This window comes from Macaca fascicularis, chromosome 11 (genome assembly GCF_037993035.2).
Source record: "Macaca fascicularis isolate 582-1 chromosome 11, T2T-MFA8v1.1".
Taxonomy (NCBI): domain Eukaryota; kingdom Metazoa; phylum Chordata; class Mammalia; order Primates; family Cercopithecidae; genus Macaca; species Macaca fascicularis.
This window is the reverse complement of record NC_088385.1, coordinates 60526578-60597689: the sequence shown is the minus strand read 5'-3', so window position 1 is coordinate 60597689 and position 71112 is coordinate 60526578. Positions and strand designations below refer to the sequence as shown.

Below are 71112 nucleotides of genomic sequence, written 5' to 3'. Positions count from 1 at the left end.
CATATAGACACTGATGGACCAGAGCTGGAAGAGAGAAATAATTAAATCTGGAAGTTCCATCTAAACCATTTCCTGCTAAAATTCTAATCCAATCAGGTGCCAAAATGTCTCCAGACAATCTTTTTAGATGCCAAGAAAGGAGATTCCAAAGCATCCCCGTAACTATTCCAATAGTTCATAGACACAATTTTACATCTAATTATAATTCCTACTCCCACAACTTTAATCCATTGCCTTTTGCTTGGTTTTTAGTGAAAAATACAGGATAAAAGATCTCTAGATGCCAAATATAAGTAACCCCTCTGAGACTTCTTCCATCACACTGTTCTTTCATCATATTTCAAATCTTGCCTACTCACTACCTCATTCTTGAGAAGAAAAAAGCCATCTTCAGTGCAGGTTAGGAAGTGCTAGAGAAGGAAATGAAAGCTTGATTTTCACTGGCCAAAGGAAAATGGGGTGTTGGGAAGGGAAGCGGGTATTTTTTTTTAATGGTAGCCCAATGGCAGGAAAATGGTTGCAATTTCCCTGACAATCTACATACCTCCAGATTTGGCCTTCCCAAACCTCAGCAGTCACCTAAGGCTTCCAGATGCTACCGGCACACACCGTTAGGAAACATCTGTCACAAAGAACAGCCCCAACTGGGACAAAGGAGAGTAGGAAGGCAGACGGTGCCAGTTTAATGAGGATGGTTTAACAAAACAGCTTTTAAGCTTTCTAATTCACTTGGCCATTTGCTCCCCAGACTTGGCTGCCAATCAGGAGTAGACTGTGGGGGGATGTTTGCCAGAGAATGGCAATCCCTGATCCTTAACTCAGGAGAACCCAGTACCAGAAAAATGTCAACTTGTCAGTCATTCTAAAACATGATTAATCCCATTCCAGAGCTAACAATTCATGGTGATACTGGGGAGAAGGACTTGAGCTACGTGAGGTTGCTCGGTCTGGTTTGGTTGTTCTTGACAGCCAGAGGCCTTACTTAGCAAAATGTCAAAAACAGGTATTAGGACATGCCCCATGTCCATGTCTAGCTCTGAGCTCATGACAACTAGAGCATTTCTAATATTTATTAATCATTCATGGAAAAAGCATAAAGACCAATGGATATGCAGCATCAACACTGATCTCTTAGCCTTTCTGTTTTTAGATTGCCTCGTTCTTTTTTAAGGTTATTAAAGGATATGAACTTGAGATAAGAAATAATGGGTTTTCTCAACATGCTATCAGTATAGGAAAACCCACGAAGAAGATAAATTACTTTTCCATTTCAGTTTCCAGGGGGAGAATGCCCCAGATATGGCCAAAGACAAGGGGATTGACAAAGCAGCCTCAAAGGATCCTGACTTTATTCAGAGGCGTTGCATGAAAATTTGGATTAAACCTAAGGAATCCCAGCTGAAATCACTGGTTTCAGATATATGTGGATCATTATCCTAGGCCTGAATTCAACCTAGCCAACATGCCATTTTTCCCACCAGAACTCTATCCAGTAGATTCCTACAGTTTGCAAAGACTGCATCCCAACCTCCTGCTATACTCCCTGATCCACCCTCCTGGCCTTTAACATTGGTAACTCTAAACAATGAGATCCTCACAGATTTCACTCAGATTCACCCCAGCAACCATCAGAGAGTGCTGCTCTTCTCTGAAGCAGGCTACAGCCCTAAATCACATTCACCGCGATTGCTGCATTGCAGCAGATAACTGAAGTGTGAGTGCCCTCTACCCTCCTTCTGGAAAATGACACTTTCTTCAAGGATTGAAAGCAACACACACACACACACACACACACACACCCTGTACCTTCTTCCTACCAGACCTGCAGTTTTCTGCTCTCTGTTAAATCCAAACTTTTAAGATAGTATTTCCAGATCTTTCTTTTCATTGTTCCTCTAAACCTTACTCTTATTATTAACCTTTCCTGTGGCTCTTTGCTGGAACAGAACAAATCTTTCCCCATATATGAACATCTTGCTATCATCACCTCAACCATCACATGGACAGTCCCTCTCTGCCTCGAACACCCTTTTTCCAAACTGTTAAACATGCCCCTTCTTCAGGAAGCATCTCTAACCACACCTACGGATATCTGACCTTTCCGCTATGCCCTCTTTGCCTGCTCTCATCCCCTCATTACTGTCCAGAATTCTGTCCATTTGCTCCTAAATTCTTTCCTTGCTGCACTGCCAGTGTCTGTGCCTTGATTATGTGTCCAGCCTCCTCCATCAGACTGACATCCTCTCCTCCCCCTTCCTTTGGATTAGTCGGCAGTGAATATGAGTCTCTTGCACAGGTTTTAGGACAGAATGGCATAACTCACTGGCCTAGAACTTTGCACTGGGAAAACGCCTTGGTTTGGCATTTCCTTGGTTAGGGAAAAGGGTAGCAATGGTAGATGGTTAGGTGCAGCGAAGTAGCACAGCTCCTGCCTGATGATGCTTTCAGCTTGCCTGTCCTTCCCCAGCTGAAGCCTGAGGTACAAAGTTAACTGGCCACAGTCAAGGAAGCACCCCATGATCTACAGCCCAATGTGGGGACATCAGAGATAATGAAACAAGAATGCAGGTCCAAGTCTCTTCCATACCACAAAGTGAAAATGTAAAGGTAGTAACCCAAACTGGCTGGGACAAAAGATATTATCTGCGACACTTACTATTGGCTCCCGTGTCATTCCCCTTGATGTCCAATGACCAAACTGACAAACAATACAGTTTTATTACTTTCATTGCTTTACTTAATTGTGAAAATAAGTCACCTAATACTTTGGCATTAGGCAACCTGGTGTGATACTCAAACTGCAATAAAGAAATCTCAGCTTAGACTGCAGAAAGGAGGGGTGCTCCAATAATCAAATGGTCGAATATTGTTTAGAATAGGGTTTTCATTTGTTTTGGGAGGATGTGGAAGTGTCCATGAAGTACTCTTATATTGTAAGCTCTCAGAAAAGAGAATTTTCTCTGTTTACTACCATTTTTCCTGTACTGTCTATAAATAAATTCACAGATAGATTCTGTTTAGTTTGGGTTGGGTCTATAGTGAGAAATTGGATGACCTCTATGTGGTTTGGTGTTTCCCTCAGGTGGATACCACTAAAAGTTTCTAAGTAACAAAGGCTGGATTCAAACTACTGAAAATCAGATTTAAACTAAGTGTAAGTGAATACAAAGACAAATTCCAAATTAGAAAATTCCAGCACCAAAATGATTCCTTTTGCAAAGGAATTCAAGCAAAAGCAATGTCTTTTTTCCCCTAAATTATTACCACCACCACAACCACCACATCACCACACACTCACACACAATGCAAGACAAATGGTAGCAAATAAAGAATTCCCCTCTTTGGGAGCTTACATTTAAGAGATTTTCTGCTACTTCCCCACTCCTCAAAATAAGTAAAATATATATAAGCCATGGACTGGAAAGCATAATCCTCAATCAGAAATATACAGTAAAGTGTTTATATCAGAGGCAAGGGCATTCCAAGATCCCAGATGACATCATAGTTGACAGAAGATGTGAGCAGGAAGGGCTTCATTTTTCGGTGTTGGCAAGATTAGGGAGTATCTTCCCTGCACCTCAGGCCAGTCTGAGAAACCCCCACGGAGGAGGGGGCAATTGCTCCATATGGGGATTTGGTTTCCCTGGGAAACATCAGTTCAACCTACATCTTCATGATGGTAAGAAGCTTGGGCTATGAGCCAATAAAGCAAATCTCACTTAGGCCTTCCTTCCATGCCTCCCATCAAAAACAAAAGAATAAAGACAAATAAACTCTACATATGCTTTGAACCAGTAAATCCAGTTTGCTCAACTATATAGATCCAGTTAAATGTTTACTACAGATTCTAATACAGATCTAAATAGCAAAATATAATAATAATAATTCTCAGTCTTGGTCTGTGCTGAAAAGGAAAATAGAAACAATATCAGTAGTAATAAGTGTGTTACCTCTCCGTAAGGAAAGAGAAGTAAAGTTGAGATGGCTTCCCTAAAAGGTTGGAAAGAAAGCTGAAGCAACCAAATCTAGCTCATACTAAAGAAAATAAATGTCCAAGCTTATCTCCCAGGAGTCTTCTGAGAATGACCTGAGCAAACTGACTCCTTACCAGGCATCTTCCCACACCCGTGAACTTTCTGCATCCTGCATTCTGTCTGAATGATACTTGAGAGAATATTTTGTCTCCCTATCTAAAATTAAAACTCCTTAGGGTAGAAACTGTTTTATGTTCACACACTAAGCTAGAAATTAAAATTCTGCAATAAATATTACTAGCTCAACCAAGTCTTGAACTTGAAAATTATGACAGCCCCCAAACTGCTCAGGAGACCAAGGGGAAACACAGCTGCCTCCTCCAATTCACCTGCCTACCCTACCACCCCAGCACTGCAACTCTTAAATCTCATTCTAGCTGGGCAGAGGCCGAATTCCAAGAAACCCATTCCAATGTAGACCAAACCGCTGCAGGCCAAATGTACACCAAAATCATGTAGACAAAATCTATCCAGATGTAGACAAAATTCATCTAGATACAGACCAAAATAGTTTTGCTTTCTTCCCTCCATATTATGCAGTCCCAGTTACATGCAGAGACTACACTAGTACCATTGTGCTATGATTTGGGTAAATAATCAGACAGCCAAAGCTTCTCTAGAGGCTATGTAATCTTCCTATTATCCAGTGTCATTTCGGAATGGTTGTGAATAAGGTGGCTTTTCTGAGTCCCTCTGGAACAACTTCAGAGATGGCAGAGTCAAATCCGAGTCTCTTCATTCAAGATTTGACACATTCACAGGTTTAGTTTTAGTTAGAATCCAATTTCGGAAATTCTTAACAATTCTATCACACCAGAAAAAGATATCAACTTGACAAATCAGAAAAGCCTGGGCTTCTGCTTCTAGAGCTCTTCAGAAACTAGATGGACTACCAGGATGAATCAGATTTAGATTCTCCAAACAGAATCACAGTGAGAACTGGGAAAAGCCAAGGAGGGTGTAAAAGATTAGAGATTTAGGCTGGGCACAGTGGCTCACGCCTATGTAATCCCAGAACTTTGGGAGGTCAAGGTGGTCGGATCACGCGGTCAGGAGATCGAGACCATCCTGGCTAACCCAGTGAAACCCCGTCTTTACTGAAAATACAAAAAATTAGCCGGGCGTGGTGGCACTCACCTGTAGTCCCAGCTACTTGGGAGGCTGAGGCAGGAGAATCACTTGAACCCAGGAGGCGGAGGTTGCAGTGAACTGAGATCAAGCCATGGCACTCCAGCCTGGGTGACAGAGCAAGACTCTGTCTCAAAAAAAAAAAAAAAAGATTTAGAGATTTAAAAAGTGAGGCCTAGGTTGCAGCGAGCCAAGATCGCTCCATTCCACTCCCTCTCAAAAAAAAAAAAAAAATTATGTGATACATTGAAAAGCAAAAATCAATTTCTTCTCTCCCTTCTTCCTCTTTGATTCTCTACTCCCCTTTTCTCAACCCAGCATCGTATCAACGCAGCACTCCTCAGAAGAGTCCTCACAAGAAAACAGTAGAAGGAAATCCATCTGCCTGTCCACCTTACTTTCCAATCTGCGACTGAAACATAGGATGGCCTTTGTCTACAATGATGAACCCTGAACCACACTCATTTTTTCCAGGAAGCCTTGCTACCAAACTTGGTTCTGTGTCTTTCCCAAAATCCTTCATTTTCTTGTAAGCATGGACTGTAGAAGTCCACCCAGTGGTCCTATCTATCACTATATCCTGTCTCTACTCTTAGACTAGCCATTGTAAATGGTCATTGTGAATGGCTCCTTCTTCCATGTATCTCCTCCCAACACCCACCATAATGCGCTACACACCAGGTAGCATAGGAAATGCCAGCTGTCTCTCTGGTTATCTTCCTTCATGCCTTCAAATGTATCATTCTGTCCTCCTCTGTGAATGGTTGGCTGTCTCTCTATCCTCTCTTACAAGGCTCTGCTGAATTCCTCTCATAGCCTTAGGCAGATGCTCCATAGCCCCACCATCGCCCTTAGACAGTTAATTTATTTTGTTGTAGGAAAGACATCAGATCATCTGAGTTAAATGAAGGCTGTATCATATCTCAAAGTCCTGAGTTCTTATCCATATAGATCAATATGACTGCTCCAACTGGGACCCACCTGCCTCACTCTTGCTCATTATGTCATAACCTACCACAAAGAGCCTCTGACAACATGCTTTTTAGGGTACATTCCTTATCCTCGTTCCCTGGTTCTTTCTATTCCCTCATCTGCCTTGTGATTTCTGTGATTATAAAAGAAGAAAGACCAGACACAGTGGCTCACACCTGTAATCCTAGCACTTTGAGAGGTCAAGGCAGGAGGACTGCTTAAGGCCAGGAGTTTAAGACCAGCCTGGGCAACATAGCAAGACCCCCTTGCTACAAAAATACCCCTCCAAAAAATTAGCCAGGCATGGTGGCATGCATCTGCGGTCCCAGCTATTCAGGAGGCTAAGGCAGAGAAATCGCTTAAGCCCAGGAGTTAGAGGCAGCAGGGAGCCATGATCACACCGCTGCACTCCAGCACAAACAACAGAGTGAGATCCTGTCTCAAAAAAAAAAGTGACAAAGATAAACCAAAAGAATATAATCAAAAATTATTTTTATTAACTTGGAATATACTTTTTAAAGGAAATTGGGTTTCCTACATGATTTTGCTTAAACTAAGATTGGAATGAGTCTGCCTTTTGGAGACTCACGTGTTAACTGATAATAGAGATGTTTTCCAAAAGCACTGGACGGCAAGAGAAAGTGAACCTAGAATTTAAAAATTGCCACATACAGTCAGTAACTCAGTTGTCATACACGGATAGGTGTTGTCCAGGTTTCTGGTATTGGGGTATTGCCGAAAGTGTATGTGTGTGGGAGGTGGGGAACAATTTTAAGACTCCAAGGACCTTCAAAATTAAAGAGCTTTAAACATGTTTTGTGATAGAAGGAAACTGCCTCTTGGAGACCAAGGAAGCCAATCCTATTTCAGGCTTCTCCACTAAGCCTTTATCAATCAATAAATATGCCTATCATGTATATAAAATTGATAGATTCCAAGAGACGGAACAGAGCCATCAGGTTTCAAGGTTTATTTAGTGCTGGCTCATTTGCAATATTCTTGAGACCTGAGACAAGCCTTCCTTCAGTGTCTTAAAGACCACTAGCAGCCACACCCCAAAGGAATTTGGTAATCTTTCCTCCTATAGCTAACCTGTAATTTCCACCACTGCTTGTTTTTTATCGTATTTTATTATTATTATTATTATTTAGCTACTTGAACACCTAGGAAGAAAACCCTCAAAGTCCTGTCTGTCATCATTGTGCACCACCTTATCAAACTGGAGCTGATATTCTGCAATGTCCACATCAGTGTCCTCCCTAAGTAGATGAGCCACAGATCGTTTCAGAATCTGAAGTGACACCAGGTGGTAAAACACGAAGGAGGCAGCAGACCCAGGTGGGAAAATTTTCATTCATTCAAACAACATGTCTGTGCACATACCATGTGCTGGGCCCTGTGGGAAAGACAAAGATAAATAAAGCAAGCCCTAAATAAATAAACCAGGCCAGAAGAGAAAGGCCAGGAGTAGGAGCATGCAAAAAGGAGGGAAGCATGCTGGAGGAGGAAGGCTAGGAAATAACCTCCCCTAGCTTATATGTTCCTAGGACCAGCTCTACTGAAGTCTTCTGGCTTGGAGTAGAATGGAATGTAGGCCCACAAATCACTCCACCCCCAGCAAACTAACCCACCCTCCTCAGGCCCATAAGGCCTCTAGTCTGCACTCCTCAATTCAGAGCTCTGCCCTGGCACCATGGAATGCTCTCTGCTCAAAGCCCTCAAGGGTTCTACACTGGCACCACTCCAGGCCCAGTCTGCTCAGCCTTCTTCCTCTCTGGCTGTCTCAGTTACCTTGCCAACTCCATAACCATGAGGAATCCCTTATCCATGGTCTTTTTCTGGTGTGGGGAGAGGGCAGGAAGTGGGACCCCAAGGAGGCTGGAAGTAGTAGAACTTTCGATGGGGGGTTTAGGAAAGGGGAGGAACAGTGTGAAGGAGGTAGCATAGCCCAGAATCCAGGAAGAAAGCTGGAGGCAGGCAATGGGAGAAGCAGTGGCACCCAGTTTGGAGACCGTGGAGTGGAGGCTTAAACGGAGCTTGGGTTGGAGACTGGGCAACAGAAAACTGATTTTTTTTTTTAAGACAAAGTCTCACTCTGTCACCCAGGCTGGAGTGCAGTGGCACAATCTTGGCTTACTGCGACCTCTGCCTCCTGGGTTCAGGTGAATCTCCTGCCTCTGCCTACCAAGTAGCTGGGACTACGGGTGTGAGCCATCACACCCAACTAATTTTTGTATCTTTAGTAGAGATGAGGTTTCTTCATGTTGGCCAGGCTGGTCTCAAACTCCTAACCTCAGGTGATCCACCCGCCTCAGCCTCCCAAAGTGCTGGGATTACAGTTACTGCTCCTGGCCAGGAAATGGATTTTGAAGTAAGTATGTGTGTCAAGGGGATATGGAAGAGGTCCTGATTGGTTGAAGGAGAGTCTGGGAAGGGGTTGATGCCTTGCCTGTGAAAATACGGGAGTCGGGGCCAGGTATGGTGGTTCACACCTGTAATCCCAGCACTTTGGGAGGCTGAGGTGGGCAGATCACTTGAAGCCAGGAGTTCGAGACCAGCCTGGCCAACATGGCAAAACCTTGTCTCTACTAAAAATACAAAAATTATCCAGGTGTGGATTATGCCTGTAATCCCAGCTACTGGGGAGGCTGAGGCATGAGAATCACTTGAACCTGGAAGGTGGAGGTTGCAGTGAGCCGAGATTGCACCACTGCACTCCAGCCTGGGTGACAGAGGGAGATTCTGTCTCAAAAAATAAATAAAAAAGATAAAAAATAAAATAAAATATGAAGGTCAGTCCCAAGTCCAGATAAAGAATCTCCAGTCAGGAGCCCTTTCAACAAGGATAGACGCACCAGGCCCCCAATGTCTCTCAAAACACCCCTACTGGGTTCCTCTACCACCATCCCCCAATTCTCACCCCCCCACCCACATTTTCCCTCACCCCAGAGATAAAATTAAAAGGGAGGTGGTTTAGGCTTCACTGTGGGAGATCTCCTAAGAGAGTCATTTCAGCATTCACAGCATATGTTAACTGAATACTCATTGATTATTGTGATGGAGGAAATAAAGATGAAAAAGATATAGTCCCTGCCTACTGAGTTTCCTGCTCTCTGGAATGGAGATATTCAAACAGTAGGGATTCCAAGACCCTGAAACAGGTGACCAAAGGAAGGTATCTCCTCCTTTCCTGACGTCAATCTTCAAACAGACGAGACTGGGCTCCCAGGGACAGAACAGGTGGGGTCGGCATAGAGATTGAGGGCCGAATGGACCAGTGATCAGCTCAAGAAGCCACTGGTCTCAAGGGAAAGGGGCATGGCTGCCTTTACTCAATAGGGCTGCTGATCCTCTACAACCTAAACGAGATGAAAGAAAGACTGGGGTGGAGGCGAGAGAGGGGAGGAGAAGGGTAGAGGCAAGACCCTAGGAAGTAGAGTCTATACTAATTATATACTAAGACATAATATTGAAATTAGAGCAGAGAGAATTGCTCCAGATCTCAGAAAGAATTGCCACCTGAGAAACACCTAAACACCACATTGACTTTGCCATAGTGCTTCTCTATTAGACATGGACCAAGGGCATTAACTGAGCACCTCCTTTGTGCCTGGCACTACGCTGGGTAGTGGATGAGTGGCCCCAGTCAAGACTACAGAGCCAAGATGCCTAGAGGCAAAGGAGACAGGCAGGAATTGGAAGGATGGCTGTAATGACAGAACAGTAGGGGAGGGGCATCTGGGTGTTTGATTTATGTCTGCTCCAACAGTCCTAAGCTGTCTTCCCCTGCCTCAAGCTGGGATTTTCCCAGATGTGCATCTGCTTGAGGGAAAGAAGGGCGGCACAGGGGGAGGGTCTCCGTGTCCTTGCATCTGGTCCCAAGAGCAATCCCTTCTCCTTTCTCCCTGTGCTGTTCACTGCCTGCTGGGTAGAGGGTGGGAGGCTGGGGGAAATGCCAGGGCCCCCAGATAATCATCAGGTAACGAAAAGAACTGGCCCAGGGCTTGGGGGGAATGCAGAAGATGCCGAGTTGGGGCTGTAAATCTTCCTGGGAGAAGGGGGTACGGAATGGGGGGCCCTGACAGTTGGAGCCCATCCAGGTGATTTCACATGAAGTATCTGAACCTTGAGGGGTGGGAGGGGGGAAGATGAGAGGCAGGCAGGGGTGTGAGCCAGAGAGAGGAGAAGACGCTGAAAGAGACAGGGAGAAGCAAAAAGGAGAGATGGAAGGGAGGGCACGAGATGGGAAGAGAGATGGGAAGAGCGATGGGGAGGCAGCCAAATGAGACAGATGGGAGGGGAGGTGGATGGAGAGACTAAAAGGCACACACAGTGAAACTCATAAAGACGTGATGGTATGAGAGACCCTTGGAGACTGAGGGAGGGAAGCGGGGAGGGAGCGAGAAGGGCTGATGGCGGACACAGTCCTAGAAAAACTCAGACCAAAAAATATCTGAGGTCAAGGAGATAGATAGAATGGCCGACAGACAGACAGACAGACCTGCCTGACAGAGATGAGGGTGACAGACGAAAAGAAGGAACAAAGAAAACAGGGTTGCAGTGAAGAGGGGGGAGGGAGCGAGACAAAGAGAGAGAAGGAGGCAAGTGCAGAGCAGGAGGAGGGAGTGAGGCCAGGGAGGGGATATATATTTTCTTTATGATCCTCTTCAATCTCACTCAGCTCGCTGCTGAGCCGCTTCCCCTCTCAGGTGCTGCGCGGTGGCGGATGTGCCCAGAAAGCTGATAGGGTGAGGCTGCTGCCAGAGCCCCCAGGCTCTCTCCCAGAGCCAACCTGGGGGGCTCGCAGAGACCCCTCCCTACATGGACATGACAACCCAACCTGCCTTCCTGTCCCCAAAGTGCTGCAGTCCAGAGAGGCCTGAAGCCCAGCTCTAAATTTTTCAGAGCTAATGCAGCCTGGCACAACCAGTAGAAGGGGAAGTGGGGCAGAGGAGGAGGAGAAATAGAGGTGGGCACGCAAGGGAGGCATGTTCTGGGGAGGGTGCTGGGGACAGTCTTTGGTCAGGGGTCAAGGGCAGAGGAGCAAAGAGACGTAAGGACTGAGGAGAGATCTGCATTTGAGAACGAAATCAGCAGCATGCAAAGGATAAGGGAGATAAGACACCAGTGACTGTCCATTACTTTGGGGTCAACAATTTAGACACCTACTGAGAAGCCATGACCGATGCCTTCAAGCAACTCTCTAGTAACAGACCCCACAAATATATACATAAAACCCATGAAAGGAGAAACTGAGGCATAGAGTAGAGATCCTGAGACCAGTGAATGTGCGTGAATCTAGGTTTTCAGGGACCAGAGATAGAGCAACCAGCCAAGTTTCTGAAGAAAGTCATGCATTAACTAAGACTTAGCATGACAACCTGGACCCTGCCTTTTTTCCCCCAGGCTTTCTTGAGGCTGAGGAAGTAGTTGAGCTCTACAAAGACCAGCTCCCCCAGCTCCTCTTAGGGCCGGGGAAGACCCTAAGAACATTACCTCAGGCAATCTAAAGTGAAATTATCCCCACTCCTTCCCTGCCAGCCTCATGCAAGGTCCAAGAGGCCAGATGTCCCAGGATAGCCAGAGCCTAAGGAGTCGGCTTAGCAGCAGGAAGAACTTTATCACAGCTTATTTGGGCCTCCCAGAGGTAAATTGAAAGGCTGCGAGGAAACAACTGAAGTCCCTACCTAATCCTACACCCATCCCAAGGGAGTATGGGTAGAAGGACAGAGGACAGAATCAGAAGGACTTCACAACCCAGGAGTAAAGGAGAAAAGCCGGTTCCCAGGCAACAGCTAGGTCAGTCAGTAGGTGAAAGACCCCCAAGGCGGCTGTAGATCTCTGTTCTTCGCCTGAGTCTCTCAAGCCGGCAAACGGGAAGCTCTGCAATACCAGAGGGGGCCGCTAGGGAGTGCTCGCCAACAGCCAGGCTCCAGAAAGGAAGGAGCCGGCCAAGCCAAGAAGACCGGAAGGCAATCGATCAGAGTCGCCCTGGCAACCGGGCTGAGCCCGAGACAGACAGCACGTCGATAATGAAATCATCGTTAAATGACTTCAAGCCCTAATTAATAATCCAGGCCAACCGAGGCCATGCCTGACTGGGGTCGGGGGAGGGGATGTCATTGTTGGGGGAGCACTGGAAGCTTCTGGACAATTAATCAATTAATCCACTCACTCAATAATTGGCTCCTTTGTCCTCTGTCATGCCCCCTCCCCCACCTCATCCACCTCTGACTGTGGAGAGGGGAAGAAGAGATGTGGGGCTAATAGTTTCCAAGGGCCACAGTTCTTTGCTCTCCCCTCCTTTTTTTCCACACATCTGTTTCCTGAGCCAGCTCACAAAAGCTTCCCTAAGTCAGGACTTGCCTGCGCTCTTCCACAGGACCTACCAAAGAGTGAACATTTCAGGACCCGGAGTCCCCTGCTATCCAGGTACCTCCCCAGATCCCCTGCTCCCTATCCCACTTCCTCCCATCTAATCCTCCGTCCCCAGTATACACACACACACACACACACATCACTGACCCACAGCCCACTCTGACTGAGGCAAGAGCCCTAAACAGTGAATCATGAGAGTTAGCTAAATCCCAGCCACACCAGCTCACCACTTACATATGTAACCTTGGGCAGATTATCTCCCCTCTCCAAGGCCTCCATTTCCTCATCTGAAACTTGAAGGAGGCCAGGTGCAGTGGCTCACATCTGTGATCCCAGCACTTTGGGAGGCCGAGGCAGGAGGATCCCTTGAGCCCAGGAGTTCAAGACCTAGCCTGGGCAACATAGCAAGACCCCCATCTCTATTTAAAATAAAATAAAACCTCAAGAGATCCAACTGATTTCCAAGGTTCCTTCCTGTGGTATCATCTATTATTACAATAATCAGACCTGGATCATTTCCCACTCCTCTCTACTCTGTTCCCTTACTTTGGGAAGGTAAGAGGGAGATTGTAAGGAGTGCCAGGTCCTCATTTATCAGGTGCTTCATCCCCAAAGAACTCACCTCGAGAGCCAGAAAAGGGGATGATAGAAGAGTACATGGAGGGAAGGCTTCCCCAGCCCATCCCCCACCTGGCAGTCCCTCTGGCCCTCGCCACCCACCTTGCTTATTGCTCTCCACAACCCCCAGCAGGAAATGAAAAGGGTACAGGAAATTGCACTTTAAATCCCCTAGCTCCTGACTCCCTCCACCAAGCCAGGGAGCTGGGGGCAGTCTAACTTCACAGACCAGGCTTTCTCTGTTTGTAATTAGTAAGACACTTAGGAGGAGAAGGGGTCCCTGCTAAAAGAGCCCCTGTCTCCAAAACAGCTAATCAGGTTATCCAAAAAAGTGGTGCTGGGGAATGCATAAGGGGTTTGCAGAGAAGGAAGAACCAGAAGATCTTGGGCAAGATAAAGACAGCCGGTGAGACATGGACTGGATAGGTAGGTGGTAGCCTCCTTTCTGGGAGAGGTGATTTATAGCGCACCTGAAGCCAGGAGAAATGGTGTGCAGCCAAAGGCTGGGATGGGCAAAAAGCGTAAAGAGGGGACCCTGCAGAGACGCCCTGCAGAGAGGACCAGGGAGCAAAACCCACCAGGTCCATCCCACCCCTGTGGACACTTAAGAGGTTAATAAAGTTCAGAATGTTCAGGGCTTACGTGTAATTAAAGCCAGGAGCTGGGTCATTCCATTTCTTCAAGTTCCATCTTTTACTTTCCCCTCCCCGACATATGCACATCTTTTACAAAAGACATTGAACCAGATCCTGGACTTTAGATAATACCTCCACTAAAGAGGTGGGCTTACTGTCAGCAAAAGAAATGTAGAATAGACTTTAGAAAGGATTTCCTTTGAGTTAGGGTTGGTAAATGCTAGGGCAAATGAAATGATATAGAATCTCCAACAACACATTTCCTACCACACATACACACACACACACACACACCCCAAACAGGAAAAGGAAAGCCCTCTCTCGACTGCTATTCTTTTTCCGGGGGATTGGCCTCCAGGTGATGTGTCCCACATCATGGGGCAAAACAGTCTCTCTAAACATTAGGAAAATAATTCGCATCCCACCCTTCACTCCAGGAGGAAGATGATTGTTTCCCTCCCCAGATCTTGGCAAATGCCCTGCTCAAGGATCGCATGGCATGTGGGTAAGAGCCCTGCATGCAGCTTGGTGGCTTCTCCCCAAGCCCTCCCTCTCCTGTTTTATCTTAACCTCTCTGCACCTCGTGTCCATTGTTTGGATACACCCTATGAACCCAGTCCTGGAGAGAGGGAAGGAGTGCAAAGGCAGGAGAGGACAGGGTCCTGCTCTCTGGGATGTGAGCAAGATCAGAGGGAAGTAAATGCCAGGTTGAGAGGCTGGAGAGAGTGCAAAGGGGTTGGGAGGAGGAAGGCTGATGTCCCTAGCAGGTATGAAGAGAATAAGCTGGGATGATATCAAAGAGAAGGATGATTTTTAAAGCCTAATAAACTGAGATTCAACTGTACAAAGTTCTTTTTGCAAAAATCTCATTTTATTCTTAGTAACAAGCCACAGGAGCAAGTATTAGTGTTGTCATTTTATAGATAATAAAATGAAGACACAGAGAGGTTAAGTAACTTGCCTCAGGTCACAGAACTGCTAAGTAGCCAGGAATCAAGTTGCTGCATTCTGATGCCAGCTCCTGCTGGTTCTGTCCTGTGAAGCAGCCAATTGTAGAGCCTGATTGCATAGGGAGAGATTAACCCCCACTTCCCCTACCCAGGGCAAAAGACCTTGCCCTTTTCAGCCTGTTCTGCCCGGGAGATCTCGATCAAGTTGGTTAACTTGTGTAGGCCTCATCTGCGAAATGGGGAAGTAATATCGAACGCTTTGAAGGTGAAAGTCTAGACTAGATAATTTATTGAAGGTTTTTTAAGCTTTAAAATGAATAATTCAATCCATGAAAGGAGTGAGTAAAGGAGATAGCTAGGAAAGAGGTCTCAAGCCTTCCATCTTCCCATTACCCATCCCCATTCCCACCTCTATCTCCTCCCTCTTTCTGTTTGGGGACCTCTGGAGGCCTCTTCCCCACATTTCATAGCCTGAGCAGCTGTCTCCACCTAGCCATGGTTCACTAGCCCATGAAATCCAGACTCATTCATCTTCACGCCCCACGAGGACGTATCAGGGCCCAGGAAGTCAGCCTGGCTTCCTAGCATCTCGCCTACCCAGCCCAGGATCACGGTAGAGGTACAACAGTAGGACATTTTACGTTGCTGTCCTGTACCTCTACCACCACTGCTACCCTATCCCAGGCGTCTTCAAGGATATCAGCCCAGGCTCTCTGCTGCAGGCCAGCAAACCTGCCCTCCCAAGCCCTGCATCCTCCACCCCTGGGCCTCCTCAGTACACATTCCCCAACACACACACACACACATACACACACACATACACACACACACCCCCATGCATTCCTTCCCCATCTGCCTCCAAGGTTCACATTGGCCATTCCTTACCCCAAGATAATGCACTTCACTGAGAGCTCTAACTTGCTAGTTCTCTCCTTTCAGTTTTGCTGCTCCCTGCTAACTAAATGAATACCATTCTCCCTATCCTCTAGGGACCCTCCTAGACTTCTTTCAGATCTTCCTCCATCCTTTCTTATTTGGTCATTCCCAGTCTCCCCAATGCCAGGGTCACAGGGCTTGTTCCAGTTGCTCCTGACCAACTCAACTCATAAGGCTTTGTTGAGGGTGTGCCCAGAGCTCCATGCCTCTTGGTTGGTCTTGACGACCAGCCTCATCTTACCATGAGTCTAGGAGCTCCCGCAGGGCAGGATCTGTGCTCCTCCCTCTGGATCTCCCCTCAGTGCCCAACACAATGGGCAGCACAAACAGGGGAAGGTGTGTGACTCACCGATTCTGCTTCTTAGGAGTCAGGAGGGAACTAGGGAAAGAAACTAAAGCAGGGACAGAATTCCAGGCCCACACTTCGCAATTTTCCTTTAAAAATCTCAAAGGACGTGTGTGTGTGTGTGTGTGTGTGTGTGTGTGTGTGTGTGTGATGTATAGATGGGAGAGGAGTATGACGGCATGAGGTTCTAGGAGTCTAGTTCCTGCCTTGGTGCAGGAGTCTTGGGGGAGCTGAACTCTCAGATCCACTGCAGCCCCCAAGAGGACGCAGGCCCATGACTCTGCAGCCCTAAGAGGGCAGCCATACTGCCGAGGCAGGACTAATGCAGGTTGACATGTCCCGTAGGTTTTAATTTGCTCAGTCCAGTGTGCCAGTCCACATGGTTTCCTTTGTTCTGCAGGTCAGTCCAGTCCCGGCCCTCCCTTCTTGTACACACTCAACAGCACTTCTTGCAATCAGAGCCTAATGCATTTGTTAGGTTGAACCATTTGCAATTTCTGATATTCAATTTGTGGGGGCCTATAGTCTGTAATTTTGGTTTTCTCTCCTCAAAACACTTTAAGAAAACTCCAGGCTAGGGAGAGGAGCAGATTGAGGAAAGGCAGAAGTGAAGTGCCAATAGACTAAGTCCCATGTGCCAAGCATGTTACATTCGTTATCACAGCGCTAATTCCCACAACATGAAGCACCTAAAATTATTTCCCACATTTTACAACTGAGCAAGCCCAGGTTAAGACTCACATGGTGAGGCCCAGGTCTGGGATTCAAACTTAGCCACAGACCCACCGCCACCTAGAACCAGTAAGTCCTAACAGAGCCTGAGGGCCAGCAAGCAGTGTCTGCAGCTTCGCAAAAAGGGAGAGAAGGAAACGAGCCAAACTCGACTTCGCTGGTTGGATCGGTCCAGAAGAGCCCCAATTAGTAGGGTGCGGGAGCAATGCCCAGGGCCGTACCTGAAACCCGAGGGTAGAAGGCCCAAAGGAAGAACCCAGGCAGAAAGAGACAGAGGGCGGGGAGGGGCCTGGAAGGCGGCGGCGGCAGCGGGCAGAGCGGGGCGAGCGGAAGGGACCTTGGAGGGGAACCCAAGAGGGGGGTGTAGGCAGCGCCGGCAAGCAGCGAGGAGCCGGGCTGCAGAGTCTACCACGCTCTGCATCCGGGGCGGGCGGCGCGGGGCGGAGAAAGTCCAGGAGAAAGTCTGACAACCACGGAGAGCGGGGGAGGGAGAGACCCTGTGGAAGAGACGAAAACTGCGGCAAAAAAAGGAAAGGAGGGTTACGGGCACCGAGGGGGAGCTGGAGTCAGCCGCAAGAAGAGAGGGAGCGGGGGAGGAAAAGAGGCGGGAGAGAGACCCTAAAAAGCAAGCTAGATGCTCCAGCGGGCCGCTCTGGTGTGGGGAGGGAGCGTCATCTCAAGGACACTGAAAAAGGCAGGTGGATGGTGCAGAAATGCGGCCGCCGCAGCCCCGGGCGGGCGGGCACCGGCCCGCTGCCCTCGCCCCCGCCCCGGGACGCCCCCGCTCCGCACGCTGAAGGCCCAAAGCGCACCCCCACCCCCAGCCCCACTCCCGGCCCAGCCAGTGCTCGGCGCTGGCATGAAATTGGCTGCAGCCGTAATGAGTCCGCGCCGCGCGGAGGAGGCTGAGGGCCCGCCAGGGAGCCTTGCGCGCCTCGTTTAGCTTGTTTATTGTTCAGGCCTAATTAAAACGTTCCACCGCGCTGCGTTTACATCCGCCCCCCGCTAATGAATTCTCGGCCGCCGGGCGATTTCGGAAACTGCCGCGGGCCGGAAGGGGGTGGGAGGCGACGGGGCTGGGGAAGGAGTGAAGGAGAGGACACCCACGCACACCCCGTTCCACGGCCAAAGGAGCCATTAGGTATCTGGCGATTGGCTCCGAGGTCCGAGTGAGCGCCCCAAGCCCCAGCTCCCCCAGAGCCTGCAGGCGTTGGGAGGTGTGGAAGGACGGGCCGCAGGGCTCAGAGGAGGGGCGGCGGGAGGGAGGCCGGGAGCGAGTGTGTGTGTGGGGGGGGGGGCCTGTGTGTGCGAAGGCCTGTGAGCCAGGAGGGTATTGCGCGTGGGGGCACCTGCTCCGTGAAGCGTGTCTGCGGAGCAGCCTGTGTGCGCAGGAGTGAGTGAGTTTGTGGGTGTAGGAGTGAGTGTGTGTGTGTGTGTCCGTCCCTTTGGCTGTTCATGTCCCTTTCTCCCCCGCAGGGGGAGTCTGCGCGGGGCTTACAATATTCTTGTTTCTCCCGCCGTAGCTGTTTGCCGTTTTGCTGTTTGCCTCCTTGTCACGACCTCAGCGAGGGCAGATGGAGGCAGTGGAGGGAGAGAGACAGACGGCAATGCTTGGGTAGCCAGGGCTCCCTGCCGGCCCCACTCCTCCTGCAGACACGAGCATACACACGCACACACACACACGCAAAACACACACGCTGCCCTTCGCCACGCGTAGCCAAATAAAATACACAAAAAGCAACTGAGTTACCATTCGCACATGACCACATGGAAACACACAAATGAACAAACGCATTCAGGCATAGCTACATGCCAGTCACACAATGGATAGACGAGAGCCTGGGGTACAAAACCACATGGCACAAAGCCACCTGGATTTACATACCCGTACACACACAACACAGAAAAAAACATGCAAACTTGAGTACGCACCTATCCAGACAAGTGTGAGTACACACACACACACACTCACACACTCTACCTGACACGTTAGTGCATCCCCAGTCAGCCCCAGTTTCTCTCAGCAAATTCAGATCACCCAGCCTGGCTTCGAAACCTGCCCCCTTCCATTCCCCTTCATGCTGGTTCCTGAATCCAGCTCCTCGCTCCAGGCCAGCAAAGCTGTCCCCAGCCTCATTTATGGTTTGCTCACCTGCCTCAGCAACATCAGCCAGAGGTACTCCTGCTCTTCTCCTAATCTGTTCCATGCCCTGTTGGGTTTCTCTTTGCATACCCCTCTAACTCCCCCACTCCTAGCAGCCTTCCCTGATGAACTAGCTGGCTTGGATTCCGAATTTGCTCTAATCATTTGCACTTGTTGATCTTTGCTGTGGTGAATGTCAATGGGATAACTTTGCACCTATAAACATAATGTTGGCAGGGAGGAGGACTGTAAGATCCCCAAGGCCAGGACCACTGTGCCCAAGTATTTCCATCAGATGCCAGGCCTCATCCCTCCAGTGCCAGGCTGCGAATGCTCCTGGGAGCATTACTGCCCGGTTTTAACAGACAGAAAAATGAAATTGGCCCTCAAGAGCCACTAGAAGATCTCCTTGTCATATGCTGCAAGGTTCCCCTTCAGGATGGCCTTTCAGAGCCACTTTGGATGAGGGCACACCCTCTTCTGTGTCTTCCCATTTTCACCTTCTTTTTAACTGGAAATACTGCTCCCCAGCTGGGTCCTCACCTGATTCTCCAGCCTTGATTCCTAACACTTAGACTGTTTTCAAAAATTAGATCTACCCCTAAAGGACACAAATTTGCCTCTGGTGCAGATGCTCAGAGCTATACTGCAGGCTCTAAAGGTGATCCCCAAAGAGAAATTGCCAGGAATGACCCAGGCACCTGCAGCAGCTGCTGAAACCTGCTATGTTAAAGGAGATAGCATGCATTGGAAAAGGTTCTTTGTACTTAAAGAAAATGACAAGGTCACCTTAAAAAAAAAAAAAAGAAAAAAAGAAAAGGAAAAAATGGAAAGAAAAACTCATTGACTGCCTCCCCAGCTCACTGCAGGGTTGTTTCATCAGGTAAACATGATGCTGGGTTGATTCCAGCCCGGCATCTCCAGGTAGATAGGTGCCCTGCCTGCTTTCCCTCCCCATTTCCCCTTAGTCTGCCTTTCTCTCAACAGCCCCCTCTCTCTCCATGCCCCTCTCACCCTCCTGCAGTTAGAGGCACCCTCTGCTCCCTGTCTTTTATACGCAGACACACACACACACTCACTTCTTGCCTCCTCATATTTCTTTCTCTACCTCTGTCTTTCTCTGACTGTCCTCTGCCAATTTCTCTACTCCCTTTTTCAACATCATTTTCTCTCCCTCTGATCTCTGCTGGGGCTCTGCCATTCTTTTTCTTTCTCAGTCTTTCTCTAACTTCCATCTGTCTTCTGTTCTCTCCTCCACACCTCACCATAACTGCTTCAAGCGGTCCATGCAGAGGGAGGGTGTGTGGCTGTCTGGTTCAGCACCAGACAACTCTGGCATTTTGAAGAGCTTGGAATTGCTGTGTTCCTGCTCTCACACACACACACACATGCACACACGTATGGGCCTCCCCTCCCACCTGAGTCCCAGGCCCTGGAAGGCCAGCAGAGCCCTCAACCCAGAATCCCCATCTCACCCCCTGTAACCTCTACCTGACCCTTCTTAATGTCTCCCCACCACCACTCTCCTTTCCTTTCTCCTTGGAAACCCATCTTCTCCCTCCCCTTCTGTGCTTCTCTCAGTCTACTGATACACTTCTGGTATATTCTCCGCCCTGGCCCTGGCCCTGGCCCTGGCCCTGGGTCAGTGTGCCTTTGGCTCAGGGTACATGGCCTTCAGTTTCTCCCTGGGCCTGGGACCTTCTCATGCCTCTGTGTGTGTGACTGACTCTGCTATGGCTAGTTTCTGGGTGGCTCTGTCCCTGTGTGAGTCTTCGATCTTTCTGTCTGCTCTCTGGATGCTCCTCTGTCTTGGCTCTGTCCTGTCTCCAGGTCTGTCTCTCCTCTGTCTTTCCCTTTCCACTCGGCAGTGTCTCTGTTCCCTCTGTCTGTCTCTCTTCATCTCCAGAGTGCTGGGACCCACTCTGCCCCACGGGTCCCACTCTGTCCATCTTGGTTTGAATTACTGGATCGTTCTGTCCCTGTCTGTGTGTCCGTCTCCCCCCTTCTCTGCCTCTTTTCCTGCCCCGCAGTGATGGGGGTGGAGAGGGGGTGGCTGGCTCAGAGGGCTTGGAGAGGGAAGGGGGCGGGCGGCCCTTTGTGTGGAAAGATTGACGGCCAGCAGCGCAGCCTCCGCAGCGCTGATTAGGATGCAGCGCGGGCTCCGACTGCAGCATTCTCCTCCTCATCGAACATTCTCCACACTCCAAATAGAGATCCCCTCCCTGCCTGCTCCCCTGGCTTCTTGGGATAGTATGGCTTACCCCTGCCCCCAACCCAGTTCCTCCACTGGGAGCCACTGGAAATTCTGGGAGGGTACCCAAGGGCCCCCTGTCCCACCCAGATATCTACATGTCTTGTACATTCTAAGAGAAAAGGAATGAGGAGAGGTGAGAAGCCGACTGGAGGAGCTTTACTGGAAGGGGGTGTAGGAAGGTCACAAACTGCTTAGGGGAGTTGTCTCCACATCCCCAGCCCAGCAGCACCTTGCACCCCTCAGACACATAGGGAGCAACAAGTGCAGGGAGGAGATGTGGCAGGTCTCAAAACACAGGAAGGGGAGCAGGAAATAGGTGGCGTGACTCTTTCATCCCCTCATAGCACCTGTAGACCTACCCTGTACATAGTAAGTCCCCAGTAGAATGGTCAGCTCCAATTTTATCAGTTCTTCCAAAATCAGTGTGTAAATCAGTGGAACTCAATTCCTTTTAATATGCCTCCTGACCCACCACCCCCAGCAGTTCAGTATCTGGCCCCTGGACAATATCCCCAGCCACACCTTCCAAGCACCCCAGTGATCATCAGATCTCAGCTCCAAATCCCAGTCATTCCAACCACGACTCCTCCAGCATCTGCCTTGTGTCCCTGCCCCTTGCTCTTCCTCTCCCTCCCTTCACCCCCATGCAGCTTGGCCCACTGGGTTTCTCCCCCAAAGACAGGCAATCACTAATGAGCATTGAGTTCAGGGAGGGGAGGGCCAAGGGCAGCCTGGTGGGTGGGAGGGGATTCCAGGGCTAGCAAATAACGAGCCCTGTCAGCATCTGTCAAATATGCCATCTCCCTCCATCATCCCTGCCTCCTGCCTCCTGGCTCCTGCCAATCCATCTCCCTGCCGACACTGACCGACTGCGCTCAGGTGCAACTGCCAAGAAGCCCAGACGCACGATGCCTGGTCTGCTCCAGATCCATTTTCTCCAGGAATGTCACCAGACACTGATTTTAAAACTCTGAGAGACCCTAGGACTACAGGGTTGTAGGATGAAACCCAAAGAGGAAGAAGAGAAATTGCCCTCTGCAAATCTCAGCCCCTTGTCTCCACTATCCACTTTCCAAAACCAGAACTTAAAACAAACTTCAGGCAAAGGTATAGAGTGTTAAATCTCTGGAAGACCTTCCCAGCTTTGAAGAGGTTGTGAATGCCTCCAAAACTAAGGAAACGGTTGAGGGAAAGCTGTGGCTAGAAACCCGAAATCGCTTCTTGTAATATACGCAATTTCCACCAGGGGGCGAGGAACGCGGCTGTGCGGAGGAGCGGAATCTTCTCAGCAGCGACCTGCGAAGGGCTCAGCGGCCACAGGAGGGCGGCAGAGAACAGTGCTCCCTACAGATCCAGACATCGGCCCTGGATGCTGTCTGGAATCCAGGCAAGGCCAGGCTGGGCTGCCCTAGGCTGGGGACGTCTTTAGCTCGAGCAAGAACCTATGAATTTCTGAATTCAGGAATCCTTGCATCCCATCTCAAGCTCTCTAGTCCCTGAAATGCCATCGCCCTCCTTCGCCTCCCTTCCATTTCTCGTTCTAGCACTGGGGCTGCTGGCACAGAAGGACCCTGTGGCTTTTCCTTCATGGTATAGCAGATAACACCCACGGTCCTCCGTGACATTCCCTGGGGTCCCAGATGATAACTGGGGCCAGAACTAGAACCCATGACTTCTTGGTTCTCAGCGCAGGGGTCATCCCGTTGTGTCAGCTGCAGCTCCTGAAAAACACCATACCCTACAGGCCACAACCAGACAGCATCTCAAACCCCTGGCTTAAACAATCAATGTCAAAGCTACTGTGTTCTGTATGTTTACATATGGAACTGGTGCATACAAGACTGTTAACCCAGAACACACATGTGTGCTGTAGCTACCTGGCTGTACACCCTTCATCCTCAGGTACATGACCCTCTGTCCCTTCTCTTCCTACTTTCTGAACTGCAAAAGAAGCTTCTCTTCATTTATAATTTGGGCTTTTCACTGTAGTTTCAGAAACTCCTCGAAGCTGTAGACACAGAAGTCCTCTCCCAGTTCTAACCTTGGTCCATCCTACCACAGCCCTTTACACCTGGAGAAGAGGACCTGCACATGATCTTCAGCTCTCTCTTCCCGGGTATCCCTCACCTGGTCCTGTCACTGCTTCTTGCCTCTCCTGTCCCTCTGCTGACCAACCTATGCCTCCCCCAGATTCTTCTTGCTGCCACTGGTTCTCCTTTCATCTCAAAAGCTGAGCCACCCAGGGAGGTGGGCACAGAAAAGAGAAAAGAAGAAAGGTAGGAGGGATTGGGAAGAAAATCTGTCTACAAGTCAGAAGAGGACTCTGTCCCTGCCCCCTTTACTCTCAGCTGGTAAGTTCTACTTAGAGTCTGACATCAGTCCTCTGGCTAGTCCTCACTTTATCTACTCTCCTTAAAGCTAAAGAGCTACAGAAGCTGAGAGTAAATGAGGAGAAATGGATCCAGTTGTGTCGGGTATATGTGCAAGCTTGTAGACTGACAGCCTGAGTGTGTGTATACACTTGCATCACACACCACCCCTTCCCCATTGTCGCCCCCACACACACGTATTCCATGCCATCCCCAATCTAGGATTCCTCCTATAAAACAAGAGGAGAAAAACATCCCAACCTCTCAAACATTTTATTCTAACTTTGATCCTCCAAGGGAAACCTAAAAAGACAACAGCCTCCCCCTCTGTTTCCCCCTCCCCATGTCCTTGTCCACTCTGGTTTTTGAGATTTCTTCTTAAACCCCGTGGGGTGCAGCCCCTACATACCTTCCCCAGAATCCAGGAGGCACTAGAGCCTCCTCCCTGCAAAGGACTGAGACAAACGCCAATCACGTTGGGGCCTCTCACAGTGCCCATTCTGCTATGAATTCCCAAGGTCAAAACCATTCTGGTGTTATTAAAAACATAAATGTTGCATACCAGGCAGCGGGGGGAAAAATTATAAGGCAGCCAGACGAGAGGGAGATGGAGGGGCCAGTAATTGTCTTCGTCTTCCCAGAGTCAAGCTCCACGGGGCTGGAGCCGCACACAGAACATTGCTTTTTAATTTAACTCAGTAAGGTCAGCAGCAGCAAATGAGGCAGGGGAGGAATGGCACCTCAGAGGGAGGGCACCAGGGCCTGCAGAACTGGGGCTCCTGGCCAAGATCTCCAAGAAGTGCCAGGGGAAGCTGAGGGAGAATGGCAGGGAGGATTCGGTGACCCTTGGCTCACCAGAGAAGGGAGCTGGACTGAGGGGGAGTGATATAGGAACTCCAAGAATCATTATAAGAGCTTCTGAGAGCCTGGGATTTAAGTGGAAAGAAAGAATAAGGCTTCAGAGGGACTGTAAGTGAGACCAGAATGCCTGATAGAGACAAATACCCCCTTCACTCTCCACAGTACCCACTCTACAGAGGAGAATAACAAGGTTCATGGTTGGAACTCAGAAGTTCTCCTTTCCCCCAGTACCTGTGAATCCTGGAGTCCAAGTGGAGAGAATTCTCCAGTGAGGTGGGCCACTCTGTCACATCCCCTTCATCTCCAAGGATGCAAGGGGGCAGGGGAGAGGAAAATGGCAGGAGAAACTGAGGCAGAGCTGCCCTCCCTCAGAACCTTCCTCATCTTCCCCACCTTTTTAGGGTCCCAGCTTCCCATCTGCAGCTCAGATAGCTGTATGGTGGTTCTCTCCATTTCCAGTGCTATAGGAAGGATTGAAGTTAGACCAGAGAAGGGACTTCCCAGATCAGCATCTTGGTCATAGGCACAACCCAGGATAGGGTAGAAAGGCTAAGGAACCTGGGATTTTCTGAATAGGACCAATGAACTGAGCATGATGGGATTAATGAGGCTGGAGAAGGTGGGAGACTCACTGACTGGGGGTGGAGAGCAGCTGTGAAAAAGCTGTGCAACAGTCACAGGCAGTAGCATCCAAATACACTTTGGGACTTACTGGAACTTCTGCAGATCAGACCTCAGATCCTCCTGCTTCAGTTTCAGGATGAAACTGTTAGGAGTTTCATCCTGTTGCCCTGTTAGGGTTTTTGTTTTTGTTTTAGGGAAGGAGGATTAAAACAATAGGTTTGAGACTGAAGGACAGAGTTTTAATTCTCTGTCTCCATCCCTAAGTGTCCTTGATACTTGGCAGGTTTCTACTTCCATGTCAGTCAGGAATTAGGAGACCCCAATGTCAATTTGGAAATCTGAAGTTTGCTACCCTCATAATGTACACCCCTGCCATCATCTCCCTTTCCGGAAGGTCTCACTCTCAGCGCTGGGACCCCAACCCTGCAGTTCTCCGTATCTGCCACAAGGTGGCGGCCAAAGCATCGATTGATCCAGAGCTAGACCTGGTGCCTCACTAGAGCCAGGACCTTGGCCTCCACCCAGTCTCCATTCACCCCTTCCCCACCTGGGATCTGCCAACCCCGAGGGACCCAGGAAAGGAGAAACTTTTTGGAAGAACTCCAGCTCTTCGGATAAATGGGCTGGGTGAGGACTGGGTGGGAGAAGGAAAGGGAAGGTGCAAGGGAAACCAGAGAAACACAAACCTGGAGGGCTTCAGTGGGGGAGCAGGCAGTCAGGTGTGGTGAGAAGCCCAAGCTGAGAATCACAGTGGCTGCCTGCCACTGCCCGCACCACACCCAGCACCCCAGGGGCTCCAGCACAGCAGCCCAGAGCTGTTAACTTGCCCAGAGGCAACCAGAGCAGAAGGAGTACCAGGAGCTGGGATGCAGGGAGCCTACACCAGAGTAAGCCACCAAGATCCAGTCAAGGAAAGGGTCGGCACCACCTCTTCCTCATCAGTATGAGACCATGAGACCCGGTGGGACTCCGTTATCCCTGCTATTCCCAGAAAACGTTAAACAGGGAAGGGTTCAGTCAGTCTCCCCTGCAGTACTGATTCTCCTGGTGCGGGAAGAGGGTCCTGGGAGACAGGAAAGAAGAAAGAAGGCAGATCCCTAGAGAGAAGAAAAAACAGCCCTGCTCACAGGGAGGTGCCAGTATGTGGGGACCAGGAAAGAGAATAGGAAGAGGCCTGCAAGCACCTTGGCAGTGGTTTCTAAAGGAAACGTCTGGGATCCCGAACCAGGAGGATCAGTCAAGGAGGGCTTCCTAGAGAAGGACAGTATGGGGCAATCTTGTAAAATGCTGAGAGGCTGGTCTGGAAAAAGGAGACAGAAGATAGTTCAGGCTGAAGACAGACTATATGTATGAAATTGTTTGGGGTCAGGGGACAACTAAATCTCTGGATGGCTGCTCAGGTGGAGCTTAGAGACCACGCCACCCTGCAGTGGGAGAATGGGGAGTTGAAGGAACAGACATGGTGCATGTGAGGCAATGAGGCCTCAAGACCCAGCTGGCATGGCTGGGCAGCACCCGGGCCCAGCTGAATATTCCTCCCTCTCCCCCACCCCCATATAGCCAGGAGAATAGGAACAAAATGTAGGATCCTCCAAATAGGGCACAAGAAGGACTCCTAGACCAGGAGTCAGGGGCCTGGGTTTTTCAGAAGCAACCACTGCATAGCAGGGGACACTGGGTAAGTCTTCCCATCTCTGAGGACTCTGGCTGCTGTCTGTACAGGCTGATACTGATGCTCTCTGACCTCCCTTTTCTGAGACTGTCCTGTTGATGACTGCCCTCCTCCCAAATAATGGTCTGACTCATCTGTGAACTGCCAGGCTTTAGTCCTCCTTCTCTTGGTGTCCGTATATTCCAGACACACTCCTCCATCCAGAAGAAATTACTCCATTGCTGTGGTGGGGGAATGGAGGTGCAACACCCTATTTTCATGAAATTACCCTGGCCTATTGGGCATCAAACATGACAAGAGGATCTGAAGTTAGACTCAAGGAAGAACTTCCTAGCACAAGTGGCCTGAAAACCTCAGCTTGTGTGAAATGCAGTAAGAATATATACTAGTGGCTGGCCAGGCACGGTGGCTCACACCTGTAATCCCAGCACTTTGGGATGCCGAGGCAGGCGGATTATGAGATCAGGAGTTTGAGACCGACTAGCCTGACCAACATGGTGAAACCCCATCTCTACTAGAAATACAAAAATTAGCCAGGCATAGTGGCATGTGCCTGTAATCCTAGCTACTCAGGAGACTGAGGCAGGAGAATCGCTTGAACCCGGGAGGTGGAGGTTGCAGTAAGCCAAGATGGTGCCACTGCACTCCAGCCTGGGCAACAGAGCAAGACTCTGTGTCAAAAAAAGAGAGAGACAGACAGAAAGAGAGAAAGAAAGAAAGAATACATACCAGTGGCCTCCAAGAGACCGGGAAACTGTTTTGGACCTCTGAATAGTGCCAATGACACAGAGAGAAGTTTTGACTGTGGTTATAGTCCTCCTAGTTAGAAGGTTGCACATAAAGACTTCTGGGGGTCAGCCACGGTGGCTCACGCCTGTAATCCCAGCACTTTGGGAGGCCAAGGCAGGTGGATCATGAGGTCAGGAGATCGGGAACATCCTGGCTAACACAGTGAAACCCCACCTCTACTAAAAATACAAAAAATTAGCCGGGCATGGTGGCAGGTGCCTGTAGTCCCAGCTATTTGGGAGGCTGAGGCAGAAGAATTACTTGAACCCGGGAGGCGGAGCTTGCAGTGAGCCGAGATAGCACTGCTGCACTCCAGCCTGGGCAACAGAGCAAGACTCTGTCTTAAAAAAAAAAAAAAAAAAAAAAAAAAAAAGACTTCTGGTAATTCTACCACCCTGAAGTGGAGTGGGGTGAATCTAGAGTTAGGAATTGCAGGCTGGTTAGAAGCTAATGGCCAAAACCTGTGGAGTGGGTGGCAGGGGAGAGAAGCGAGTAGGCCTGAATTCTCTACAGTCTAGGCACCCTCCCATCCTGGCCCCACCTCTTCATCACCCTCCCAGGTGAGACCAGAGCCTCTGAGCACTTCCAATTCAAACCCTGAGTGAAGGCCTCAGATCCTAGTCTCCATCTCAGACCCCAGCCCTGATGCTATCCCCCTGTGCCTGGAAGGGCAAAAGCACCCACTGCTCAGGCTCCCCAACCAAATAGAAACGGCCTTCTGCTGGCCTCCCACCTCAGCATCACCACATACCACATCCTGGAACCTGCTAGAGATTTGCATAAATCAAAGACATCTTCACTTGAGTCTTCCAGCTCCCCAAGGCACACCACATGCACATATACACATATGCACACATTCGCCTGCACACATGCAGATACTCAGGTGCATGCTCATACATGCATCATACATGCACACACATACCCTCAAAATACAGATATATGCACACACACCCACATCCCATACACTCTCACATACATGCAACATACATTCATAAACTCACCCACATATGCAGACACACATCACATGCAAACTTACACATACTCATCAAACACTTGTTCACACTCATGCGTGCATCCTCCTCTATTCCTTTCTGCTGACTAAGGATCAAAAGCCCAGGCTTCTAGATTCCAGAGATTTAGAATGTCCAGCAGAATGCATGTAAACCCACAGGAAACCTATTTTGAGTTTCTTAGCCCAAACTGGAACTTCTTTACCATATCCTCTTCCCTGCCTCCAGATCTCTGGACCTCTGGTCCAGATCATGGAAATGGAGCCTGCAAAGATAACTCATTCGTTCATGCTACAAATGTTTTTAAATACCTGCCACCTATGTGCAGGAAGCTGAGGTAGACACATAAAAGCATGAGACCTTCTAGTGTAGTGGAAAGAGCAAGAGCTCATGAGACAAGGACCTGAGTTCAAATCCTGCCCTGTCTCAACAAGCTGTGTTACTGTGGGAACATTACAAAACCTCTCTGAGCCTCAGTTTCATCACCTGTAAGGTGAGGTGAATAAAATTCACCCAGTAATGCTGTGAGGATTATAATAAAGGCAGGGAAAACCTCCAACAGCAATGTGCCCAGCCATGAAAAGGGTCCCCATTCCCTTCCCTAGCCCCTGAAGTGGAGGTCAGGGGAGAGCGGCTCCCCAACACCTTCCCTATCCTGCCATCACTGAAGCAGAAACCCAGTCTCCTTCAGCCTTGGACCCCACAGGTGCGCACACTTCGGGAAACTTAATCTCGGACTTGGGCAGCTCGGATCTGACTCCCCCGCCCCCGCCCTCGCCCTCGGCCCCCGCCCCTCCTGGTCCATCATGCCTCTCGCCCGTTTGCAGGTCGCGTTTTCCGTAATAACCTTTAATGCGGCTGGCCACGGCCCAAATGTTCGCGATGGAGCGCTGGGCCCCGCGCATCAGATGGACGATGAAGTGTTAATCATCCCCCAGGGAGCCGTCCCGCGGAAAGTCGTCATTAATTTCTCTGAATTACACCAATTCCGAGACATTCTTTATGGACAGACAGTGCGGGAGACAGTTATATGACAGGACTTGCTGTGCTAAGCAGATGTGGGAGAGATTGCGTCGCCCCATGAATACTAAACAATCGCTCCGAAGAAACCCCACTAGTTCCTGCGCTCAGAGCTGGGACTCGGCTTAGCCGGTCTCCCACCCTCTTGGGCACACCCCTGCAGGTGCCTGGGGTTGGGGGAGGAGGGCTGGCGCCCATCCCTGCTGCACAGGTGGCCTCCTCGGCTCCCCTCCGGAGTCAGGCCTCGGCCTCAGAGCAAGAAGTGGCTTGGGGCTCTCACCCTCACCTTCCTGGGACGCTGCAGGGTCCCACCAACACCCTTGCCTTCCCTGCCACAGCCTTTGCTTCCTGCATTCCTTCCAGGGCCTGAACTGCTGCTCAACGTCTTGCTGTTTCCCCTCTCTCCGACTCTGATCCTCCTCTAGCTCATCACCCAGACGACTCAGTACCTGCCGGTTTCTGAGTCTCCATCCTGGTTCTCCCACCTCCCCATCCTGCCCCGCCTCCATCCCTTCGACCCTCTCTTCCTGCCCACCTCCCACTCTGCTCACTTCCCCAGCCTGACCACTTTCCACCCTACGCAGGCTGCCTGCTCGTCTCCCCAGACAACCCTGCCTGGCAGTGGGCATAGCTTTCCCATTCCCTCCCTCGCTCCAATCGGCCGCACCCTACACTTTGCCCCATTTCAGGTCATCTCTCCTACATCCGCTTTCACACCTCGCCCACCCTTCAGAATCTAGCGGGGGAGGGACAAAGTTCAGAGCAGAATGAAAGGAAGGAGGTGTGCCCCTTTTCTCTCTCCTCCTGCCCTCTGCCTGCCCTCCTCTCTTCTTTCTGGGATACTGAAAGATCCCAGACAGAGTGAACCAGAGCTGGAGACACCTCCCCACAAGCAGAGTGGTGGGAGCCAGGAAGTGGGGGAGAAGGAAGAGGGTGGCCGGGGAAACCTGCCCAGGCGATGGGTCCCACCTGAGGAAAGCCCCGCCCACCACGAAGAGCCCCGCCTCCCCTGAGCTGCCGGGGAGGCCCCGCCCGGCCCGCGGCTCGGCCCAGCCCCAAAGCCTAAGGGTCCTCCCCGGCAGCCCGGGGACCTTGGGAGTGCCAGGTTTCTCGGTCACCCTAGGCCACTGTCCCTCAGGGGAGGACAGAGGCAAGTGCACACTGTTCCTTCAGGCCGTCCCTCCCTCTTCGCCGGAGGGAGGACCCCCTCAGCGCCTTGCGCGGGTCTGGGGGAGAGGAAGGAAAGAGCGCCGCCTCTGCGTCTTTCCTCCTCGCAGGTAATTTATGTCTGAGAGCGGAGCAGATGGCGGGTAATTTAGCAATTACCGTGTGCGGGAACGGGACTCGCGCCTCCACATGGAAGCCAAAGATTCCCCGCCGCAGTCTCATCTCATTTGCTGCCTGTTTTCTCTATTTTGTCTCCCCTTCCCCCGCCGCACCTCGCTGAATCCCAAAACTCAGACGGAGGGGATCTCCTGCATGGGGTCCCTTTTCATCCTGACCCCTCTCGACATCAGGCGTAGGTTTTCTGCCTCAGAAAACACGAGGTAGAGCCTGTTTGCTCACTGGGAGTTCTTCCTTCCCCTCTCACCTTCAGCCTTCTTGCTGCTGTAAGTGACCGTACTGTACTGGGAGGCTGTGGGGTTCTCTCCCAACCTTCTCTTCCCTACCGCCACTTCTTCAGGCTTTCCACGGTATTTTCCCCAAATATCTGGGTTCCAGACCCCCGGTTTCAGAATAGGCTTCTGGACCCCAAAGTTAACCCAGCGGCTAAGGAGCCTGGGTGCCTGCATGGGCAGCAAGGGGAAAGCAGTGATTACTAAGGTGAGAGGGGCCCCAAAGCCCTTTGGAGCTCTGTCCAGGCAGTGAGCATGTGATGAGTATGCAATGGCTGACTGAGAAGCTGGCCTTAGTGAGGAGAGGGCAGGCAGAGGGGACGGAAATGAGGCTGGAGACATCTGACATGCCTCCTTCCCCTTCCACTCCCTTCCTCTATGGGTCACCTGGGGAAAGGATGCTGTGAGACAGGCCCTGGGCCTGGAGACCTCCCAAAGCTGCATGGGAGTCGGGGGTGTCCTCCCCTCCAACCAGCCCAGCCCAGGACACAGGACACCCATAAGCCAGAGGCTGTACCCCACACACACCCTGTCTTCGGCCAGAGCCCCTAGATCTCTGACCTTCACTCTCACCCCTAATCCTAGACTGCAGCTTGAATGCTGCCATTCCAACAGGACTTCGGGTGACCTCTGGGCTCTGCAGAGCTGGCCTCTCAGGCTTTGAGACACCCTCACCACACTCTCCCAGCTCCTCCTCATTCCTCAACACCAGAGGAGCACTAATTAATTAGCGTGTGCAACCAGCCATAGGCACCATCTCGTTACTCACCACAGGGACCCGCTGTTAACATACCAGACCCCCGGGACGCGGGCACACGCCAATTACACAGCTAGCAGCTCGGCTAATCACGGCTCCTGGTGACACTGTGGCTTACAGAGGAATCCCCACTTCCCTCCTCCCACCTCCCCCTACACTCCTGCCTCTGGGAACAGGAGGCTGGAAGGGAGGATGTGAAGACTGAGTGGGGAAAAGTTGAAATGCTGGGAAACAGGAGGCCAGCCATGGAGTAGCTGAGGGGAGAGTGGGCGTGAAAAGTTAGAATTCCCCTACAAATTACTTTAGGCTGTAAACAGCCACTATGGAATTAGTAACTGCAACAAGAGGGTGTGCTGGTTAGACTACAAGAAGGACTTCCTGATGAGGCCATTGCTAGGGTAGAATTGGACCTAACAAAGGACAGCCTTTCTTCCTACAAGAAACAGCCAAGGGAAAATGGTCTGTTAGGTGGAAGAGGAAGGGAGAGAGGGGAAGTTCCAGGAACTTAGGTATCTGGTGCCATCCTGTCCCTCAGCCGCAGTTCAAGGGTACAGAGAGGAGGCGGCCTCACTGCAGACACAGATAGACGGCTTCCCTCCCACACACGTCCCATTGACTTTGCCGTTCTGCTGTCACTCCACAGCTTCTCCGAGATTTCACATATTGACTCTCCGAGCTGCAGAAAATTGAATTTTCTTCATTACGACTGTCTCCCGACAAAAGCAGCTCATAAATTCTCCATCTTTTTCAGGCTTCCCACCCCCTCACCACCCAACATCTCTCCACGGTATTCACATATTTGAACATGCCATTCACATGGGTGTAAAGGCAAGGCATGACCAGCACTCCCCACGGACACACCATTCACAAAGACAGCATTGACAGCATTCACCCCATCCCTCACTGCCCATACATAGATCCAGTCTACTCCCAGAGCTGGCCACTGTCATCAGAAATGAGGGTTCATGTCTTCTACAACCAGGGTGGGTCCAAGTATATGGTGCCCCATATAGCAGATTCATATGTCCCATATCAAGGGGTGAAAGGTCCCATGCCTTAGCCAGTGCATGTACGTCTATATTGTGCCCCATCGGCAGTCTCACGGATGACACTGTCACGTGGGACAGAGTCATCTGTCCTGAGATACAGTATTCACTCCAGACCCACCTCAGTGCTACCTGGGCATAGCTACAGGTCCCTCCCCACAGTACTGGAATCCCTGTCCACACTCCCACCTGGGAATAAGCCCACAAGTATGAAGCATACACAAGTCTCTCAAGCTTTGTATAGTCATAGACATGGAAGGAGGAGAGGAAACATCTCCTAGGACCTAGTGGGGAGTCTTCCTTCCCACCACAGCAACCGCTCCTGTCTCCTCCCAACACTGTCCCCTGCCCATACACATGTTAAGCTGCTGGTCTTCTTCCACGACTATAGTACCTCAGCAGTACTCCTTAAGGCACAGACACCTCCCTTCCACCATCAAGGGATGTTGGATTTGGCCTCCCACTCCAGAGTGTGCTCTCCCTATCTGACTCTCCTGCTTAGGCTGCAGGCACAGCACTGGGGAAGGGCAGGGCCTAGTTCTTGTGGCACCTGTGCCAGCCTGGCAGCTGAAGCTGTAATAGATGGGCAAGAGGCCAGGCTGATGGCCAGCACCATGTGGCTTGTGCCCAAGGCCAGATTGGGGCGGGAAGTGGTGGGCTAGGTGCCCAGGCACTCCACCTTCCAAAATGCCACACAATCTGTGAGTGGAGAGAGACAGAAAGAGGGACTCAGATAGATTCAGATGAGGACATCCCCTGAGACGAGACTAAGTCAATCTCTGGCCCCTCAACAGCTGCTCCCACCCCTACAACTCTGACCCAGGCACAAAGGAAGTCACCACAAACAAGAGAGAGGACAACCAGTTATTTTCAAGAATAACTAGCCCAACCTCACCAACAGGAAAACTAGAGATTCTGGAGGTACAATCAGAAACAATGATAAGAATGATTCCTCTATTAGGAGAGGGGCTGAGACTTGGGAGGTCTCCATGCATTTTTATGTCAACTAATTAATATACAAATGTTAGGTACAATGCAGATGAATATCTATTGCCTTTGCAATCCCGAACCTTCTCCTCTTGGTACGTGGTACTAATACATACACACACACACACACACACACACGCACACACACAGTCTATATGATTAGCTGGACCGTTTTTCCCAGCACTTAGGTTTCTAAACTATCTTCCATCTTATCCCTTAAGAGCAAGTTTGGAACTACACAAAGATGGCCAGGAAGGTTGAGCTCCACAATATAAGGAATGGCTTTCTGCAGACTCAGATGTACCTCAAATCCTCTTTGTCCAGAAGGAGAACAACCTCCCCCATGCCAACCTTACCCACGCCCACCCCAAACCTGCTCCTGGCGGGGTGCAGTGGCTTACACCTGTAATGCCAGCACTTTGGGAGGCTGAGGCAGGTGGATCATTTGAGGTCAGAAGTTTGAAACCAGACTGGTCAACATGGTGAAACCCTGTCTCTACTAAAAATAACAACAACAAAAAAAAAACTAGCTGTGAGTGGTGGCGAACACTTGTAATACCAGCTACTGAGGGAGACGGAGGCAGGAGAATTGCTTGAACCTGAGCGATTGTTACAGTGAGGTTACAGTGAGCTGAGATCACTGCACTCCAGGCTTGTGACAGAGTGAGATTTTATCTCATAAATAAATAAATAAATAAACAAACAAACAAACCTACTCCTTCTGCCAACACCCCCTCTCAGGGAAGGACTACATCCACTCAGATGCCCAAGCCAGTAGTCTGGGATCAGCCATGACCCTTCCTTCAAGTTAGAATGAGACATGGGAGCCTGTTGCATGTATTAAATGACTTAGGGACTTTTTTTTCTTTTTTGAGACAGGGTCTCACTTTGTTACCCAGGCTGGAGTACAGTGATGCAAACACAGATCACTGCAGCCTCGACCTCCCGGACTCAAGTCATCCTCCCACCTCAGCCCCCAAGTAGCTGGGACCACAGGCATACGCCACCATGCTCAGCTAAATTTTGTATTTTTTGTAGAGACGAGGTTTTGCCATGTTGTCCAGGCTGGTCTTGAACTCCTGAGCTCAAGCAATCCTCCCGCTTCAGCCTCCCAAAGTCCTGGAGTTACAGGCATGAGCCACCACACCTGACCCCCTTAAGTGATTTTTTTTAAGCTAAAAGTTTAACTTTTTTAGCATCACATGTCTACAGACATCAAAATCATTACTTCAAAAGTCAAAATGTCCTGTTTCCTTCATTGCCCACATCCTGCATGCTACTTCCTAAATATCTCTGTGTTTATTGCTGCATTCTCTCTGGCAGATGAGAGACAGGTCTTAGCAAGATAACTGAGCTGCCTCCTTGTTGCGTTCTCAGGCTCCACGGTTAACCTCCCCACTTCCCCCGATTCCCATAGCACTGGGGAGGCCAGAGAAGCATAGGGAACAGGCCAAGCCACACAGTTTCCCAGAGAGAACTATTTTGAAACTGTCAGAAAGCTGATAGAATTGCAAAGTACATGAAATCAGCTACTTAAATTGTGACTACAACACACAGCTATTCATTTTGTGACAGGGTAAAAATTTTCAAACATTTTATCAATAGAATAATAAAAATAAAGAAACCCTATAACCATATGAATAACACTATCTTGACGGAAATCGGCCACATTCATGACCAATCAGCCTGTGGCCTGATGTCCCGCCAACATTTTGGTTGGCTGAATTCCAGTCTTTCTTCAGCAGCGGATCTTTGCTTATGTGTGGTTCACAAAGTTGGTGCTCTATAAATTTCAGTGGAATAAATGTGAGACGAATAGAGGTATGAGCATGTGGTCAGATCAGAATCAAAAGTCTTCTTGTCAGAGGTATCTCTTCTCCCAGAACAACTCTAATGATTCTAGAATGTTGATTCAACCCATGTTGATAAAGCATGCAATGGGCACATGACTAGATTCTGTCTCCAACCCCTATTATATGAGGCCATATGACTGGTTCTCACCAATAAGATAGAAGTGGCAGTAATGTGTTACTTCCAAGCTGTGAAAGTTTAGAGTGTGTGCCTTCTCCACATGCTCGCTCTTCCCCATCTGCTGGCGGTGACACCTGGGCAACCTGAAGCCACATATTTCGGAAGGCAGATTCACAGCATGAACAGATCTGGATTCTTGAGTCACCTGACCACAAATATCCACATTGGACTTATGTGATACATAAATTCTTATCATGTTAAGACACTGAGATCTGGGGGTTGTCTGTTGCAGCTGTTATATCTACTCTAATACACGAATCAAGGTAATGAGGCCAAAATGGCAACAAACCAGACTTGTAACACTGTCGAATTTGGACTGTGATGGATGCAAAGGGCACAGGAGAGCACTCTGGAGTCAGGAATTCTTGATTTAAATATCATACTAGGGGCCGGGCATGGTGGTTCATGCCTGTAATCCCAGCTTTTTGGGAGGCCAACGCAGGCGGATCACCTGAAGTCAGGAGTTCGAGACCAGCCTGGCCAACACAGTGAAACTCCGTCACCACTAAAAATACAAAAGTTAGCTGGATGTGGTAGCAGGCATCTGTAATCCCAGCTACTCAGGAGGCTGAGGCAGAAGAATTGCTTGAACCCTGGAGGCAGAGGTTGCAGTGAGCCAAAATCATGCCACTGCACTCCAGCCTGGGTGACAGAGTAAGACTCTGTCTCAAAAATAAATAGATAAATCTCATACTAGCTATGTGGCTTTGGTCAAGTTATTCAATCTTTCTGAACTTTGGTTGTTTCATTGATAAAAATTACATAATAATAATATGATCTGAACACTTTGATAGTAGAGTGGCTCGATAGGTCTGCAGAGTGAAGGAGCTGCAGACCTGAGTATTGTTAAGAACTCTAAACCAATCTTCCACCCAGCCCTAGGTCAACCAAGGAACTAAGAGGACAAAAGAAAATGGGCCGGAGACCTTAAAGAAAAGCCCCAAAGAATCAAACTTTGCGCTAAAATTACATCAATGTTTTTCCTACTTCCCATAGAGTCCACAGTTTGGAAACATTCGGAACAGCCTACAATGTCTGATAGAGCTGCTTCTGTGTGTTTGTAAAGCACCCAGCAGAGTGCCTGGTACATGGCAGACACTCAGTACTATTAATAACACTGGCCATTATTATTTTCTCAGAAAGCATTTTGTTATATTGGAAAAGGTATAGGTTTCAGAATAAGATTGTTCTTAGAGGCTTTTCTTTTTTTTTTTTTTTTTTTAAGACCGATCACATTCTCATTGCCCAGGCTAGAGTACAGTTGGTGCATTCAATGGCTCACTGCAACTTTGATTTCCCAGGCTCAGGTGATTCTCCCACCACAGCCTCCCGAGTAGCTGGGACTACAGGTGTGCACCACCACACCTGGCTAATTTTTGTATTTTTAGTAGAAATAGGGTTTTTCCATGTTGCCCAGGCTGGTCTCTAACCCCTGGGCTCAAGCAATCTGCTGGCATTGGCCTCCCAAAATGCTGAGATTACAGACGTGGTCCACCGCACCCAGCAGTAAATTACTCTTAAAGTCTCAGTCTCTTCATCTGTAAAATCTGGATAGCACCTTGCACAGTTATTGTGATGATTCAATGAATGAAAGAGCACCTCTCACATAGAAGGCACTCAACTAGTGATAGCTCTTCAAAACATTCCCAGAGTCCAGGGCCAGCTTCCATTAAACATTTATTATGTGGTGGTCACCGAGCTAGATGAGGCAATACCAGAATTAGGACTTTTACAAAAGAGAAAGACTTAACGTTTCAGGGAAATGGATTCATTTTTCAGCAACTCCTCCCCCAGCTCTATGGAGCCCTTCGACAATCATGGCAGTCATCTCCCTTCCCCAGACAAGAGTTAAGACTATATTCTGGAAAAAAAAAAATACAGTCCCCAAATCTCCCACTCTCATTCAGAAATACTCTTTGATCCCAACAACTGTAACTTCCACCTGTCTTCACAGTATTATTCCCCTTTTTCAAAAAATCTTCAGTGACTAACTTCACATTCCTGATGGGAGTGAAGCCCAAACCTCTGCACATGATGTATTGATTAGGAAAACAGTAGCTACTATAAAAATAAACCCCACATTTTAGCAGTGTAACAAAATAGAAATTGATTTATTGGTCAAGTGAAATCTAAAACACATGATCCTGATTAGTGGTCAGCTCTCTGCCAAGTGATGATTCAGGGAACCAGCTTCCTTCCATCCTGTGGCTCCACTATCTTTAACATGTGGCCTTCAGGGTCGCTGTGCCTAAGGTCATCTTCATCAAGCTAGACAGGAAAAAAAAAATGAAGGATCTTTTTTGGAGGGCTTTATGGGCCAGACTTGAAAATGGAACACATTAATTAAAGGAGAAGCTTAAAAATGTGGTCCAGCTGTGTATCCAATAAAAAGAAAGAAATAGGTTCTGATAAACACATAGCAGGCTCTGGCTCACCTGACATTCAAAACTCTCTATACTCTGGCTTAAGTCTGTCTTTCCAATTTTATCTTCCATTATCCAATTATCCAACTGTAGCTTCTTTTGTTGTTGTTGTTGTTGTTGTTGGTTTTTGTTTTGTTTTGTTGTTTGAGACAGAGTGTCACTCTGTTCCCCAGGTTGGAGTCCAGGGGCACCATCCCGGCTCACTGCAACCTCTGCCTCCTGGGTTCAAGCGATTCTCCTGCCTCAGCCTCCCAAGTAGCTGGGATTATAGCCACATGCCACCACACCTGGCTAATTTTTGTATTTTTAGTAGAGACGGGGGTTCACCAGTTGGCCAGACTGGTCTTGAACTCCTGACCTCAAGTGATCCGCCCGCCTTGGCCTCCTCATGTGCTAGGATTACAGGAGCGAGCCACCATTCCTGGCCTCCAACTGTAGCTTTTATTCGGCTTTACTGCAATCACAACCAACCCCAAAATCTAAGGGACTTAAAACAACCAATGTTGGCTTCTGATTTATGTATATGCAGGTTGTGGGCAAGCAGCAGCTCAGCTCCACAGGTCTTCTCATTCCCGGACCCAGGCAGAAGGAGCAACTCTCCTGTGGATTATTCCCATTCTAGTGGCAGAGAAGAACAAGAAAGTGGAAACTCATGTGTTCAAACATGGCATGAGTCACATCTGTTCACATCCCATCAGCCAAATCATGAAACATGACAAAGCCCAAAGTCAATGACATGAGACATCTATTCCTTCTACAGGAGATACTGCAAGTCACATGGCAGTGGGCAGGAATGAGAGAGGAAATAATTTCAAACAATTAGTCCATCCACTACAACTGCCATTTTCCATCTGGAGTACATGGCAGACATTGCTACCCAGCGCTCTTTCCTCAGAATCCTCAATACAACATTTCAGGCAGACATTACCAATAATCTGAGTTTGCCTAAATAAATAACTAAAGGTTGAAATTGATGTGCTATTGTGTGACTCTAGGCTCATTATCCATTCCCACCTCCAAATCTTTGCTTTGGCCTAGAAGAAGCTTACCCTCCCCAGTCCCCATCTTGCCAAACTATCCAAATTTAATCTATTCTTCAAATATTTGAATATTTGAAAGTAATGACTATAATTAAAATAATGAATTACATTCATTATTTTTAAATAATGAATATTTTCTATTCATTATTTCAATAAAATTAACTGAATACCTAGCATAGTACCTGACACACATATCTGAATTAATCTGTTTCACATTACCTTGTGCCTTGCACTGAGCATATAAATGCTCAGTGAACATGTGTCTCCTGTTAATGAACCAGCACTGTTCCTTAGAACAATGGGAGTTAGTATCACATGCCAGAGTTTCTGGACTGGGAGTATGGTGACTGCTTGTGCTTAAATCCTGATTCTGCCACTTACTAGCTGGATGACTCCAGACAAGTCATTAATTGTGCCTCAATCTCATCATGTGTAAAATGGGGATAAAAACAAGGCATATTACATAAGCCTGTTGTATTAAATAGGAAAATTCTTAGCATAGTTTGAACAGATCATAAGCACCCATTTTTAGCTCCGAGACTGTTTTCTTACAGACCCTTATTTTGGGTGGAAGACAAGAGCCTAGAACACTTGAGACTTGGGTCCTTGAACAGACCTCACTCTTAACCCACTCCAGACCTTGAGCTACCTCCTCATCCAGAAACTGGTTCCCTAACTCATAAATCCTGACTAATGACACAGACACATCACCTTAATGTTTGTGCAGCTCAGTAACTAATTGTTAAGTGCCTGGAGATCTTCAGATGAAAGACACTCAGGGCAGACACCGCATTCAGTCATAAAAGCAAAACACTACCAAAAAACTTGAAAAAGGCAGAAGCTCCATAACTTAGTGCAGTAGAGAATTAAAGCAGGCACCTAGGAAGAGGAAATCAATCCTTAAGACTGTAATCCTTTAATGCAGAGCCAGAGAAAGAGGTAATTCTAAATGCCTCCGACTAGAGGGATGGAGAATGGCGAGACGGGGGTAGGATGCTCAAGTCTGTAACGTGACTTGGGGTGTGGGAGACGTGTCAATCTTTCACCTCTCCTAAATAAAAACCGGAACGTCAACATATATTGTTATCCTAATTAATTTAAGCCACTTAAAAGGCTTGGGCAAACAGGCCCCTATAAGTGGCTTGTGAATTGCGACAGGTCCTGAATTATGCCAAGCTCCCTTTTCAATTTCATTCTTCTCATTCCACTGCTCCTACCACCACCTCAGGCAATTTTATCCTCTTCCTAGACCCAGAAGCCACTCTAGGGGAGCCCAGTCCAGATGCGTATTGTCAGGCCCCTTAGCACTGAAATCCTTAAGTTGGAAGAAAATGGTCAACTGTGCAGAACACAACATTCTTACAAGGTCTGTCCCTGAGGTTGAAGTAAAGAAGAAACTGCTATACCCCAGCTATCAGTTTCCCATCCCCAAAATGGTGGGTAGCTGTGGTGTAGTGGCAAGAACATATGACGTGGAGTCAGCCAAGGCTAGTGCAGTTCTACATTTCATAGCTTTGACACTTCACACTGGCTCCTTAACCGTACTTGAGTTTCTTCATCTATAAAGTGTGCATAACGCTAACGCCTATCTCACAGGGGGGTGTGAAAAGTACATGAGGGGGACGCAACAGAAACCGCTCTGCCCACCGTTAAAGCGTTATACAGAAGGCGTTAGAGCCGTAAATCCTCCCCAGCCCCCAACAACGCACGTTACAAACCAGCAGCCACCCCTCATGCAGCCGGCCCCCTCCTAAGGGATCATGGGCCGTGAAGTCCTTTGATGGCCACACCCTCGTTCTCTGTCATAGGAGTGAGAACTACGCCTCCCAGGACGCCGCGGTGAGGCCGCCGCCACGGACGCCCTCTTCCCCGCCCTCCTTGCGCGCAGCCTTCTAGGATATGTAGTCCTAGATCCGAGCGCGCGGCGGCGAAAGGGCGCGGAAGAACCACAAAACCCAGAAGTCCTCGCGCCCACTCTTCTCCCTCCCCTCGAGAAGTCGGAGTGCTGTTTTTGTTGTTGGTGAAAGGTGAGGGGAACAGCTGATCCATCTGTTGGGTAAGAAACTTGGCCTAATTGGGGGCGATTTTATGGGAGGGCAGAGTTTCCCCACTTTCCAGTTTGGGGAAGGATAACGTAAGGGAACTGTCGAAGGGGGATGCAGGAGCGTTTGGGTTTTAACACTTTCCTTACTGGAGAAGCCACCCCCGCTGTTTGGGGAGTTCTTAGTTTCAAGGGGACCCTGATTAGAGGGGGCGCCCCCTCGTCGTCCTCTCCTTCTTCTCAGTACGTCTCTATAAAGCTGATCCCTTTAGGGGAGCTGAAATCTGCTTATTCTCTCCCAGGCAAGACGTGTCCCCCACACGTCTTCCCTCTCTCCCCTACGCAAATCCAAAGGCCTTTACGACGCTGAATCCCTGGAGGAAGGGGGACCTTCCAAGTAGTAGAATGTCAAGGAACTCTAGAGCCTACAGAGGAGGGGGCGGGACACCCGCTCTCCGCCCGCCATGTGAACATCTGAATCAGGCTACACACCTACATCTTAGGTGCCCAGAACTTTCTTTCGGACATGAAGAACATTTACAGCTGTTACGGATTTTCTTTTTGGGGTGTATTTTAGTATTCTCCAGGTATAGATCTTTGGGGACAACTTACCCCCACCCTTAGAAAGCTGGAAGAATTACATTTGGAGAAAACATGGACTAGTTTCAACCAGGAATTTTTCAGAGAGATGAACATTAAAAAAAAAAAAAAAAAAAAAAAAAAAAAAAAAAAAACCTTTTGTTCTACCTATTTTGGGGGCAGAAGTTGCTCCTTTTTGTGTTGCTGGCTCACCTTTATCCACTGAGTTTCTGTTTTCTTTTAAAGCTTCTGTCCCCTAGACTTCAGCCTGGTGTGGGTTTGTGATGTTTGGGGGCGTGCGTATGACTAGTGGCAATGGCTGGTTGGACATGTCGGCTGTGAGTGACACAGGAAGCAGATTAGTGGGCTGGAAAGGAGTGATGAGTAAGAGGGCCATCTCACAGCCCTGGACTGAGGAGTTCTCTTGATCATTATTATTGTTATCTGTCCTCACTCCACCCTCATATTTTCCAATTAACTCTCCCCAGCTAACTTGGAACACCCCTTCCTCTCAACCCCATCCTATAGTGTGTCTCCAGCTACCAATACAAACAGATGGAAGGATCGAGGCTGAGGGGAGCAGAGAGAAAATGAGGAGAGAAATACTAAAGTGAAACTAGTAGGTTTCTAGTCCTGCTGCAGGCACAGTCTGGAGAGAAGAATGTTGGGTTCTTTTTTAACTCATCTCCCCTTTCCTCAACGTTAAATATACATTTCCACTTCTTGGGAGCCCTTACTTCCCACTTTCTAGTCTGTTCCCTGTCCCGGGGTGGGGCTTTCCTGGCTCCAGGCCCCCACATTCCATCTCACCACCCCCACCACGTTCCTGCTAAGCGCCTCACTCCACCCTTGAAGTTGCCGCCTCCAGAATTCTTGACTTCCTGGAATAATAAGTCGAGGGACAGAACCTATCTTTCCTTATATCCTCCCCTTCCCTTTGTCTCTTGGATGCCAGCAGAAGCTTTCTGCTTCCCTGGAATTCATGGGGGTAGACAGCTCAGAGAGATGAAAAGAGAGCTCAGGAGCCTAAGGATTTGGGCTGTCAGTTCCCCCCGACCCCAAGCCGTATTCTAGCTCTGAAAACTCAACCATTCCTTTCAGAGATTAGTTGCTGCTTTCTGATGTCATAACTCATTCCTGGATACAGCTGGGTCAACAAGCTTAGGAGTAGGTAAGGACACCTCTCAATGAGAGGGCCCCACACCTCAGCTGGATTTTGAATTCAAGAGCCAGGATGTGTGGGAGATGGGATGGAGAAATGGAGGCTGTCGACCAAGTTTCAGTGTCCCACGCTCTGTCTCCCCTCAGTGTCCTTTTGGGAGCAAAATTAGAGAAGTCTGGACCCTCAGAAGGGTCTATAAGCCAGAGAGGGTATAGTGTGAGACAGGATGGGGACTGACTTGGAAGGCCAGACCTACATCCTAGAGACTAAGAGTGATACCTCAAAAATGTTCATAACCCTCAAGGACTGGAAACCAGGTATGGCTTGTCTCCAGGTGTAGTGGCAGGGCTGTGAGTGTGTGTTGCTGGAGCTGTGTGGGGAAGGAGGTGGACTGGAGAGACTTCAGGATATCAACCCTTTCTTTCATAGGAGGACAGATATCTCAAGGCCAGGATGGAAGAATCACCACTAAGCCGAGCACCATCCCGTGGTGGAGTCAACTTTCTGAATGTAGCCCGGACCTACATCCCCAATACCAAGGTGGAATGTCACTACACCCTTCCCCCAGGCACCATGCCCAGTGCCAGTGACTGGATTGGCATCTTCAAGGTATCTCTGGAACCCCTTTTGGCTTAGGTTTATGGGCTGTGGGTTGGTTGGAATAAGGGGAATGATTGGGCTCTTGGATTCTCAACCTCAGGTTGATAGGGAAGAAGAAAGAAACATGTCACAGATGACAGAGGCCACCTGTGTAATCAAAGCTCATCTTTTCTCCATCTTAACCTTATTCTTTACTGACACATTAGTGTCCCTCCACTTTCCCTTTCTCTTGTCATTGTTGCCACTGTAGCTCCATCCTGCCCCTCTCATTCAACCCCTCTGCCCTTTCTTCCATCCATAGAAGGTATTTCCATGACCATACCTTTCTCCAACCTTGGGCTTTCACAGGTAGAAGCTGCCTGTGTTCGAGATTACCACACATTTGTGTGGTCTTCCGTGCCTGAAAGTACAACTGATGGTTCCCCCATTCACACCAGTGTCCAGTTCCAAGGTACAAGGGAAGACGGAAAATTGGGAGAGAGGAGCCAAGGGAGTAGAAGTTTGAAAGAAGGTAGTGGGCTCAGAAACATTAAAAGTTAGGCACAAAGGACAAGGAAAAATAAATGAAAATAAATATAATGAGAATATATCCAACAGGGCTCAGCAGATAGAAAATCATGGGATTATTGCAGAATCAGTGACTTAGAAACAGAAGGAACATCAGAGGACGTCTAGTCCCATGTCCTACCCAAAGAAGGAAAAACCAGGGAGTAAGGAAGATGGAAAGGTAGCATTATGTGGTGAGAAAGGAAGGAGAGGGATAGGCAGAAAGGAGAGAGAAGAGTACCCTAGGAAAAGAAATGGCCTGTGGGAGGTGGAGAAGAGAAGAAACAGTATATGGAATACTGAGCAAGGGGCTGGAGCCAAGGACAGTGGATCATTTGGGGTCCTGGGTCCATTCTTCTTCCCACAGCCAGCTACCTGCCCAAACCAGGAGCTCAGCTCTACCAGTTCCGATATGTGAACCGCCAGGGCCGGGTGTGTGGGCAGAGCCCCCCTTTCCAGTTCCGAGAGCCAAGGCCCATGGATGAACTGGTGACCCTGGAGGAGGCTGATGGGGGCTCTGACATCCTGCTGGTTGTCCCCAAGGCAACTGTGTTACAGGTGAGAAAAGAGCAACAGAGTTATTCTCAGGCAAGGGAGTGGGAGACAGCATTGCAAGAGGGCCCTTGCCACCTTACCCTCCCCTCATCTGTGGCCTCAACTAAAGACCTCACTGAAAGTTAGACAAGGTCCTGCCTTCAGGAAAATCTCAGTCTAACATAGACATACATGAACATGTAAGGCAGGAAAGGAGACCACCCACAGGCCAGTGTAACTCAGGATTTCATAAGAACTTTTGCAGCCTTCCTTCTCTACGCGCTACATACTGCCTTATGCCCTAGAGGAAGATCTAAAGGGTGGAGGGAGGCTACTCGAGGGAACATTCAGAGAAAAGGGAGCACAAGACCTGCTTCCAGGACGAGTGGGGAGTGAGAGCAGATAGGCAAGGCTCCAGATCTGTACTGTCCGATACTAAAGGCTCTTAACTATATATGGCTCTTGAGCACTTCAGATGCAATTAATCCAATCTGAGATGTACTATAAGGGTAAAATATACTCCAGATTTTGAAGACTTAGTATTTTTTAAAGAGAATGTAAAAGACTTCAATAATTTTTATTTTGACTACACGTTGAAATGATACTGTTTGGGGTTTGTTTGTTTGTTTGTTTTTCTTTTTTTTTTTTTTTTTTTTTGAGACAGCCTTGCTCTGTCACCTAGGAAGATGTTTATATCTCACATAAGTGAAAGATGTGTGATGAGCTCCTACTCTCTATTGTGTTTTCACCATTATGATTCTCATTTGAGCCCTACAACAATTCAGACTAAGGGATCATGTTACAGATGAGGACATGTTTCTTAACTTAGAGAAGTTAAGAAACTTGTTCAAAATCACATAGCCAGCTGGGTGTAGTGGCATGTGCCTATAGTCCCAGCTACTGGGGAGACACTGTGGTGGAAGGATTGCTTGAGGCCAGGAGTTTGAGGTACTGTATGCTGTGGTTGCACCTATGGCTAGCCACTGTACTCCAGCCTGGGCAGCATAGTGAGACCCTGTCTTTAAAAAAATCACATAGCTAGTAAAAATTGCATTGAAGATTTGAACCCAAGTCTGTCCAACTCCAGAGCAGATAGGGTAAAATTAAGGGAGCCATCCCTTGTGTTTGTGTTCATTGACATGCCACACAAGGGATTCCTGCAATTGCTGGGTGAGGAAAGGGCCAGGCCTAGGGTGGGGAAAGGTAAGAGGGATGGGCAATTCAGAGTGCCGTGAGCTGGTGCATCTGACTGGGTGGTGGACAGGATTCGGTAGCACACCTAGCATCCCCTTCCTCACCTCTTTATAGCCCAAAGCTATATAACTTCCCAACCCCAGAATGCACCTGGAGTGTGGTAAGGATGGAACCTTAGAAGGGGTACTCCACCAGCACACTCCCCTTCTCCTTCTGCCGCCTGTAGAACCAGCTCGATGAGAGCCAGCAAGAACGGAATGACCTGATGCAGCTGAAGCTGCAGCTGGAGGGACAGGTGACAGAGCTGAGGAGCCGAGTGCAGGAGCTCGAGAGGGCTCTGGCAACTGCCAGGCAGGAACACGCGGAGCTGATGGAACAGTATAAGGTGGGAGCTGGGCCAGGTAGGGGGTAGGGTCTGGCTGCTCATCCAGCATGCAAAATCTAAACCCACTGAAGAGAGTGAAGGAGAGATGTTAGTGGGCTTTTATGATGGTTCTGACATCAAGAAAATAGGTTTAAGGGGTAATGGTTGGGATTAAACTTGATATAACAAGAGACGTGTTCCAAACTTGTAATGAGACTCAGTTATTTGAACATAGGAATGCTGAGGTAAGGTGGAGGTGGCCACGTTGATAGGTAAAGGAATGTTCCAGCAGTTTCTTTTTCAAGGAAGGCAATGTGATAGCCAGGTGGGAGCAGTCAGACCCTGGTGTGCTCTTCCTAAGCCTTTGTTCCACTACTTGAGAGATGAATCCCAACCTCCCTTTTCTTCTGGGGGAAACTTAATTTCAGGGGATTTCCCGGTCCCATGGGGAGATCACAGAAGAGAGGGACATCCTGAGCCGGCAACAGGGAGACCATGTGGCACGCATCCTGGAGCTGGAGGATGACATTCAGACCATCAGTGAGAAAGTGCTGACGAAGGAAGTGGAGCTCGACAGGTGAGGGGAGTCCACTGACCCCGTCACTTCCTCTCCTTTCCATGACCCCCACGCTCCAGCCCCCTCTCTCAGGCGGGCAGACCTGCTGTCTGCCTCACATGCTTTCTCTTTCCCTCCTACCCTCACTCATGCTAGTCCAATTACTGGGGATACCCTTTTCTGCCGAGCTCTCTACCATCTTTCCGCACGCTATTCTGTATTCCTTTGCTTTGGAAATAATCATAGTTACCACTTATCGTGCAGCAAAAGCTGAGCAAGAGCTAGGAGTGGAGGATTTGGAAGAAGAGAATGGATGAAAGTCAGTGCAAGATAAGAGAGGATGGATTTCAGATTTGGCAGCAGGAAAGATAAGATTGGACTGTGTTCTTACTATTAAGAAACATTAGAACTGGTGATCCAGGAATGTTATGGAATCTCTCCTCTGGAAAAAAAGATACAAATCATAGACTCTTAGCATTGGGAATGTAAGATATGTATGAGGGTATGTAAGAGGTCACCCTCAGGAGGCAGCCTCTTTAACATTTGACAGCTGTCATTTTTGTATCTCTTGTATTGAGCCAAACTCTACTCTCCTATAACTTAGCATGGGGTCCCGAGACCTCTGGAGCCACATAAAATAAATTTCTTTCTGCTTCCAGAAAGTTGTTTCCTCTACCAAGTAGCATAAATATTGACCACCACCTCCCATGTCTCCCTTCAAATTTTCACCGGTTTAAATACTCTAGTTCCTTATTTCATTAAATGACATAATTATATTCCATTTAGTACTGGTAGATGGGATATTTTAAAAAACTGTTTAAGGCCGGGCGCGGTGGCTCAAGCCTGTAATCCCAGCACTTTGGGAGGCTGAGATGGGTGGATCACGAGGTCAGGAGATCGAGACCATCCTGGCTAACACGGTGAAACCCCGCCTCTACTAAAAAATACAAAAAAAAAAAAAAAAAAAACTAGCCAGGCGAGGTGGCGGGCGCCTGTAGTCCCAGCTACTCGGGAGGCTGAGGCAGGAGAATGGCGTAATCCCGGGAGGCGGAGCTTGCAGTGAGCTGAGATCCAGCCACTGCACTCCAGCCTGGGCGACAGAGCGAGACTCTGTCTCCAAAAAAAAAAAAAAAAAAAAAACTGTTTAAAAGAAAGAGGCATTCTATCCAAGGCCCAAAGTAATAAGTGAGTTCATCTGAGAGGCTTCTTCAGGATATGTTAGTCTCACCCTAGGGAAATATTAGATGTCAGCATTCTAAGTCACAGGTTAGGAAAGCAGTGGTCAGATTGAGCATCCGGAAAAGATTAGAGGCTGTCTAGACCAGGGGTCAACAACTATGGCCCACAAGCCAAATCTAGCCTGCCACCTGTTGTATAACGCACAGGTAAGAATGGTTTTTACATCTTTTAATGGTTAAGAACAAATTAAAAGAAGAATATTTTGTAACATGTGAAAGTTGTATGAACTTCAAATCTGTGTTCAAGTTTTATTGAAACATCATGCTCATTCATTTACATATTGTCAATGGACGGTCCTGCACTACAATGGCAGAGTTGAGTAGATGCCACAGAGACCACATGGGCTGCAAAGCATAAAATCTTTACTATCAGGCCCTTTACAGAAAAAGTCTGCCAACTTCTGGTCTAGATCAAAAGTTTACAATCAATAATGACTGCCCTCATCTCAAAAAGACTAGATTCTAGTCTCTTGATTGAGTGAAAACAATGGGAGCCATCAGCAAAACATTCCTTAAAATATTACATAAAAAGATAAGAAAAACTATTTGTTTCTAAATTCTTCTCTAGAACCTGGAATCTTGGTTTCCTGGGGCTTAGAACTGGAGCTGGCTTAGGGATTTATGCATCCCAGAGTGAAATGGAGCTCTGGGCCTAGAGCAGCAGCAGCAGAGCACAAGACAGAGGCCTGAGTCCATTCCTTCTCTGGGTGGAGCAGATTGTCTGACATGTCATCCCACCAATCACAGGCTTAGAGACACAGTGAAGGCCCTGACTCGGGAACAGGAGAAGCTTCTTGGGCAACTGAAAGAAGTACAAGCAGACAAGGAGCAAAGCGAGGTAAGAGGCTCAGAGATGATTTGCTTTCTCCATTGTCCAGTCAGTGTTTGATTCCCTTTCGAGAGCCAGACACCAAAGGGAATACAAATGTAAAGAAGACATTGACATTGTGTGCACTCCACTAGGGAATATAAGACATATACCCAAATCAGGATTAGTCAGAGTGGAAAAGTGGAATATAAGAGTACAATCTCAGCTCAGTGCAACCTCTGCCTCCTGGGTTCAAGCAACTCTCATGTCTCAGTTACCTGAGCAGCTGGGATTACTGGCGCATGCCACCATGCCCAGCTAACTTTTGTATTTTTAGTAGAGACAGAGTTTCACCATGTTAGGCAGACTGGTCTCGAACTCTTGACCTCAAGTGTTCCGCCCACCTCAGCCTCCCAAATTGCTGTGATTACAGGTGTGAGCCACTGCACCTGGCCTCAAGAGAAATCTAATAAAGTATTGTAGAGCTCCAGGGAGGTGTATGAGTGCACATCTTGTTAGAGACATAAGAAAAGTCTTTTTAAAAGGGGTGTGGAGGCCAGGCACAGTGGCTCACGCCTGTAATTCCAGCACTTTGGAAGGCCAAGGCAGGCGGATCACCTGAGGTCAGGAGTTCAAGACCAGCCTGGCCAACATGGTGAAACCCCATCTCTACTAAAAATACAAAAATTAGCCAGGTGTGTCAGGTGCCTGTAATCCCAGCTACTCAGGAGGCTGAGGCAGGAGAATCACTTGAACCCGGGAGGCAGAAGTTGCAGTGAGCCTAGATCACACTATGGCACTCCAGCCTGGGTGACAGAGTGAGACTCTGTCTCAAAAAAAAAAAGCAGGGGAGGGCCATGGCTGGGCATGGTGGCTCACACCTGTGATCATAACACTTTGGGAGGCTGAGGTGGGAAGATTGTTCAAGCCCAGAAGTTCAAAACCAGCCTGGGCAACATAGTGAGACCCTATCTCTACAAAAAATTTTAAAAATTAGCCAGGCATGGTGGCATGCACCTGTAGTCCCAGCTACTCAGGAAGCTGAAGTGGAAGGATTGCTTGAGCCCGGGAGGTCAAGCCTGCAGTGAGCTGTGATCGCACCCCTGCACTCCAGCCTGGGTGACAGAGCAAGATTCTGTCTCAGAAAAAAAAAAAAGGGATGGGGTGTAGGGCATGTAGTAGCCTAGTACTTTCTTTTTTTTTTTTTTTTTTTTTTTTTGAGACGAAGTCTCGCTTTGTCTCCCAGGCTGGAGTGCAGTGGCCGGATCTCAGCTCACTGCAAGCTCCGCCTCCCGGGTTCACGCCATTCTCCTGCCTCAGCCTCCCGAGTAGCTGGAACTACAGGCGCCCGCCACCGCGCCCGGCTAGTTTTTTTTGTATTTTTTAGTAGAGACGGGGTTTCACCAGTTTACCCAGGATGGTCTCGATCTCCTGACCTCGTGATCCGCCCGTCTCGGCCTCCCAAAGTGCTGGGATTACAGGCTTGCGCCACCGCGCCCGGCTAGCCTAGTACTTTCAAACCTTTTTAGCAGAACCCTTTCCTCTCCTCCCACCAATAAAGTTTTTCATCTTGTGTGGACTCTCACTGAATAAACAAAAACAATATTTTATTACTATGAATTTATTTTCATAAATCTGAATGTATAACATTTACTTAAAAGGTAATGAAAGCAATTAGGTAATTTTGAGGCATACCAAACTTTGAAATGAGAGGCTATGGATGACTGTTCTGTCAGCCTCAGCAACTAATATATTTCTGTATTTTATTTTGGTTGTGCAGTATTGAGAACACCTTGAGTCACACACAAGTAGGTGCAAATGATAACAATTTTTAAACTGTCCACCTTGCAACTCAGTTTACTCTTCAATTCAATAGAAAATACAATAGAAACTATTCTGAGCTTTGCACAAAAATGAATTAACCTGGAAACACATGCCAATTGGTGATCTCCAGTGTGTTAACTTGTGATTTTATGCGTGTTTGTTTGTTTCTTTTTTTTTTTTTTTTTTTTTTTTGAGACGGAGTCTCGCTCTGCCGCCCAGGTTGGAGTACAGTGGCCGGATCTCAGCTCACTGCAAGCTCCGCCTCCCAGGTTTATGCCATTCTCCTGCCTCAGTCTCCCGAGTAGCTGGGACTACAGGCGCCCGCCACCTCGCCCGGCTAGTTTTTTGTATTTTTAGTAGAGACGGGGTTTCACCGTGTTAGCCAGGATGGTCTCGATCTCCTGAGCTCGTGATCCGCCCGTCTCGGCCTCCCAAAGTGCTGGGATTACAGGCTTGAGCCACCGCGCCCGGCCGTTTGTTTGTTTCTTTGTTTTGAGACAGAGTTTCATCTTGTTGCCCAGGCTGGAGTGCAGTGGCACGATCTCGGCTCACTGCAACCTCTGCCTTCCAGGTTCAAGCGATTCTTCTGTCTCAGCCCCCTGAGTAGTGGGATTACAGGCACCTGCCACCACGCCTGGCTAATTTTTTGTATTTTTAGTAGAGATGGGGTTTCACCATGTTGGCCAGGCTGGTCTCAAACTTCTGACCTCAGGTGATCTGCCTGCCTTGGCCTCCCAAATCACGCTGAGATTACAGGCGTGAGCCACTGCGCCCGGCCTTGTGTTGTTTTTTTTAACATAATTGTTAATAATTTAGAGGACGTTCAAATCAAATATCTGCAGAACTCCTAAATCCCTTCTTCAGTACCCTCGGTTTGGTGTGGAAGATCGTTAAAAACCCTTTGCTCAGCAGTGAGAATAGGTAGAATTTGAGTAGACAGAGATGAGAGTGAGGATATTCTAGGAACAGAGAAAGACATGAGCAAAGGCTTAAAGGACAGAACACTCAGGGCAGTTGAATGTGTGGGTGAAGTGTTTGAGATAAGGCCTCGGTTAGACTGTGGAGGATCTTGAGCTTCATTTTTATTCCACAAGCAGTGAAAGGCTTTGATGATTTTTCAAGCAGGGGTGACATGAACTGTACTTATGGCCAGGTGTAGTGGCCCACACCTGTAATCCCAACATTTTTGGAGGCGAAGGCAGGCGGATCCCTCGAGTCAGGAGTTCAAGATAAGCCTGGGCAACATAGTGAGACCCTGTCTCGTCTAAAAAAAAAAAAAAAAAAACCACAAAAACTAGGCAGGCATGGTGGCACACACCTATAATCCCAGCTACTTGGGAGGCTGAGCTGAGACAATTGCTTGAGCCCAGGAGTTGGAGGCTGCAGTGAGCTGTGACCATGCTACTTCACTCCAGTCTTGGCGACAGAGTCAGATCCTATCTCTAAAAAAGAACATAACTGTACTTAAAAAATCACAATTGTACCTAAAGAAGAATAATCTGATTGCCTTGTGGAGAATGAGCTAGTTATAAAGTTATTCAGTAGTCCAAGCAAGGAATAACCAGAGTCAGATAACGTGGTTGTGGTGGTAACAGAGGAGGGGAAATGGCTGTGACCAGGATGGAGAAGCAATAGGCTTTTCTGTGGGCTGCTAGGGAGAGGACAGAGCCAAGCATGGCACAAAGGACACCAGGTTACTCCATCCTGAGTAACGTGGGAGCTAGTTGTTACCATGGACGGAAATAAGAGTAGGAAAGACTGGGATGGGGTAGGAGGTAGACCGTTGAGTTTGAGGGGCCTGTAGGGCATGAAGACTGAGTTTTGATTTAAGAGAAAGAATGGAGTAGCAGAAATGGTACATGGAATGCCTACATGGAAGACCCGAGGCTATAATGCTGGATACCTCAATTTGGGAGCTGGAGACTGGATATGCAGGATTGAGTCCTTTGAGCTGAGAACCCAAGAAGGGCTGGCAATAGTTGAAGGCTTGAGTGTGTGTTAAATCTGAGAAGTGGAACCTTGACCACTCTCATCACAATGGTTCACCTCCCGAGCCACCCCAACACACATACCCCTTTCCTTACCTGCTTTCCGCTTCCATCAGGCTGAGCTCCAAGTGGCACAACAGGAGAACCGTCGCTTAAATTTGGACCTGCAGGAGGCCAAGAGCTGGCAAGAGGAGCAGAGTGCTCAGGCCCAGAGACTGAAAGACAAGGTGGCCCAGATGAAGGACACCCTAGGCCAGGCCCAGCAGCGGGTGGTGAGTGAGGCCCCTTGGCAACAGGAAACAGGGAAAGTTCCAAGGGCAAGTTATAGAAAAGCCTAAGTGTCTAAAGAGAAGGGGAAAGACATGGCTAAAGACGAAACAACACAACCCCGAGTCCTAATGCAGTGGAGTGGAGGGAGCGTGGTTACCTCCCCGGCTGACAAACGGTTCACTGGGAACTCTGATCTCCATCTCCTCCTTTCTCCTGAGGCTGAGCTGGAGCCCCTGAAGGAGCAGCTTCGAGGGGCCCAGGAGCTTGCAGCCTCAAGCCAGCAGAAAGCCACCCTTCTTGGGGAGGAGTTGGCCAGCGCAGCAACAGCCAGGGACCGCACCATAGCCGAACTACACCGCAGCCGCCTGGAAGTGGCTGAAGTTAACGGCAGGCTGGCTGAGCTCGGTTTGCACTTGAAGGAAGAAAAATGCCAATGGAGCAAGGAGCGGGCAGGGCTGCTGCAGAGTGTGGAGGTAGAGGGATGGGGGGGCACCTGGCAATCTGATGGCCACTGCCCCCACCTCTGTGGGGACTCCTACATGTGGTCAGACCCTTTGGGAGGAGAGAAGAGGGGTTGAGAACCTTAGAGGACTCAGGGGTGGAGAGGGGCTTTGAGGGAGGTACACTTTACTTTCTAGGCATGACCCATCCCTAACCGGGGTATCCCAATCCTGATCACCAGAGTACCTTCCTTGGAACACAAACATTTTCTGTCCTAGGCCCCAGACCCTGCCACAATGCCCATTCCTGATCAAGCAGCACCTGCCTTCATGTCCTGTCCTTCATTCAGAGGGTATAGGAAATGAAGGCAAAAGGGAGAAAGTGCTCTAAAAATGATGCTTTAAATAAAGGAAAGGACACAGTAAGGGATAGTGCTAATGACAGTGGCGTTCCTTTTTCTTCCCCTCTTACCCTCCCATTTTCCTTCTTGGCTATCTCCCAGGCAGAGAAGGACAAGATCCTGAAGCTGAGTGCAGAGATACTTCGACTGGAGAAGGCAGTTCAGGAGGAGAGGACCCAAAACCAGGTGTTCAAGACTGAGCTGGCCCGGGAAAAGGATTCTAGCCTGGTAAGGCACCCAGCCACCAAGGGTCCTGTCCTGTGGCCTCCTGAGGCGTCCATACCCCTTCTCTCTGTCTTGGGTATGGGCTCAAAAGTACTAGGTGTCCACTTACATGTTGGGTGGCATTTCACTTGCGCAAGCAAGCCCTCGTTGGTTTGAAATATGCATTTTTTGCCGGGCGTGGTGGCTCAAGCCTGTAATCCCAGCACTTTGGGAGGCCGAGACGGGCGGATCACAAGGTCAGGAGATCAAGACCATCCTGGCTAACATGGTGAAACCCCGTCTCTACTAAAACATACAAAAAACTAGCCGGGCGAGGTGGCGGGCGCCTGTAGTCCCAGCTACTCGGGAGGCTGAGGCAGGAGAATGGCGTAAACCCGGGAGGCGGAGCTTGCAGTGAGCTGAGATTCGGCCACTGCAGTCCAGCCTGGGCGACAGAGCGAGACTCCGTCTCAAAAAATATATATATATATGCATTTTTTTCTGCTCTCAGGGCACACATCTGGGCCCAGTAGAGGTGACTTAGGAGAATTATAGAGTGGCTCCTTGGTATGACCAAGGCCTCTGCACCCCAGTCTACAGGCAGTCATCCAGGACCCACTCGAGAGGCAGAGACTAAGACTTAGAAAACTGAGTCTCTGGGGCCCAAGACACAGGACTCATGGAAGAAGAGTGTTGGGAATCCCCGTGTGCGTCAGAGCAGGAAGGAAGCAGAGACATGGGGAGACCTGATTCTAGATTGTTGGTCCTGGTCCCAGAGCCCAGGTTCTTGGGGGTACATTCTAGGCTCCAGATTCCATCGGGCCCTCTTCCCTCAGGTACAGTTGTCAGAGAGTAAGCGGGAGCTGACAGAGCTGCGGTCAGCCCTGCGTGTGCTCCAGAAGGAAAAGGAGCAGTTACAAGAGGAGAAGCAGGTGAGCACCCAGGCCCTGTGGATGCCACAGGTGAGGAATTGAGGGCTAGAAACTTTGTAAATTCCCGTCATCTCTTGGCTTAGAAACTGTTCTCTCCAAGAGGGCCCATACCCTGGCTTCTCTTATTAGCGGACTTGGCAGGACAGGGGATGATCTCTGGGAGAAGGGAGGGATGTAAGTGGTGAAGCAGGGGTGCTGCGGGGAGTGTCTGCCTGAAGTCGCCGCAATCTTTGCTGAAGGCATCTAATCCTGAGGAGCTAAGAGTTCTTGGGTGCAGAGAATGGCTCTGCAGGCTAGCAAGGTTGGTACCTTCACGTTCTCTAGCACCTGCCTTTTTCCTTCCCAATTCCAGGAATTGCTAGAGTACATGAGAAAACTGGAGGCCCGCCTGGAGAAGGTGGCAGATGAGAAGTGGAATGAGGATGCTGCCACAGATGAGGAGGCCGCTGCGGGACTGAGTCTGTATAACCCCAGTCTTATAACACCTCTTCTCCTCTCTACCCTCCGCTGTTGAGGAAGGCTCCATGTAACCTTGCTGGGAGCTGCCTCTGCCTTCTATGTGTTTTGCCTTTTCTTTCCCAGACCCTGGTCCCTGTTTAGTGTAATGATACCCCTCATCCAGAGGAGACAGCTGGTCCAACCTTCTCACAACACATCCTTCTTCTCTGCCTGCTTCATCTCCTACAGGCTGCCCGGCAGCTCTGACAGACTCGGAGGATGAGTCCCCAGAAGACATGAGGCTCCCACCCTATGGCCTTTGTGAGCATAGAGACCCAGGCTCCTCTCCTGCTGGGCCCCGAGAGGCTTCTCCCCTCGTTGTCATCAGCCAGCCGGCTCCCATTTCTCCTCACCTCTCTGGGCCAGCTGAGGACAGTAGCTCTGACTCGGTGAGCAGTGGAGGAGCCTGTACAGAAGCAGTAAGGAGGGGTAGGGCCAAACCCAAGTGTCCCAGCCTGGAGTGCAGCATGATCTTGGCTCACTGCAGCCTCTGCCTCCTGGGCTGAAGCAATCCTCCCACCTCAGTCTCTCAAGAGTAGCTGGGACCACAGGCACGCACCCCCAGTTAGTTAGAGCAAGAACCTTAGCCATACAGGGCTCTTTTTCCCAGGAGAGAAGAGGCAGGCCCAGCCTCTCTTCAAGGCCACACCAACAGATATCATCCCAAAACCCAGACCAGCCCAATAGCCTCACTGCTTCTCCTCCGCACTCATTCTTTTATTACCCACCAGCCCCTCGAAACGCCTCTCCTGCTGCACCCTTCCTAAGCCCCTCAGGTCACTATCCTAGCCTTGGCTGCTCTTCCCATACTGCCCCAATGTGCTGCTCCCCCATCTTGGGACACCACTCCAAAGCCCAACCCTATCTCTTCGGCATCCAGGAGGCTGAAGATGAGAAGTCAGTCCTGATGGCAGCTGTGCAGAGTGGGGGTGAGGAGGCCAACTTGCTGCTTCCTGAACTGGGCAGTGCCTTCTATGACATGGCCAGGTGAGTTCAACCAGCAAGGCCAGGAGGGAGGTGGTAGGAGGTCAGAGGGAAAGGGCATCCGTGTGGACAGTCACCAGGCCCTGCTGCCAACCCCTTCCCTTCTTGGCCTCAGCCAAGAAAAGGAGATACAGGTATGGTTAACAACAAAAATGACTCACTGCTCCAAATCCCAGATGCCTTCAAGTAATCCCTCCCCCTATCTTATCAATGCACTCAGAGGTCCTGCCTTTAACTGGCTTCTATGTTGTTCTAGCACCATCTTCTGCAGAGCCCAAATTGCCCTGCTTCCCCTCTCTCCTGCCTCTACCCCTTCCCCAACCACCAGGTAGGTACCTAGGATCCTCCGGGGAGGAAGGGAGGTGACCACGGCCCCCAGGGATGGGAGCAGAGAGAAGACTGGGATCCAGCATCCATCTGGCTACACCTGAAATGCTTTCCCTCTTCCCTCACTTCCCTGGGTGACCCTTAGGGAAGGGAACCTACAGGGGTGGGGGTTTCGGTATCAGATTGTCCCCTTCTGCCTTCCCTTTTATTCCCAGGGTCAAGGGGCAGGCACAGGGAAGAGAGATTTGATCATCTAGTCCCAGTTTTGCCTGGATGTGAGATGGGCTCAGGGCAGGGAGGGGGTGATGCTGTCATCCTTCCCGGCTGGAGAAGGAAGATGAAGGACGATGTCAGACTCATTTTCAGCCTCATTAGGCAGCAGACGGAGATGGAGGGAGGAGAGCAGGAGGTTGGGGGATGGGCTCTGCACTGCAGAGACCAGCAGAGACTAAAGAAGAGAGGACATGGGGAACTGGAAAAATAAGGCTTCCAGGGTTGTGGGGAGAAAGACCCTGTGGGAGAGGCCAGGATGCTGCATTTGGCACAGGATAACCTGGGAACCCAGGCACATGGGTCCTGCTCCCTGAAGTCTGCAAGTCAAGAAGGGAACAGAGCACGCCGACCCTCTCCCTTTCCCCTCTGTCTCTCTTAGTGGCTTTACAGTGGGTCCCCTGTCAGAAACCAGCACTGGGGGCCCTGCCACCCCCACATGGAAGGAGTGTCCTATCTGTAAGGAGCGCTTTCCTGCTGAGAGTGACAAGGATGCCCTGGAGGACCACATGGATGGACACTTCTTTTTCAGCACCCAGGACCCCTTCACCTTTGACTGATCTTACTCCCTCGTACATGCACAAATACACACTCATGCACACACACACTCACACACATGCATACACTTAGGCCTCATGCCCATTTTCTATCACACTGGGCTCCATGATATTCTGTTCCCTAAGAACCACTTCTGTGTGCCCTATTTTCATCCCAAGATTTCTCAGTTCATCCTCTCCTACCTGGCTCTTTTGTCCCAGGGAGGGGTCCTGTTCGGAAGCAGTGGCTGAATTTACCCCCTGAAAGTGGTTTTGGAGGAACCGGGATGGAGGAGGCCTTCCCCTGTGGGAATAGAATCGTCCACTCCTAGCCCTGGTTGCTTCTGATACTCACACAGCCACTGCACACACATACTCACACTCACACTCCCTTGTCTGATGCCCCAAAGCCAATTCCTGGGGCACCCTACCCTCTCTAATTTGGGGTTTCTGTTTGTTTACCTGAGTTTTCTCTGGGGCCTGCATAGAGGCAGCAGCATGGACATCACGGCCTCTCAGGTCCCTTTTGGTTCTCAGCTTCGTTGGTTCCTCTTTCTGTTCCCCCATTGCCTTCTGCGCCCCGCCCTGGCCTTTTCCATAACCGTAGGTATTCAGTTTGGAGGGTTTTTTGTATTTTTGAGGATTCCTGTATTCTGTATCCTGTCCTCGCATCTCCTCACATGGAAAGAAATAATGTATTTGTGCCTTCTGTGAGGGATGGGGGGAACAAGTGGTCCCAGGTATCCCCATTTCCCAGCCCCCTCTCCCTCTCCAGGTCCCCCCATAGCAATAAAAGCTTCCCCCTGATATCCATCCCTTTGTAGTTTGAACAAATATATTTATATGATATGTATGACTGTTGTCACAAAATGTGTTCTTACCATGAGGTGTGACTGGAGCACAGAGCCCAAACCTCCGGCTCTTGGACCCTGGTGGAGGGAAGAGGGAAAGAGGGGACGCATCCCTACCTCATGGCAGGGGATGCTGGGCAGTTACTCTCCTGTCATGCCGGCCACCAGTGGGTTGTCTCAAGTGGGAGTCTGGCTTGGATAACACGGCAGTTGGGGAGGGAGCAAACTGATGGGTCCATGTCAGTTCTGCTTAGGGTTTAGCCCCAGGGTGGGTGGGTGCTGTGGAAAAGTGGGACAAGTTTTCCACTGCCCAGACCTTCACCTTTCATAGCAGCCATCACTGTACCTTATGCCAAAGGACAGGCTTTATTCCTGTCAAGAGTATACACCTTTGAGTACTTAGTAAAAAATGCCCTAAGCCTTATACCTCTAAAGGCGATTTTATATTCCTCCTGTTTCTGTTTCTGTTGCTTTCTCTGTTGCCATCCCCTCATACCTGTGTGCACACTCTGACTCAACAGTCACAAAAACACATTCATCCACTTAACCAGCTTCACAGGCTAGACAGACACATACACAGCATCGTAAAGCATTTGTTAAGGACCTGCACATTCACCACGGCTCTCAGCAATGCCCTGCACAAGCACATGCCTACAACCCCCTTATCCTCCAACCCAATAGCTCCCTTCTCAGCTGCCCTCCACTCCCTTCAGGGGCCCTGTGTGGACCACCCCCACCATTCCCTGTCTCCATTCACCTGAAATGCTCCTGTCCACCCCCTTTCCAGCCCCACCTGGATGACATCTTACATCCTTCCTTCTTCCCTCACGTCTCTGTCTCCTAGCAACCCCATCTCGTTCCCTGAATCCCTTCCAAGGAAATTAGAGATAATGGATCTCTCCTCTCTCCATCTCAACCCCTCTTTATTGATCCTCCTTTAATGAAAGTTAATTATAACAATGATTTAATTAATAGAATCCCTCTCTTCCTTTATTGCTTCCCGTATTAAGACTATTAATAAATACGAGCTGGGCTGACAGAGGCATCCATCACCCGCGTGGGATTCCCCCCATCCCTCCTTTTACCTTCCCCCTGTCCCCCTCCCTCTCTTGGCCTATAAACTTGCCGGGGTAGTGGGGGCTAATCAGAGAGGAATTATGAGCCAACATCCCCAGCAGGAGGTGCATTTAATGAAATCATGTGTGATTTATTTTCTGGGGGAGGTTGGGGCGAGAAGAATCTGGGACCCACACCTCCTGGCTTCCAAAGGATGGCTGCCTTGTGCCAAAAAGGAGAAAAGTAGACAAACAGGGACCCAGGCCTCTGCTCCCATGCCACAGCCCTTGCCAAGCCACACATATACCCACAGGAGCCACATGGCTAGCTGCACAAGGCCACTGATAACAGACGCTGTCAGACAAAGCACTTAAGAGGACTGTGGTATAGGTTTTGTTCTTTCCCACCTCCAAAACTTCACATGGGTCCTTCTCACCTTCCTTTCTCTCCAGCCCTATTCTGCTTCACTGTCCCGAATCTGCTTCATAGTCCCCTCCTCCATGAAGCCCCCCAGTCCCCCACCAGGCTCCTCAACATGGATATCTAGAGTTTCTAGCTGCTTCTTTCTCTACCCTTTGTGTGTCTTTCTGGGGTGCAATCTGCAATTTCAGACTGCAATTTCACACTTTTGTGGCACCATTTCTCTTCCTTACGCATGATTTGCCTATCCCAGTATCCAAAGCATGGCCCCCGACACAGAGGGAGCTCAAGGAAGCGTAATTGACTGCATGGGCCAGAGGAAACCCAGGGGCAGCCGGATTCCAATTCTAGTTCTCTCTCCTATTCACTGAGTGGTATTTGGCAACTCAAGCCTTTCTTCTTATCTCTCTTCTATAATGGATCATCCCTTTCCTCCCTGCTCCCCAGCATCCATGCAGAAGCTGATAGACCTGAATGGGCTTGAGACTCTAATGTGAAAGGAGATGTCAGCCAAGTAGCAAATAGGAACTCGTGTCAGTATTTGGTGGTGAAAGAATGAATCCAAACACACCACTCCCCACTTACTGAACCTCAATGACCGCCTGTTACCTACAGGAACGAGCAATGTAGATTGCTTAGTGTGCCAGTCAGGGTCTTCACTATCTGGTCCCAACTTGCCCTTCCATTTCCCATCTACCCTAAGGAACCCTGTACTCCAGTATAACAGAACCATTCCACAAAAACATGCACTACTTTCTTCCTAGCTCAAAGGATACCACCTGCATGAAGCCTTACAGTTATCCTTGGACATACCACATAGAGCACTTTATAAAAAGATGCTACGTGTGTTTACAACTTTTTCTTCTCCCTAAACTATAAGCAGCTTGAGGGCAGATTCTGTGCTTATCCATCACTGTGTTCCTAAAATCTAGTATAGAGACTGGAACATAGGACCAGTCCTCCAAAAATAATCTTTAAATTATTTTAATGAAATGTTTTATACATACAAAATAATACATGTAATGAATAATAAAATGAACATCATTGAGCTCACCAACCAGCTTCAAATAAACATTACCAATACCATTAAATGAAGTGCCATATGTTGCTTGAAAGAACAAAATGTGATGTCAGTTGGGATAGAGGTGTTTCTTCTTTTTTTTAAACAGTCTTGCTCTGTCGCCAAGCCTGGAGTGCAGTGGCACGATCTCAGCCCACTGCAACCTCCGCCTCCCGGGTTCGAGTGATTCTGCTGCCTCAGCCTCCTGAGTAGCTGGGATTACAGGCACGTGCCACCATCCCCGGCTAATTTTTGTATTTTTAGTAGAGACAGGGTTTCACCAAATTGGTCAGGCTGGGGGATAGAGATGTTTCTATTAATTCAGGATACTTACACAGTGCTCTGTGTGGGTCAGGTGCCAGGGAATGGAGATAGAATAGTCAAAAACCCCACCCTCAGAGAGCTTGTAGTTGACATAAATTACCAGATACAAGGAAACAAGATAAATGCTACATTAGAGGTATGCACAGCATGCTCCGGGACCACAGAGAGGCAGATACTTAAGAAGACTGGGGAAGGCAGAGCTTCCCACAGGTGATAATGTGGGGTAGACATGAGCCAAGCACGTGCAGGCAGAGAGAACAAAATATGCAAAGACAACTTACTCAGAAGTCTATACACTTCAGGTAGGGCTGCCAAGTGAGGATCTTACCCAATGTGGGAAGTGAGGCTGGAAAGGTGAACTCCTGACATTTATTCATACATTCACTCAACAAGTATTAATTGAGTGTCCACTATGTGTCAGGTGCTGTTCTAGATATTGGAGAAACAGCATGAACAAAATAGGAATTGGCTAGGTACAGTGGCCTGTAATCCCAGCAACTTGGGGGGCCAGCTTTGAGCCCATGAGTTCAAGACCAGTCTGGGCAACATAGCAAGATCACTTCTCTAAACGATTTTTTTTTTTTTTTTTTTTTTTTTTTTTGAGACGGAGTCTCACTCTGTCGCCCAGGCTGGAGCGCAGTGGTGCAATCTCAACTCACTGCAACCTCCGTTTTTGGGTTCAGGCAATTCTCCTGCCTCAGCCTCCCCAGTAGCTGGGATTACAGGCGTGAGCCACCAAGCCTGGCTAATTTTTGTATTTTTAGTAGAGACGGGGTTTCACCACGTTGGTCAGGCTGCGCTTGACCTCCTGACCTCGTGATCCGCCCCCCTCACTTACAGGCGTGAGCCACTGCGCCCGGCCAAAAATTTTTTTTTTTTTTTTTTTTTTTTTTGAGATGGAGTCTCGCTCTGTCGCCCAGGCTGGAGTGCAGTGGCCGGATCTCAGCTCACTGGAAGCTCCGCCTCCTGGGTTCACGCCATTCTCCTCCCTCAGCCTCCCGAGCAGCTGGGACTACAGGCACCTGCCACCTCGCCGGGCTAGTTTTTTTGTATTTTTTAGTAGAGACAGGGTTTCACCGTGTTAGCAAGGATGGTCTCGATCTCCTGACCTCGTGATCCGCCCGCCTCAGCCTCCCAAAGTGCTGGGATTACAGGCTTGAGCCACCGCGCCCGGCCAAAAAAAAAAAAATTTTTAAATAAACCTGGCATGGTGACAAGTACCTATAGTCCCAGCTACTCAGGAGGCTGAGGTGGGAGGATGGCTTGAGTCCACGAGTTCAAGGGTACAATGAGCTGTGATAGCACCCTACAGCCTTGGGTGGCAGAGAAAGACCCTGTCCCCAAAAAAACAAAAACAAAACAGGAATTTCTGCCCTCATGGAGATTATACGCTATTGCCAGATCATGAAAGTCCAGATAAACCAGTTAGGAATCTTGTAATAATCCAGGTAAAAATGGTGAGCATCAAACTTAGTGTCAAGGGGAAAAGAAGCAGAATTATTTAGGAGGCTGAATTAATGAAACTTGGTGAAAACTAGATATGAGAAGTGAGCAGAAGGAGTCAAGTTTATCCCAAGTTTCTGGTTTCAGTGACCAGATAACTCATGATACCATTCACTAAATAAATACAGTTGGTCCTCCGTATCTGTGGGTTCTGCATCTGCAGATTCAACCAACCATGGATCAGAAATATCTGGGAAAAAAATCACAAAATAATAGTACAACAACTGGCCAGGCACAGTGGCTCATGCCTGTAATCCCAACATTTTGCAAGGCCAAGGTGGGCAGATCACCTGAGGTCAGAAGTTCGAGACCAGCCTAGCCAACACGATGAAACCCTGTCTCTACTAAAAATACAAAAATTAGTTGGGCGTGGTGGTGCGTGCCTGTAATCCCAGCTACTCAGGAGGCTGAGGCAGGAGAATCGCTTGAACCCAGGAGGCAGAGGTTGCAGTGAGCTGAGATCGCTCCATTGCACTCTAGCCTGGGCGATGAGGGCAAAGCTCTCTCTCAAAAAAAAAAATTAAAAATAATAAAATAATACAGTATAACAACTGTTTACGTAGCATTTACATTGTATTCAGTATTATAAGTAATCGAGATAATTTTAAATATATGGGAGGATATGGTAGGTTATATGCAAATATACCATTTTATACAAGGAAATTGAGCATCTGCAAATTTTGGTATCCTCAGGGATACTGAGTAGCAACTGCAATACAAATGGAGAAATACATTTGAGGGGGAAGATGACCGGTACAATTTTGGCTTGTGGAATTCTCAATGTCTTTGGGATCTTCCCAAGGAGAGAGAGGTCCAATGGGCAGTTGGATAGATATTTAAGTCAAGAGATGAAGAGAGTGTGAAGTTGGAGATAGAGATTTAAGGTTCCTGAAAGCAAAGGTGATGAGAGTAAAGAAAAGTCTGGCCGGGAGCCATGGCTCATGCCTGTAATCCTAACACTTTGGGAGGCCAAGGCGGGTGGATCACGAGGTTAAGAGATTGAGACCATCCTGGCCAACATGTTGAAACCCTGTCTCTACTAAAAATATAAAAATTAGCTGGGTATGGTGGTACGTGCCTGTAGTCCCAGCTACTCGGGAGGCTGAGGCAGGAGAATTGCTTGAACCTGGGAGGCAGAGGTTGCAGTGAGCTGAGATCGAGCCACTGCACTCCAGCCTGGCAACAGATCGAGACTCTGTCTAAAAAAATTAAAAAAAAAAAAAGAAAGAAAGGTCTCCCTGCATATATAGAGAGAAGGTAAGAGGGCCAAGGGTAGAACCCAGGAGAACAGCATGGAAGGGAGGTATGGAGAATGCAGAGTTATGGAGAAGACAGAGGGATCAGTCAGAGGGGTAGGAAGAAACTCAGGAGAAATGAGCCAAGGAGAGAAGCCAGTAATGATAGGTGCAGCAGGGAGGCCTGGGAAATAATTCCTGGAAAGCACTGGATTAGCAGCCATTGGTGGCTCAGCAAGAGGAGCTGGAGAAGAATGTTGGAGATGGAAGTTACTGCATAACTGGACTTCACAGAACCTGCAATAGAGACACAGTTCTTCTGATCTGTGGGAATTAGGAGTTTGTCTTCAGATTCACATAAAAACAAGGGCTTCAGGCTGGTGCACTGCCTCATGCTTGTAATCCCAGCACTTTGGGAGGCCGAGGTGGGAGGATCACTTGAGCCCAGGAGTTTGAGACCAACCTGGGCAACGAAGTGAGACATCATCTCTATTTTAAAAAACAAGGCCAGGTGCAATGACTCACGTCTGTAATCCCAGCACTTTGGGAGGCTGAGGCAGGCAAATCACTTGAGGTCAGGAGGTTGAGACCCACCTGGCCAACATGGTGAAACCCTGTCTTTACTAAAACTACAACAATTAGCCGGGTGTGGTGGTGGACGCCTGTAATCCTAGCTACTTGGGAGGCTGAGACAGGAGAATCACTTGAACCCGGGAGGCAGAGGTTGCAGTGAGCCGAGATTGTGCCATTGCACTCCAGCCTGGGCAACAGAGTGAGACTATACCAAAAAAAAAAAAAAGCCACAAGGGCTTCTGAAAAATGAAGGGTAGGAACCGAGATGTCTGGAACTGCCCCATCAAAGGTCTTGTTGCCTCTGGCTAGCCAGATGTGAGGCACACTCTGAAGTAATGTAAAGCCGAAGCCTGTGCTGTCCACTAGGGCAGCTGCCAGCTGCACCAACCACCCTTGAAACGTGGCTAGTCCAAATTGAGATTATATAAATGTAAATTATGTAACAGATATCAAGGAATTAGAATCAACAAAATTTAAAATAGCTCAGTAAGTGTATATTGATTGCAGATTGAAATGATAATATTTTGGATATATGGCTTAAATAAATGTTAGCATTTAATTTCACCTGGTTCTTTTTTTTTTTTTTTTTCTTTTTTTTGAGACAGAGTCTTGCTCTATCACCCAGGCTGGAGCGCAGTGGCGGGATCTCGGCTCACTGCAACCTCCGCCTCCTGGGTTCAAACAATTCTCCTGCCTCAGCCTCCCGAGTAGCTGGAATGATTACAGGCGCCTGCCATCACACCTGGCTGATTTTTTTTTTATTTTTAGTAGAGACAGGGGTTTCACCATTTTGGCCAGGCTGGTCTCAAACTCCTGACCTAGTGATCCACCCACCTTGGCCTCCCAAAATGCTGGGATTACAGGCGTGAGCCACCGCGCCCAACCTCACCTGGTTCTTTTCACCTTTTTTTTTTTTTCAATGTGGCCATTAGAAAATTTAAAATTATGTGTTTGATTCATATTACATTTCTACTGCACAGCACTGGTCTAAGCCCTGCCACAGAATAGGACCTCCACAGCCTGGACGTGCCCAGACTCCCGAATGTTCTTTAATCACCTCAAACTCACAATATCCTTCCTAGCTGGAAAACAAATGCCTGAAATCCCCAAGATTGCATTTTTGTTGCACCTCTGTACCCCATACTGCCAATCCCATAACCCAGGACCAAAGATTTCAGTCCTCAAGGTCAGGCACAGTGGCTCACACCAGTAATCCCAGCATTTTGGGAGTCTGAGGAGGGAGGATCGCTTGAAGCTAGAAGTTTGAGATCAGCCTGGACAACATAGTAAGACCCCCACCTCTATTTCTTTTCTTAAAAACTGGAATTTTCTGGCCGGGCGCGATGGCTCAAGCCTGTAATCCCAGCACTTTGGGAGGCCAAGACGGGCAGATCATGAGGTCAGGAGATCGAGACCATCCTGGCTAACACGGTGAAACCCCATCTCTACTAAAAAATACAAAAAACTAGCCAGGCGTGGTGGCAGGCGCCTGTAGTCCCAGCTACTCGGGAGGCTGAGGCAGGAGAATGGCGTAAACCCGGGAGGCGGAGCTTGCAGTGAGCTGAGATCTGGCCACTGCACTCCAGCCTGGGCGACAGAGCGAGACTCCGTCTAAAAAAAAAAAAAAAAAAAAAAAAAAACCTGGAATTTTTTAAAAAAGATTGCAGTCCTCAATACCCCATCTTCAGGATTCCTCTGTGGTGGTCCTTCGCGCTTTTTCTTTCCCCCAGTCTGTTCATACTCACGTGAGAGCAGAGAAGTCCTATTCTAACTTACAAAAGTAGATTTTTTTTTCCTGGCTTAGAGTCTAGAATCTCTCTCCCAACCCTGAATTTAGAAGCCATGTCTTCTCCCTGTTTCCTTCATTTCTCAACTCCCTCTTTGACTTTCCTCCTTTCTAAAACTATGTAAATATGTCAAATTATAAGAAACGTGGTATTATGGAAATCACCCAGGCTTTAGGTCCCTATAGAAACTTCATCTATCTTAAACTGTCTTTGCAAACTGTGGCTAACATCTGCCTGTTTTTGAGAAGATTGAATAAGATCAGATGTGTAAAATGCCTTGGACAGAGCCCGGCACACAGTAGGTACTTTGTAATCTTGAGTTTCCCACTTTTCCTCTTACCTCTGCATATTTGGAGAAGTAGGGAAAGAAACAGGAAGGTTTGGTTCATATGTATGGACTTACAGAACCTCAAAACCAAAAGAGCTCTTAGACACATATTTCCAGTTACTCATTCAGTGCAGAAATTCCCTGGACCACATCTCTCATTGGTAGTCATCCAACCTCTGCTTAAACATCTCCAGGGGCCATTCATTGGTTCACTCAATAAACAAGAACAAGGCACTGTGGGATCCACAAAGAAGGGCTGACACAGATCTTGCTGTTAAGGAGCTTATATATTAGCAAAAAGACGTACAGAGAAATAACCATATTATAAGGTAAAAGCGATATGTGCCAAATGAGATGCCATGACAGAGAACTAACAACCTTGTGAGTTAATTCATGCTCAAAAAAGGGTAGCTCTAATATTAAAATTCCTCCCAAATCTCAGACCTCAGTTTTCCCATGCATTTCATGGAACATGGAACGAGACCCTTACATACTAGGTCATGGGTCATCCTTAAGGAGGACATTCCTGCAATAGCCTTAAAACTCTAGGAGGGAGGCAGGGTGCAATGGCTTACACCTGTAATCCCAGCACTTTGGGAGGCCAAGGCAGGTGGGTCACTTGAGGTCAGGAGTTTGAGACCAGCCTAGGCGACATGGCGAAACCCCATCTCTACCACAAATATAAAAATTAGCCAGGCGTGGTGGCGCACGTCTGTAGTCTCAGCTACTTAGGAAGCTGAGGCAGGAGGATCACTTAAGCCTGGAAGGTCGAGGCTGTAGTGAGCCCTGATCATGCCACTGCACTCTAGCCTGAAAGAGAAAGATTCTGTCTAAAAACAAACAAACAAAAACAACTCCAGGAGGAGGGTGTGGATGGGTGAACATGGAACAGGCACGGGGAGAACTGGGACTGGCTGCAAGATCCTCCAGCCTCTTTTGTACCACCGAGTGATTTCTGGGAGTCCCTAAATGACTGCCTCAGCCTCTACCTACTACCAGCAACTCCTGTCCCCCTAGAAAGCCGTGCACATCCCTACTCCCAGGATTTATTCTAATGGTTTTGCCTGTGCTTCTCTCTCCCTCTTCTCCCCAGCCCTAACACCTTTTCATCATCTTTTATCAGTATCTCTACAATTTTCTTTGTATGTGTCTCTACTTCAGTCTGTGCCTCTCATCATTTTGATTTTTTGTTTCTATTATTCTTGGAGTCTTTCTGCTTCTATCTCTGACTCTCTCTCTCTTACTCTCACCATCCTTGATTTCTTGATAGGTTTCCATTTTTCTGTCTCTGGCCTCGTTTTCTCCCCAGCTGCCGCAAAGTCATAAACCTAGCTGGCCCTGCAGCAGGCAGCCGCCAATCAGTGGGCTCCAGGAATTGAGGGGAGGGGGTCAACAGAGAGATGGGGGATGGAAAAGCTGAGGCACTGTTGCTATAGCAGGGGAGGGGTGAGGTGCAGAAAAGATGTCCCTCCCAAAAGGCAGACACAGCTACCTTCACAGATGGTGTCTGGACTCCTTTCCTACAGATAGCAGATGCCTGGCCCCCACTTACTGTTGTGAGGCAGGGTACCTGGGTCCCTCCCCTGTATTACCCAAACCACGATTTCTCATCCAAAACCCCTGGCCACGGATCACCAGAGATTTGCCTCCTCCTGCATTCTTAGGCCCTCCCAAGATGAGGGAGCTAAAGGGCCTTGAGGGTCTGAGGATGCCTGAGACAGATGCTAACATGGATGTTGAGACAGGAAAGAATGGTCAAGACAGGTACAGTGGCAGATGCTGAGATGAGTTTGGGAGAAGGACTGAGAAGAGGGAGAGTCCTCCCTAGCCAAGGCTGATCCAGAAGCTTGGGTGATCCAGGCTTCTGATCAGCTCCCTGGCCATTCCTAAAGCAGAACTGACTGCCAGAATCCCTGATCTCTGGTCTGGATTGGGGTTCAGCAGCTTAGGGTGTTACTTACTGGTCTACTACTACCCAGCTTGTTGTAAGAAACCTACTGGGTCTGGGGGGATAGGAGGGGAAGGTGGAGAAGGCGAGGGATTAAGGTGAGGGATTAATGTAAGATTTTAGAAGAACACAGGAGGAGGAACGTTTCCATCCTGTTGGGCCAGGAGACAAACCCAGAAAGTGGTAATTCCTGGTGTGCCGGCGACCCCTGCTGGCTGCACACACCACCGCCTGGGAGATGGGAAGGTGCAGCCTGTGAGTCCAAATGAGTGTTGGATGTGACACTGCATACAACAGTGACAGTGCCCACGATTATGTGTGGACACTCCTGGGTGAAGGCAGTAATGTGACTGAACACAAAAGCCCCAAAGGTCAGGCTCAGAACTTCTGGCTCCCCTGTGGGACTCTGGGTGTCTAGGAAGGATCATTGAGCCCAGCATGTCTCCTCACCAGTGTCACATCAGTAGCAGCATAGATCCACTCAGTGAGGCACTGCTGAGGTCAAAGTAAATGTAACCAGTCCACATGTAGGGGAAAGAGTGCAGACTTTGGAATCACACTTACCTGGGTTGAAATCTTGATCCCGTGATTACTAACTGTATGACCTAGAGCAAGTTCCTGAACTTCTTTGAGCCCAGTTTCCTCACCTATAAGAGCATTACAGCAATACCTATCTTAGAGGGTTACTGTGAGTGTTTAGCACGGTGCCTAGCAATAATAAGCATTTAATAGATGCTAATTTTCTGCCTCCCTCTTCCTTTATCGACCTCCCACCCTCAAGGTCGGGCAGGGATTTCAAAAGGCAAATAAACTGGGGATAATGTTGACAATGATGATGGTGGTGGTTTATATTTACACCACTCATGCAAATCATTTTAAACATATTTTTAATACACAGCTTTTTTCCTTTTTATTAGCCAAGCACATCATGATCATGTTTTATTGGGATGGAAATATCCTGATGTTATGGCAGGTATCTAGAAAGATGGCCTTATGAAGTGATAACAAGGCATGACAAATCTTTCTTTATCGTGATACATTTTCATTACTCAGGTTAATCATGAATTACCCATTAGAACACGGGTTTAAGATAAGTACATGACAGTCATCTGTGGAGATCAAAATCTCCTGATTTTCCAATGAGTATCTAATTGTTATTGCTATTGTAGAGGGACAATTAATGCTTAAATTGAACTGGTATTAAAACATTAGAATAACTCAAGGAGATATGACAGGTAGTTAGAAATAGTATATTCTGAAATTAAAAGGAAAACAGATTTCAGTTGCACCAAAGAATATTCTAATCCCTGCAGCTGTCCATCGATAGGGGCAGACTGCTTATTAAGAGCTCCATTTTAGCAGGAGTACTGAAGCAGAAACTGGCTGGCTCCCCAGCAGGCTTACTGTGAAAGAGATTCAGGCTGCAGAGGGAGATTGGATAAGAGGCCCTCTGAGCTTCCTCCACAAACACTCTCAAGTGTATGATGAATACTTAGCTCGGTAGAAGTGTCGCTCCAAACGGCATTACTGCCATACCCATAGTAATTGTCACCATGAGGTCGGGGTAAGGGAGTAAAAATAATAACAATGGTGTTCTTTTCCTCTGTGAGATTTTGTTCTCCCAAAAGAGAGGAAAGAGTCCAGAATCATTCCCCCTCTAACCATCCCCACATTTTTCTTGATTTCTTCTGATTCATCTTTCTCTTGGCTTCATAGGATCCATCTTCAAGTATTTTAAAGAAAACCTTACTTAAGGAAAGAGCTTTTTTTATCCTTTAGTTTCCTGCCTATAGGAGGTGGGCAGGCAATGAGGATGGGAAGAGGGAACAAACATTTGCTGAGTGCCTATTAAGTTTAGACATTGTAATTTTTGCATTTGATTAAGAGAGGTGTGTATGTGCTTTCATGCAAGTAAGTGTATATATATCTATGTATTCCTGCAAGTGTATGTATATATTGTTTTGTATCTGTGGATGTAAATGTGATGAGTCTGAAGGAATTCTCTGCTGTTCAAGCCTCTCTGAACAGGGGTCTGGGGTCTAGCTTATTCCAGGGAAATCTGTATGTAGCTCCTCTGAGGATTTCAATATCTTCCCTGTGTACAGACTACTCACGAATTAGTTCTTCTGGCTCCAGGATCTTTGTGCAGGATCCCAGGTTTGTCTGTCCCCATCCTGCGCACAAGTGTGTTGACATATCAAGACTCCTCCACCTCCTTGCTTTCCTGTGTGCATCACAGTGCATGCAGATCCATGTGTCCAACCAGCCCCACCTGAAGCCATGTGTGTCCAGCAGTCCCTCCTCCCAAGGAGGACTCTGTGAAGAGTCCTTGGCACCCTCCCCTCCTGGCCACCCCCACT

At 48.6% G+C, this 71112-nt stretch overlaps 1 protein-coding gene and 1 long non-coding RNA gene across 5 annotated transcripts; both read left to right on the top strand.

Moving 5' to 3' along the window:
* Positions 1 to 12345: 12345 nt before the first annotated feature.
* On the top strand, positions 12346 to 23585 carry LOC135966243 (uncharacterized). The gene is made up of 3 exons (XR_010579415.2): positions 12346 to 12566; positions 13441 to 13556; positions 18253 to 23585. It is a non-coding gene; the product is annotated as an uncharacterized lncRNA (long non-coding RNA).
* A 17793-nt stretch (positions 23586 to 41378) lies between these two features.
* CALCOCO1 (calcium binding and coiled-coil domain 1) lies at positions 41379 to 58520 on the top strand. 4 transcript variants are annotated; one of them, XM_005571040.4, is made up of 15 exons: positions 41379 to 41427; positions 43586 to 43762; positions 44102 to 44204; positions 44667 to 44857; positions 46254 to 46412; positions 46820 to 46968; positions 48933 to 49023; positions 52922 to 53077; positions 53294 to 53548; positions 54019 to 54144; positions 54957 to 55052; positions 55405 to 55510; positions 55740 to 55939; positions 56431 to 56537; positions 57514 to 58520. In XM_005571040.4, the coding sequence occupies exons 2-15, from the start codon at positions 43607 to 43609 to the stop codon at positions 57689 to 57691; spliced, it is 2073 nt and encodes a 690-aa protein (XP_005571097.3). In that variant the 5' UTR covers positions 41379 to 41427; positions 43586 to 43606; the 3' UTR covers positions 57692 to 58520. The 4 variants fall into 4 exon arrangements, with proteins under 4 accessions (XP_005571097.3, XP_073863144.1, XP_005571098.3 ...); XM_074007043.1 differs by having other exon boundaries at positions 56791 to 58520; XM_005571041.4 differs by having other exon boundaries at positions 43583 to 43762.
* Positions 58521 to 71112: the final 12592 nt, after the last annotated feature.

Bases quoted from the DNA above. Each gene is read 5' to 3' on its own strand.
- CALCOCO1 (XM_005571040.4), top strand. From the start codon at position 43,607: ATGGAAGAATCACCACTAAGCCGAGCACCATCCCGTGGTGGAGTCAAC. The intron at 46,969-48,932 runs GTGAGGGGAGTC...CACCAATCACAG, and splicing joins AAGGAAGTGGAGCTCGACAG to GCTTAGAGACACAGTGAAGG. The intron at 53,549-54,018 runs GTAGAGGGATGG...GCTATCTCCCAG, and splicing joins GGCTGCTGCAGAGTGTGGAG to GCAGAGAAGGACAAGATCCT.